This window comes from Phragmites australis, chromosome 18, assembly GCF_958298935.1.
Source record: "Phragmites australis chromosome 18, lpPhrAust1.1, whole genome shotgun sequence".
Lineage (NCBI taxonomy): Eukaryota > Viridiplantae > Streptophyta > Magnoliopsida > Poales > Poaceae > Phragmites > Phragmites australis.
This window is the reverse complement of record NC_084938.1, coordinates 16,059,357-16,120,304: the sequence shown is the minus strand read 5'-3', so window position 1 is coordinate 16,120,304 and position 60,948 is coordinate 16,059,357. Positions and strand designations below refer to the sequence as shown.

The window sequence follows — 60,948 nt, the reverse complement described above, 5'->3', positions numbered from 1 at the left end:
CTAGCAACTAATCAACAAACGAAGTTGGTCTTGCCCTCAGTTGTTCTTTGCAAGTAAGATGAAGCCTCTCGCTAAAGGTGGCCAAGTGGACTGGGCCAAATGGGCCAGCATGAGGTACGGCCATTTCGGCCCGGTCTAGGCACGGCACGGCGGCTAATGGGCCAGGCCGGCACGGCACGAAAACTTGGGTTGTGCCTGGGTCGGAGCCGCAGCACGACGTGCCGGCACGTCACGGCCCGTTTAACTGTTTCTATTCTTGTAATATCTTATATAATTTGTTTAGATCTAATACCATATAGGATATATGGTGCAATGGTAGTGTATTTGACTCTCAAGCAGAAGGGTCGTGTGTTCGATTCTGGGTGAAAGCAAGTTTTTGTGATTTTTTCCAATTTTCTGTAGGCTGACGGGCCAAAAAAAAAGGTCATCAGCCCTACCGTGCTGCGGGCCGGCACGGCACAGCCCGATCTTAAGTGTGGCGTGCCTGGGCTGGAGTCACGGCACGTGGGTCGGCACGGCACAATTCGTTTAGCTAACATACCTAAACGGGCCATACCTCAATGGGCCCGTGCCATGCCGAGCCGAGCCGCCCATTTGTCCACCTCTGACTCTCACAGGGACTCATGCGTAGAACACCAAGTTGAGTCATCAGATGTCATCATTGATTAAACCTTCAGTTGGGCATGCCTCTAGAGAGTGACATAACAACACTATCATCTGATCAACAAGTAGAGTTGATTCATCTTTCGTCATTCCTCAAATGTCGAATGAGCCATAAGTCAAGGATGTGTATCCAGTTGGTCCAAAGCTCTAGATGAATGTGACTCAATTGTCTGTTTCTAGGGTCTATCTAGTTGTTGATGACAAGAACAACATCCATGAGAGTGACATTAAGATGGATCGTTGCTCTTTTCGATCTCTTCTGCTTTCACCACACTCAAAGCTTAATAGTGATGTCTCCAAACAGAAGTTAGACCCTTCCCCTAAGTCAGAGTGCTCACAACTCAAGCCGCCATCTCAGAAAGCCCCTTCGTGCAAAAATGCTCACCTAGCTAAAGCAAGGGCAAGGCGGTCCGATTTGAAACACTTGAAGAGTTTAGGCATCATTGGGAAGGATATGCTAAAACTCTCAAGGAGTTGATTTCGTAGAACCTCCTTAATTCACTCATGCGTTCAGATGGTCATGCCTTGCAGGACCTCATTGCAGGTGCTTCGATGATGGCTTGTTAGGGGCCCTTTCATGTGGTCGTTTTGTGATGTGGTTATGACGATTGTAGTTTCTTTAGTCCCTTATATCTTACCTAAGTAATAGTTAAACTAGTTATTGTAGTATGATACTCTCCCCATATATACTTCAAGTGGTGGTGATATTAGCGGTGGTGTATATTTCTTGGGAATTTATGTATTGTTTGTCTGGTTTAACTTCTTCTTTATTAACATAGTAGGCAAATCTTCTGCTTGTTCATTAAAAAAACATCCCTTAACAAAGTGGTTCTTCTGTGTATTTAGAGAGGAGTGGCGACTGAGACTTATAGTGAGGGTGAGGTAATGATTATTAAATCAGTGTGTGGTGAAGTGATGGTCAGAGTTGGGGAGCGATGGAGAGATGGGGAAAAAAAGTAGCACGTGGACGCTTGACCGGCGACCGGCGGACGTGCGCACGACGAATCTTCAAGCCTCTTTGCGCGTCGTGAGACTAACAAAACCAAGTGCGTGGCCGCGTGACGTCACCACTTCCAGGGCTTGTGACGTCACGCTCGCGCGCGAGAGAGAGAGATACGTGCCCAAACTCCGAGAGATCCGCGCCGTACAGACGATCACCAACTGAGAAAACGTTGCTGAGAAGAAGAGAAATGGCCGAATCGTGCATCTCTGACTCTGTTAGACAGATTAATGATATAATAAATTAACATCTCTGACAGTATTATTGTTAAAGAACAAAGTTAGAGATGGACCTGCTATTGCAATAACGACAAATCGGAACAAAGTTAGAGATTGACATACAACGCGAACGGCAAGTCTCATAAAATAGACAAACATATGAGACAGGGAGTAAAGTAGGCCATTGTACGATATATTTCCAGCTCATATTGAAAAGCTTTTCAAATAAAATACAAATGGGCTTCTTTCACTAGTAAAGGTTTTCGTGCCAATTAACATCACATCACATAGTTTCATCGCCTTAAGCTCCATTATTCCTTTTGAAACATCTAAATGGCTCTTTTGCGGTTCATCCATGGTTTTGGTTTTGCAAAATTTCAATTTAAAACACGTGACGCTCTGTCAATTGTTTTATTTCCAGATAATTGATACATGCTTCTCCTCATGAGTCCTAGGGATTTTAATTTTATTTTATAATTTTTTCGTTCACCGGCGAAAAAGAGTAAATTCGTGAAATTTTGGTTATTTTCGTCCTCTGCTCTATAAGTCTCATATGTAAGTGAAAAAAAAATTCAAAATTAGATATTTCGTTTCCATCCAAAATTCGTGAAATTTTGACAAAAAATTAATCCTTGTAGTCCCATATATATACTCAGCCGCGCAACAATTTAATTCTGGATCACCTGGTTTCATCTACTCTTACATTATACTATTCATCCAACAAAAAGAGAAGTCACGGAGAACGCTTTCCCATCTTTCTCTTCGTTGCTCCGCTTCTTCTCTATCTTCTTTCACAATTAGGTGTCATTTATCTTATACCATACACAGCCTTTGACACTTTCATACAAATTCCCATAGCAACACGCGAAATATTGCCTGTATATTTTCCAAAGATTTTGCCTCGTATGGCCGGTCTGCTCGTGGTTGTGTCACTGCAAGTGGAAGTAGAAGGGACAACACCAACTTTAGTAATTTTTCCAGAGGAGGGACACCATTAACTACTCAACTTGGTAATCATCCGGTGGGTGCATGCGATGGGTGTGGATCCTCTGCCATAACGGCATGCTCGCTGCATGTGGGCCTAGCCCCGCATATCAGCGGTCGAGAGGAACGGCAGAGGATCCCACTTCGCATGCGATGCAGGTGGCTAAAACACATGTGTAAAGGTCGTGTTACTGATCCGCCAACTTACTAATCGGCTTGATTTAAACTGACAAACGTAGTTTGGTTTTGATAGATTTTTTTTAACAATTTGCAATCCTAGTGACTCAGATGGACCCGTATGTCAGCGAGAGCGGGTAATTGCAACTACATTAGAGAATCAAATGCCCCTGATTTGACACTGCGAGGACAACATGTTTTGTTACAGCAAACAAATGGTCGCTATTCCCCTATTGGCCTATTGGGATGGGTGGATTGCCACAAAACTTCGAAGATTCAGCCCAAATTTGAACTAAATTGCAGGGATTTGGATCCCCTCTATTTGAGCATTCAGTAAGTGTTCCATGACGAAGAGAAAAATCGACTTATGGCTAGGTGAAAAGGAAGTAAAAACCATTCGAGGCTTTGACCTAAAATTTCTTTATTTTCCGTTCTGCTTATAGGATTCAAGTCTGGTTTGTCCTGGTTTTAGATAGAGTACTCCGTTTGACCATTTATATAAAATGGAGATGAACAGCAGCTACGCGAAAACTAGCTGGAAGATAAGGTTGGAGATGCGTGTGAGCAATATTAAGCTAACAAAATAAAAAAATAAAAAAAGTCAAACGTTGCATTGCATTGCATGCATGGCGTCCTTAGGACCATATTACCTGTCAATTGTCAACGGAGTTCGCCCTTTCGGGCACATGAAAGAACACGGTACAATGCCCATGTATTTGACACCGCCTTGGTTGTTTTATCATGGTTTTCAAAGGAACCACGGCTTGATGTGGTATTGTATAATCGAGATCTTGAGTAGGATTTAGAGTACGCCCATGCCCATTTGACTCGAGTGAAATTAGCCAGAAATGAACTGGAAATTCAACCGTAATACATGCCCCATTTCCAGTCTCAAATTATGCCATCTCTGCCTACACAAGACCAAATATCTGCACAGATAACTACTTTGACAGTTCCTCATGTCCCTTCGGAGGAGATATTCATTCGGAAGGGGTGCCTTCGGAACGGATATGAATGTCTATTCATCTTGTATAAACACATGATTCAATGAAATAAAACATAACAAATTTAATCTCAAATTCATCTCTATCTCTACAATCTCTACTACTCTTAACACCTACTCCCCACATTTTGAAATAGATGTCTTTCGAAATCAAATACGTATACCAATTAAAAATGTGTACATTCAATCTGTAAAGACTTTAAAGCTTGTCTAATGAACACCTAAGCCGCATTCAAGCTGATAACTGTACCCTACTCGTAGCATACTAGGGAGATCAGAGCAGCTTAAACCATCCCATGGTGCAAACTTAGCATTGATCAGATGCAGCTACTGATTAATTGCCCAACACTGTCAAATCTTTAAGCTCAGTTAACTTCCATAACAAAAATGTAAAAAAGAAACGATCTTAATTCTTTAAGCAAACATATAATAATATCAAAGGAATTCAGGAGCTCGATCACTTCTTTGTTCAACAATCTCAAGCCAGATAACAATTTCTTCAGATCCCAAAGCTAACATAAGAAACGTACTAAACAAAAATACCAAACATGGTTCACGGTCCGACCATCTTAAATGCAGCATCACAAATCCATCGTTCACACAGTTACTACTAGCCTGTGAACAAAAATGGTTTTATCGCTAGGGAGGTGTTTTCTAGTCTGTCTTATGGTTCCCGTTGCTCGTCGGTGACCTGGACCGATCGGCGTGCCTTCTCTGAGAGTCCCTTTCATGTGGCGAGCTGCCCCTGCGATCCCTTGAGCGTGAGCGCTCCTTTCTGCGGTCCCTTGAGCGTGAGCGCTCCCTTCGGCGGTCCCTTGAGCGAGAGCGCTCCCTTCGGCGGTCCCTTGAGCGAGAGCACTCCCTCCGATCCCTTGAGCGGGGCCGCTCCCTTCGACGGTCCCTTGAGCGAGACCGTTCCCTCCGATCCCTTGAGCGGGACCGCTCCCTTTTGCGATCCCTTGAGCGAGAGTGCTCCCTCCTGCGAGGACGGTACGGTGATGGGCTCCTGGAGCGCCTTTCAGATCCTCCTGCATTGTAAAAATATATATTAAAGATGCAGCTATAATGTGAAAGTTAGCTGCAAACTGTTACATTTTCCTTTACTCTTATTTCAGAGCACAAATGTCTGGATTACACTAATAAGCAGATACAAGCCTGCAAACGTTCTATGCAACCAGATTGGAACGCGCCTACATACCTACACAGAGTTTTCATGTCTAGGCTTGTGATTTTGACTACCTTATAAAGGTGATTTGACTCAAGGAAAACATGACCTAGACCCTAGAGATTTATTCTAAGCTTTGATAGTGAGGAATTACGCCAGCTAAAACTAGTGAGACCATAAAAGCTCCAATTACAATCGCAGGTCACAGAAAATATCGTAGTCCAGTGAGATCAGTGATTAGCAAATGCACACGTAGAACTTCCGGATATCATTGATATAAAAAATAATGAACAAACAAACAGCTTATTTGTGCAATAAAACATTAATGGAAATTGGAAAGATGAATTCTCGTAAAAATAGTATTGCACATTGGACATTTGCAACCAATTAGATTTAAGTCCATTCAACTACAACAGTTGGTCTGATTATAGAAGCAAGTCAAAACAATACTTTCAACAGAAAGCATTGCACTCACATCATATGTAAGCAAGAGTATTTTAATTGTGTTCATACCTCTTTGACCACAATATTTTCCAGGAGTGGGGGTCCTCTCTCGAGTTCTTTTAGCCTGTAATGAATATTGTGGACAGATGAGTTAATTGGTTTCGAGAATAAAACTGACAATGAACTTCAATTACACCAAACAAATTGGAATCCTAATTATCCAATCTTAACTTGATATATTGATTGGTTAAAAGGAATAGATAAAGAAACTAAGAAAGCATGTCCCTTTGCTGGAAAACAAATAGTGATGGATCATTAAGCTTGTGAACTCTTGATCAAAATTCCTGGTGATACAAGTAGATGAATGACTTTACGTTGCATGCCAGCTCAACCAAAGATGACTTTTGTGTGTTTGCTCCGTAGTCGGTGTAGCCAGGTGAAATGAAGCACCAGATTATGCCCCTTGTAATGTGCATCCGATCAGGACAGTTGTTGTCGACGAAGTTTGCATAAGTTCAGGTGGCTGAGTGGTTGGTGTCGCTGTGACATGGCAGCAGCATGTACCATGAACGCTCAGTCGATGTAGACAAACCGCAGAGCTTGCTGGATCATGAGGGTGACGTTGACGATGGTGGTGGCCGGTAGTGGTGACGCAAAGCATGACGGGACTCCAAGGTCGCTATTTGGCGGCAGCCCTCACGTTGGTGTAGGGACGTGTAGACGACCTCACGTTGGTGTAGCGGGTATGCAGTGTCGGTGAGGGGCGTGTAGACGACAAGCGGTGAAGATGAGCTCTGACGGGTGGTGATAAGCACCATCACGTCAGCCGCACATCCCTAGAGAGCACAGCCTGCACCAACCGGGTTGACGTCGGGGCAGCCCAGCACCATGTTAAACTGGAAGGTCAGGAAGTCAGCACGAGAGGAGAGTTAAGACCCCAGTTGAAGGTGGAGAAGATGGTTCTCCCCATTTCCCACACTAGGATTGCATCAGAGCACATCACAAATGATTCTCTTTTAATTTACTCTGGCCCATTACACCTGAGTGGAATTTCCTGGCTGGACTGTCCCAGAATATACTCTTCCTTCACAGGGAAAGAGCACAGTTGTACTCTTCTACCTGTAACATACCTCATTTGAAGGACCCTTAACCAAAGTTTTTAACTAAACAGAGCATAGCATTCATTACAGTTTTAAGTTTTAAATTGATAGAATATACATTCCCTGGTGCACAAGATTAAGTTACTGAGACATCAATGATTTCAAGATAAGGGAGAAAAAAGAAAGAGAACACAAGGCCATGCAGAAACCATGTTTGACATAACAGATGGTTCGTATTATTTTAACTTTTAGCAATGCTTTCAGAATATTTATGAAATTACTGACGCAATACAACCAGCTACATTCATCAGAAATATGATAGAAAAATATATAATGTAACAATCATTTCAGTGAGTCTCTAACCTTTTCTACAGTAACCAGGCGACCTTCAAGTACAGTGCGATGCAGATACTTGATGCAGCGTCTTGCATCATCAACAGTATCCATGGTCACAAAGGCAAATCCACGGGATTCTTTTGTCCGAGGATCAAGAACAACATGGCAGTGCTTAACCTGAAATTTGACAATTAGAAATAATTAATAGATACCAAAATGGTTATCACAAGATGAACAGATAATCAGATTCAGATAAAACAGGAATCATATTAAGAAGAGCGCATTAACGAATACTATTGAGACCATACCTTTCCTTCTTTACTAAAGAACTTCTCAAGTTCATCTTCAGTTACACGAGTAGACAATCCAGTGACATAAAGGTTATTCCCTGGATTTCTATCATCTTGGCTCCTATGCACAATAAAAAATGAAACATCATTACTGCAAGACTTCCCATAGATTTGTATAGAACTACAGATTGCAATTAAGAACAAGCTACTACAACCAATGACATAATATTTAATAAACTATCATGAACATGCGATATACTTGCCTGGATAGACTCCTATCCCTTGACCTTGACCTTGATCTACCACGTCTCCTAGGAGGAGGTGACCTTGAAGTGCTGCACCTCTTTGGACTCCTTGGATGTGGAGACCTTGAGGCACTCCTCTTTGGAGGAGGTGACCTGGAAGGGCTGCGCCTTGTTGGAGGGGGTGACTTTGAAGTGCCATTTCTATTTGCCGGAGGTGTAATAGACCGTGCAGTATATCTAAAGAAAATTACAAACAAGAACACATAAGAAGTCCACCGTGTTTAGGAAAGCATTTAAGAGTGGATAATATACTAACCTCACTTCCTTGGATTGTGACATCTAATAAGAAAACACAACAGAGGAGGAAAATGTCAGATAAAAAAACCACTAAACCATGGATGGAAACATACGCATGTTGATGATATACGTGAACTACAGTTCGATAATCATCATGGGGGGAAAATAAAGGTTCATACTTAAGCCTATAAAAGCAACAATCAAAACTGTGAACAATGAGGGTGTGCAGCAGTGCATTATCAAGTTGTCCAACCGTGTGCAAATGAACCATAGTAGAATACATATAAAACTATCCTACAGAACTAATTGCATAATAATTATTTCCATTAAATCTAAGTAAGAATTTATTACATATTCAATTAATATAACAGATGCAACGCATTGCTGAAGTACTTACAATCTTCTTTAAAAAAACACAAAAGGGAACCCAAGAATGATGATAATGTAACTTACATAACAGATTTGCACATTATAATATGCCACCACATCTCATATTTCTAACAAAGTTATCAAATAGTGCTCTCAAAGTAAATAAGCTGAACTTCAAGAAGAACCTAGCTTTCAAAGCCTAAATCAACAATTAAACATAGAATTTGCACAAAGGGGTTTCTGGCAATTGTTGGGAATCTCCCCAGCAAGGTAGGTTGGATATGCAAATAAGAAAAATATAGCCTAAACCCATCTATGACATCTCAATACACTTCCAATAATACTTCACGAAGTAAGGTAGTGGGTACCTTGACAATGGAGCCACAGGTGGAAATGCCGATTGCCGAGCAAAGAGAGAGGGGGCACAGATAAATGGTGGTCTACCTGGAACGAGACGAGTGAATGAGCATCAACCAATGAACCAAACATTAATAAGAAAAAAAAACAGCAAGTGCAAAGTACATATATGGCTTCCATCCCTTTCTGTTCAGCAATTCAGGTTTCATGAGTTGTTTTACAGTGCCTCCTATGTGTTGTTCAATTATTTTGCAGCCCACTGCGCCCTATGGACTCTACACATAATATTTGCTGATTCATAAGTTATAGAACTGCAAGCAAACGACAAATTATTCACAATTTCCTACCCAATTCCTGATTCGCATATCAATAGTCTCTAGACTACTCTCAAACCAAAGGAACAAATAAACAACGGTGGAAATCAAGCAACGTCCCCAGTAGCAACCCGCCCAGATCTAGCTAGAGGATGGGGACCGGGCGACAGCCATGAACACCATCACCGACGGAAACAGAACTGACATAATGGAGCGATCCAACCCCCCCCCCCAAAAAGAATGAAATTCGAACCGAACAAAATCCTAGACTCGTTAATGGCCGGCGGGAGGCGCCTGCCTCTCCCGGCCGCGGAGCCCCAGATCTGGCGCTTCAAGCCGCCGCCGCCGGCGTGCGGGCACGCGTGCGCTCGCAAGGCCGACAGCGACGGTGCGGACTAACCCGGCGGTCGACTGGAGCGCCGTTGTGGGGCACAGGACCGACGAGCGCAACCAGATCTACTTCCTCGAAGCGGTGGATTCGCGAGAGAAATCTCAGATCGAAGGGGACGCAAAGACCTAGGAGGAGGAGGAGGAGGGTCCAGCACCTGCGTGGCGAAGCAGCAGCCGCCGTCGGAGTCGAAGCCGGACGAGAGCGGGGGCGACGCCGGCGCCGCCTGCGAGAAGGAGAGGCGCACGCGATAGCGATGGCTCGCCCGTGGAATGGGAAGAATCGCCTCCTGGGGGATGAGACGTCTTTGGCCCCGCGGCAGGACGGGCTGGAGTGGGCCGGAACCCCGGCCTCGTCCAAACGCCTTCGCAAGCCAGGCCGGGCTGGGATTTGTTTCCAAGCCCATGATCCTAGATGAGCTGGGCCGGGAAATTGGTAGGTCCTAATCCTAGACCATCCAATTACCCAAACAACCCTTTTATAAGGTAAAAAACCTTTTATACCGCCCTAGCTATAAGCTCATGTGTTACAATAAAAATATAAATATTAAATACGATAAATCAAGTACAAACTTAAGTATAAAAATATTGATGTATCACGGGAGTACTACTAAATGAATGTGTCGGGAGCGATATTGTAGCTTGATTTCAGATGAGATCGAAAAAATATAATGAGATTATCTACTAATTTTCTCCTAATTTTTATTTACTTTTTATTAGTAAAATAGACCCATATAAACATGATCAAATGCACCATTCGGGTACGGGCCCAGCTCGGCACGGCCCGAACGGCCCATCTACTGTAGCGAGCCGTGCCGTGCCGGCCCGCGTGCCTCCTCCTCGGCCCACAGCACGGCCCGTCAGTGACCGTGCCGTGCCGGGTCGGCCCGGGCACGATTTCGGCCCGACGACCCGATCGGCCCGGTGGGCCGAAATAGATAAAAAATAAAAATATATATAAAAAATATATAGAAAATAGATTAAAATAGATAAAAATAGCTATAAAATTAAATATATATATATATAATAAAAAATAACTGAGCATTTGCGTGCCGGGTCGGATCGTGTTGGGCCGTGTCGGCTTGGGCTGGGACGTGCCCGTGCCGGCCCGACTCGGCCGAGTCGTGCCGTGCTGGCCCGTCGTGCCGCGCGCTCGACCCAGGCATGGTCCGTGGCCTTGTGCCATGCCAGGCCGACTCATCGGTAATCGGGTCATGCCGTGCCTGAGCTGTGCCAACAGTGCCGTGCCTCGGGCCGGCCCAGTAGGCACGGTCCATTTGGACGTCTTTACCCATATCCGTAGATTGTAACGATGTGAGGACGCTGGAGGATGAGGATGGATATCAAAAGTGAGTAAATTATTTAATTTTTAGAGGTTTTTATGTTTTATGCAATAGAGATTTGTAACAAAGGAAAAGTATATGATTATTGAAGAAATTACTAGAGGAAGAAAATCTTTAGCGAGCCTTTTGGAACTAAAATTGAGGAGAAAAGTTCATATGAACCATAGAAATACTGCAAAGGAAAACAGACAAACATGAATTCTTACCTCATGTTACTTCTGTTACATCTTGAATTAATAATAATGTGGTTTTCCTGCATGCCATCCAAACGACATGCTAGAAATTATCCTGTGCTCCCTAATTCCTGTAACAAATCACACACAGTCGTGACACTCAATTTCCTATGATTTTTCTATTCATGTGTTCACCTTAACGTGTTACAAAATACTCTTTCTGACTATAAATGCATATTATTTTAGATAAAATATGGTCTCCATACACAGTTTTGATCACTATTTTTTATTAAAATATTTTTATAAACTCAATTGAATTTACGATATTATGAAATTATTTTTAAAGTAAATCTATACATATTATTTTAAGTTTCAAAACTAAATATTTGAAAGCTATTATCAATCAATGTTTTAAAATTTAATCATATTTTTTAAAACAATATGTATTTATGAACAAATAAAGTATTATATACTCATTACAAAAGCCTATAGCTGTACGTTCTTCTAGGAACTATGGGAAGTCCTATCACAGAAGCATTATTGAGAATTCTGTTGGGTTAACTGGCTAGGGGAAAGTTGTTTCACTTAAGGTCTGTTTAGTACAGCTTTTTCTGATTCAAATTTTTTACGGAGAGTGATTATCTGAAGGAAGTGATTCTGTGGTTAAAAGTGATTCTCTAAAATAAAATATATGGAGGAAGTGATTCTCTGCGGAAAGTGAATCAAGAGAAGCTGCTTTTTTCAGCTCTCCAACTTTTAGTTCATTTTAGAGAATCACCCCACAGATTCCACTCAGGAAGCTAAAAGCTGCTGGGAGCTTTGCCAAACAGGTCCCTAATCGATGTAGCAATCCAGCGGCTGAAAAAAAAATAGATTGTAAAATTTAAATTATACAATTTAACATTTAAATTATAATAATATAATGATCCATCTCCTATCAGTTTCTACCAATTATACAAATTAATTTTTTAATCATATTATTTCTTGTGGGTTGCGGATACGATTATCTTTACGCTAATTACGAGCTGCATTTCGCCATGCGTGAGCCCACTTCCAAATTTGTCCGTTCACCGGGATAGCTCTTGCAGACACGCGTACGACGTCCCGCGCAGCTCGGTTCCACGTGGCACTAGCCCACTGCAGGTGGCACGACACGTCACTGCGAGAGACCTACTTAAGCAAGGCACGGAGCATCGATCCCATCCATCAATCATGTCCGGCGCGCAAGGAGCACAGCCGAAGGGCGCTTTCACGGCGACCACCTACACGTCGGCGGGTGCAGCCGCTGGTGGCGAGGAGAGCCGGCAGCCGCCGAGGACCGAGCTCCGGTCGGTCGAGGACGAGCGCGGCCTGCCCGTCAGGAAGCTCGAGGACACGGTCCAGGCCGCCGCAGGCAAGGGCGGGCCGGTGTTCGGCGCCGGCACGGAGGAGGGGAAGCCCGACCTCGGCGTCACCGGCACCGGCGGAGGCTAGCTGTTAGTTCAACCTTGAAGTGCTATGTTAAATGGTGCGTGTGCAAGTGCAGTGTAAAACTGTGATGAACTAGTAATTATGTAACATCAAGGACTGGAATAAGATAAGACAATCGATATTATCAGACTGTTGCTATGTCATATGCATTGAGAGCAGATCTTATTCAGATGCCGAAATATAAGGAAATCGCAGGATTAATTCAGACAACAAACTTCCAATCGTGCAGGCATTCACCAACAGAAGAAAACAAGAATCGTACAAACTGTACACGTCATGGACGAAGGTTACCGAGAAGGTTTTCTCAGCAGAAGCTCTCGTTTGTTGCGGCCAGATGGTGTTTGATACTGGCAGGAGCGTGATTGCTTTTACAGCAGTCTAGAACCCAAGTGACCATTTCTTGTTCAGGAACACGAGAGGATGAGGCCTGCTGATGTGGTTGCCATGAAGAGAGGCAGGCACCTCTCTAGAGGAGCTTCAGCATCTTCAGCCGCTCCTCGTGCTCCGGATCAAGCTTCGGCGCCGTGTAGTTGCCGTGAAGATCTTCCACTACGTATTCCTGCCCCAGAGCAATGCAAGGTTCAGAAATTCAACTGCCTTGCAAAATTAGCCGCGGAACTATTAAGATTGACAGGACTGAGATGCTTGAATGTTTAGGATTTCAATGGATCGATGGAATATGCTCATTTTCTTTTCTCTTGATTCTATGTGAACACTGATTTGAGGGAAGTTGCTTGCCTTTGTGAGCTCCCTTTTGGTCAGGATGTGATAATGCCTCTGCCAGATCCTTTGGACGGCCATAGTTGCGGCGAGGAAACCATACGCGATGCCGAGGATGGCGAACACGACGATGAAAACCAACACCAGGGCAAAGCATGCCTCCAACGAAGCAGGCAGGCAGTCCAGGATGCCCCAACCATAGCAGCAGTTCCGGCATCCTGCTAGGCATGGATCCTGGTTGCCGTTGAAGGACGAGCAGTGCACTATCAACCCGAAAAATCCAAGCAGCACAAAGAAAACCACAACACCTACAGTACAAAGAAGCCAGTCATAGTTACACACTCTCATCAGTGGAGAAATGTGTACATCTGTATAATAATCAAAAAGTTCATGCTGAGAATGTATCAGGAGAATGCATCAGAAAACAAACAATTTGCATACCTATGCAATAATAGAATGGTATTGGATGCTTTGACAAGAAGCGATCCCAACCATCGCTGAAACTGTTCCGGAAACTTCCATCCCTGTCTAGGAAGTACGCAATTGCACCAATAATAGCAATAGTCTGCAACAATGAAAAACAAAGCAATAATTGTTACACTGGTTTGATAATGGATTTCAAAGCAGATTGACCTAACAACAACAACAACAACAACAACAAAGCCTTTTAGTCCCAAGCAGATTGACCTAACACTGCACTAGTATTTCTTAGAGTACTCTCTTCTACAAATATTTGCCATTGCATTACTTATCCAAGAGTTAGTGCAACAGCAAAGAAGTGAAACCTTTTCTTTAACCAAATTAGTAAATGATCCTACATTTGTACCATTTACTGTACAAATTGCGAACAATGCAATAAAAGTCAGGTTCAGGGCGACATCTTATCATTGCTTAACTGCACAAGTAGAAAAAATGAAACTGATTGTGCCTCAGGAGGCATACAGTCATGCTTTCAAACGTTTAACTTCAAAAGTTGCACGGAAAAATCACAAAGGAGAACATCCCTAGAAATGAAGATGTTGGGCTTCATTTGTGAAAGAAGCAAATACAAAAAGAAAGTGCATTCAAATGTTAGAAACTTACAAATTGTACTGCAAGAAACACGAGGAGAACATCTCTTGCAACAAAGATCCGGAACTTCATTTTACGCCATGAGTTGTCCTCCCAAGTCTCCACTCGAAGATGAAATTGAGCTTTGCAAGTTGTGCAGTGTGAAAATGCAAATCCTTCCTTCAAAGTAAGCATAAAACATCAGAATCAGGACTAGTACATAACTTTTTTCTCCATTCACTCCATCTGAATAGAAGACAACTTAATGAAGATAAAGATGAAGGAATCATATGCAGAGACCATAACATCTAGCTTGGAAATCTTTAATGCAAAGAGAATCAATGAAGGTTAGTAAAGAGCACAAGTTCAACCTAGATTTTAATAGAAGGTTTGATGCAGCTCAACTCTAAGTGGCACAGAAATTGCAGCCAAGACTCTACATTCTACAATTACCCTCCATATCAAGCTGAAACGAAATAGTTCGGAGAGATGCAGCTTGACTTCTAACTGGCAGTGTACAGCCAATACATGTTAGAAATCTGATTCTGATAGCATACTTGCAATGCCAGAATCTGTCATTTTGAAAGAAAAAAGATGGTTAATGAAGCAACAGGCAGGGTTCTTGTGCATTGGAGGAACACAATCATCTACTATCACCATAGGAAAACAAAATCTAACATATAGGCTGCACTGTTGTCTCCTGCTCTTTCTACAATGCGCAGGACCTGATTAATTATAATTGTATTAATCTGCATATAACACTTCAACCAATCCACCACTGCCTTATGCATGCTTTCTATGTGATATGTTCCCTCTATCTCACACTGGTGTCCTCATGTGGCAACTACCAACCTAAAGGTTTGTAGCGTTGACAAGGGAAAGCAGCAGCATATATCATGCGGTTGAGAGAAACTTATATGCAAAATATAAGGAAGACACTGGGTGTACCTTAACAGAACGCCAGTGGTCAAGGCATGAACGGTGAACAAACTGTTGAGTTCCTTTGCACATGCAAGGTGATATCAGTTCATCACCTGCACCAGAAACAAAACAAAAAAAAATCACAAGAGCGCAGAAGCTTACAGTAAGATCAGTGGTTGGTTGGGTAGGAAAAGGAAAGCTGAAGCATCCAACCAATATTCCAATACATCCTATCCCTAATCATTTTTATAAGCTCAGTTATTTAGCCCAATGTACATCCTGATGCACAGAAAGTTAATTTCATTATCTTCACAGAACAAGGCCGAAATCCAAAATGGCTGTTGTTCATCATGAGCAAAATGGCACTTGTCCTCTTAATTTGCTGACAGAACTAGAACTTACAAGTGGCTATAGTTCAAAGATCTCACAATAGCATTGCTGATATTCTCCAAAGTCACACTGAGATGCTGGTATCATGACAGGATATTCTATTTCTATCACAAGGGCATAGGCAAAGCTGCAACCGTCTGTCAGCTAGTCAACTGTGCATCTTACTTTGTTGTCGTAGCTAACAAGAACTTATGGTATAGTTCAGATCATTCCAAAGCCCATTTGCTAGGGCGCATCCTATGACCAAATCATAGCCTATTCAACTAGACACACAATAAAATACAGCATACACAATTCTTTTTAAACTCATAACAAAACTGAACTAGTTGCATATAAGATCATCACCTATCTCAGAGTCAGCCTCGAGGCAAATGCGGCAGCACGCAGCAGAAGAGCCATCGATCTCCTCATCCTCGATCTCCAGCGGGCTCACAGTTGCTGGCTGTGGCGCGGACAGCTGCACCGATGACTCTGATTCCTTGTTCTCCCCCGTCCCAAGAAGAGGGTCCGAGTCATTCGGGGTCACCTCTTCCTGCACCTGGTTCCTATCCATTCTGTGGCCGTTCTTCTCTTTCTCTAGCCTAGCCTTCACTGCAACCAATTCAACCACCGCAGCAATCAAGAAACACGAAATTGTGAAGTTAATTATGGTTTGAGCAGCAGCATGGTGAAGCATTGCCATATGGAGTCAAAGAATTTGAAGTAAAGACCCAGGCTCTGAACTTTGAAGTCAAAGGCCCCAACCAAGTTGAACAAATTGACTAAAAGAAAACATCGAACTTAAGCTACACTTTCGCAGTTGTTGTACCAGACTTGGTCGGGGGGGAGGGGGAGGGGGCTACTCGCGGACCGAAATTGTCCATGAGTAATGGTCAAGTTCTAACCAAAATTACAATGAAAACCAAAAGAAAAGACCGAATTTCACACCATATTCACATACAGAAATTGGATCGTGGCGTGAAGTACTCCCATCTGGAAAGGCAAATAGATCAAAACATGATGTTTAACGCTTCAAACCTAGTGCCACGATTGCAGAAAAATCCATAAGAAAACAGCGTGTCAACTCACGGGTAGCGGATTGAACCAAACATGAAACTACGGGAAAAAAGTCCAGACTTACGAACCCAAGGAAAGGACCAGCGAATCGGCCCCAAACTCAACCGCAATTGCCCACGACAGAAAAAAAAAGGAAGCAAAGCTGGATCACCGAATCGCACAAATTAGCACGGAAATCCCCCTTGAGAGTTGAGAGCACAGCGCAATTGCCTTAATCGAAAACGGGATGCGCTACCGGAACCGATTCTAAAGAAGTCCTAATTTCTCCACTAAAAAAATGCAAAAATATATATGGAAGAAAGATTAGAGAAAGGAGAAAAGGAAACTCACCACGAGAAACCGCCTTCCGGCCGCAGCAAGCAATCGACGAGGAAAGGGATCGCCTGCAAACGAATCGGCGGGAGGAAAGAGAACGGAACCCTAGCCCTCCGCTGAGCACGCCCCGGCCGCCCGTGTGCCGTGTGGGGTTCCGAAGATTTCCGTGGGGAGCAGTGAGGAAGCGAGCGAGCGAGCGAGCGAACCGAATAATACCAGACGTGGAGGTGGTGATCGAGAAAGTGGTAGAATTTTCCGAGAAGACGAGGAAACAACGTACGTATTTGCGACGCTATATGTTCAACTCCGAGGCCCAACGCACAGGACTTCACCAAAATGCGTGTGCAACAAAAAGAGAGGACCTCTCAAAAGAGAGAGAGAGAGAGAGAGGAAGAAATTTTATTTCTACACAAAATGTTGATGAAACCAGATATTGAAGATTAAAATTCAAAACACAAGTGACAGGCCTCGTAATATGAAAGCATTGCGTTGTGGGTAAGTCGAGACCACGCTAAGCTACTAGTTCACCGACAGCAAAGAAAATGACTAGGGTGGCGGCCTGATTGGTTGGCTCGAGGTTTTTCTAAAAATTGATTTTTAAAAAAATTGTTTTAAATTTGTTTTTTATGAGGATGAAATATATAATATGTGTATAATATCTCTCAAATACCATGCTTTAGAAGCTACATAAGCTTTTCAAGGTCAGCTTCTGATTTCCAGTGATAATACTACCTTTTGTTTCTTATAAGTCATTTTAAAAACGGATGGTTTAGTTTAGCTTTTTCTTATAAGTAGCAAAAGCCAGTATAAGTTGAACCAAATAGCATCTTAGAGAAGGGAAGATACAGTCTTAGAGAAGGGAAGATGTAGAGTTTGTTTTTCTTGTGGTAAAATGTTCAAATAAGGATATGTAAATATTGTTTGCTTTTCTTGCTCTAATAGTTAGCTTTGCATTGTAAATGATTTCACTACTGTTGAGGGTGTAACTGGTTTCTTGTTCAGTGGATAATGATGTATGAAATGAATAATCAGTGGCGGATCTGATGGGTGGCATGTGTCGGAATCCTTCTTCAAGTCACCTTGCGTTGCTCATATCAGTTCCTAAATCAATAGCTGGTACATATAAATTTTCAACAGAAGTAGACATCACAGACATACATCAATTAAGTAAGATAATAGGGTATAACACGGAGTTCATTATAATAAAGGCTCATAGGCATAAATTAACAAATCCTCACAGCATAACGGAAACAACGCAAAAACGATCCATGCCCTACAGGCAGCTTGAGTGCAGACGAAACCAGCTTCTCTATTCTTCATCTTCTCTTTCAACGAAGTCGGCCTTTGAATCATCTGGATCCACAATTAGCAAGTGTGAGTACATAAGATATTCAGCAAATCCTACCTAAGGATGGAATATTAGATGCATATGGGTAGATCAAGGATAAGGTCGTAGAGTCTTTTAAATTTTGCAGAAAGCTAGTTTTTGATGCAAGATTCATTTTGCAAAGACTACCTTAAAAAGTATTTCTGAAGGGAACACGTAAGTTGAGCTTATGGGGGTTGACGGCTCTGGGAAAGATACTTCCATCCAGCCAGTTCCCACAAGTTTTTTACCGACGGCCACGTAGCCCAGGAGGTTTAGGGCACAAAGCCAAAACCCTTATTTTCGAAAACACGGGCACACTGCCCACTCACACACCAAGGAGGTACTCACGTCGAAAAGCTAATCATTGTGATCAAACCATAGCATGTCCTTGACCTAGGACACGGCTATCCGGATAGGTTTAACACTCTGCAGAGGTTGTACACTTTACCCACAAGATATGCACAAGCTTCTACCTTAGCAACTGGTGGAGCTGTCATAACGAGACGCAACGACCTCACAACGTAGTCATAATATCCACCCGTAGAGCACTAAGATACCAAAGACCTTAGAAGATCCACGGTAAGAATCACTTAGCAATCCCAAGGTTTTGACATAGCCTTAACAATATCACCAGCCGGACCTTGGGCTACGTACCACCCAAGTCTTCTCCTGGTCCCCATTGCCGCTACCGGCCTCCGGGTGAGTACCGAACTAAGCCGGAGGGGTTAGGTCAAGTCCTGCCCATTCAGGCCATATGATTGTACGAGTAAATACTAGATAAGATGTCACAGCGAACCGGTCCTTATACGACTGAGGCAAGAGTCTCCCAGCAAGAATGCCACAAAGGCAAACCTTGCCCCAAGGTAGTTTCCACCTTTGTGGAGTACCTTACTCACCCTCGTCAACACTACTCTAGAGTTTTCCCCAAAAACACAAGTTTTACACGCACACACACCAAACACACATCACTTCACATTTTCAAAAAACATGTTAACATATGTAAATAATCTAGTTCTTTCTTTTGAGTGAAGCAATCTTAAGCATACTAGTAAACAAGCATTCATCCAAACAATCATTATGGTTGATGTTGGGAACCTTCTAGGATTTCAACGGAATAAAGGTAACAACATCAAGGCATGACATAAACAAGCTAGGTCATAACTATTTTAGCATTTCTTTAAAATTATAATTATTAACTTAATTATGCATATCCCTATTGTTTGAAACAATGGCTCTACGGGTTGTATTTGAAAATATAGGATCAATAGGATCAAAGGTTGTAGGACTTGCCTTCGTTGAAGTCCTCGTCCGCTCGTTCTTCAAACTCCGGATCCTCAGGATCTTCCTCGAATGCTCCTTCCTATAATAATTGCAACAACGACAAAAACGCATACAATCAATCAAACGATTAAAACAATGACTAAACAATTTACAAAAATTAATAAATTAATATGATTGGGTAGATCTCGAATTTAGATGAATATTGATGGAAGAACCGTTGAAAATGGAGTTAGGAAGGAGGAGAAACGAGCTTCGGAAGTTTTGCCAGGAGAGAAAATCAGAAAAAAGAAAAGGGAGGAATATTCCCATAATATTATGTCTGAATCGGCTCGGGGCTCGGCTCGGGGCACGGCTCGGCTCAGCGGCTCAGGGCTCAGCTCGATGGCTCAGCTTAGCGGCTTGGCTTTTTGTGGGGCCCTTAAGTTAGCCGAGAGAGAGAGAAGAGAGGAACCGGCTGAACGGGCGATGGAGAGAGCGAAAGGGGCGAGAGAGGGAAAGGGAAGGGGTGACACGGCGGCGGCGAGCCAGCGGAGGCCGGATCCGGCTGGCAGGGCGGCGGGGGCTTCGGCCGTCGAAGGAAAGGCGGCGGTCGGCGGCTGGAAGCGGCAGCCGACGGCTACGGGAGAGGCCCAGGTACATCCCACAGGGGGGAGAGAAGAGAGGGAGAGAGAGAAGAACGCCGGGGGGGAGAAGCTCACCAGCGGCGGCGATGCTCGGAGGGAGGCGGCAGAGGTGCTCAGAGGGAGAGGTGGAGGTGAGGATGGGGTGGGGAGACCGCGCACTATGCATTCCTTTAAGTAGGGTTGGCGACGGGCGGGTGTGGGGGGCAAGGCGGCGCGGGGTGCGAGGCAGCACAGGGCGCGAGGACTGCCGATGCAGGGCGCGAGGACTGTCGATGCGACGACGCGACAGCACGATGCGGCGCGGCGCTGGCAGGGCAACGGGGTCACAGGGAGGGGAAGGGAGAGGAGAAAGAGAGAGGAGAAGGGGGGGGGATCAGGGATCTGACAGCATGAGTTGGTCGTGGACCACCCTAAGAATTTGCAGCCTAAGGCCATCCGCCCATTTGTGATAAAAAAATGCATCTCATTCTCTCAGTCTAGCAGCTGACACATCGACTCACTCGACTCCTATCTGTTCGGCCATCCCTCAGCGCCTCAATTAGTCAGCCTGCAACGCCGCCGACCAGGGGGCTAGGCTGCAATGCCATCCAGCCATCTCTTAGCGTAATCCTCAGCCTGTAGCGCCAGCAGCCTAGGCTCAGATGTACTGCGCGCCGTCGGCTAGGGGCTGGGCAGTAGCGCCATCCGGCTGTCCCTCAATGCTCAGCGCCTCAACCTGCAGCACCGCGGGCCTAGGCTCAGCTGCAATGCCATCCAGCCAGGTAACCACTCGCCAAACACCAGCACCCAGCGACCAGGGCCTACGAGTCTCCCGTACTGACTGGCATGGTTAGGATTGCTCGCGAACAAATCTGTTTAGTTTAGATGTCACTAGGAGATTTAGCCTCGGATGCGATTGTGTGTCTGTATTGGCGAGCATACGTGTCCTAGAAATTGTTTATGCTCGATGATTTATCGTCTATTAGTAGGAATCGATGAGTGGATATGGAAGTCTACTTGTTTGTAGCTGTAATGGCTACTCGTGCGCTGTTTTGTTTGAATTTTAGCTATGTTGCTGCTCGCATATGCTTTAGCTTTGTTGGAAGTAAGACTGTAAGATTTGATTTTTGTAGTTTAGAGGTTTAGGTGTTAATTGGAATTTGGGAGAGATGGGCAGAGGGAGATAGGTTGTAGGTTGTAGCAGGTTGTAGCAAAACATTCATCAATTTGTGCCTGAATCTGATACATTGAGTATTTTTATTATAGAATTGTTGAAACATGAAAGGAGATATTAAAGGGCTAAAAACTTTGATCATGAAAGAGTTACCTTTTACTTATTATGTCCATTGTTTTGCATATCAACTCCAATTAGTTCTTATTGCTGTTGCTAAGGGAAATGATGATTGTGTGTGGTTTTTTGATCAAGTATCTCTCTTGCTGAGTATTAATAGAGTTTATTGTAAGCGTCATGGCATGATTCGAAATGTTAGACTTCAGAATATTTTGAAGCACTTGAATGTGGTGAACTAGAAATTGAGAGTAGATTAAATCAAGAGATGGGGTTAGCTAGGCCCGCTGAGACTCGATGGGGCTCTCATTGCAAAACTGTTGTCAACATTATTGCTATGTATCCCATAATCCGCAAGGTACTCATAACTCTTGGAGAAGATACTTTACAAAGGGGTGATTGGCCGAAAATACATACTATGGTTGGAGTGTTTGAGTCATTTAACTTTATTTTCAGTGCACACTTGATGCTTGTCATTCTTGGGTACACAAATGATTTGTCCCAGTGTTTACAAAGAAGAGACTAGGATGCAATGTCACTCGTTAGTTTGGTAAAGAGTAGAATGCAACAACTGAGGTCTGATGGGTGGGATGCATTCCTCCAAAGGGTCACTTTATTTTGCAACAAACATTGCATCAAAGTTCCTGCAATAGAGGGTAATTATGTGCCTTATGTAAGATCAACATGGTTTGCTCGAAACCAAACAAATGATGACCACTTTAGAAGAGAAGTGTATATTGGGGTCATTGATCAAATTAATCAAGAGCTTGACACATTGGTTTGATGAGGTTAATATGAAGTTGCTTTCTTGTATGTTGATCTTGAATCTTGTCGACTCATTTGCTTCTTTTGATGCAGACAAGGTACGGAGACTTGCTGAGTTTCATCCTAATGATATTTCAAGCATTGACTTGATAAGATTTGAAATGCAACTTGATAACTATATTGATGACATGAGGAGAGATGATAGCTTCAAATGCCTAGACAACCTGTTGAGCTCTCAATTAAGCTTGTTTAAACAAAGAAACATAAAGTTCATGATTTGGTATACTTGCTTCTCATATTGGTATTGCTTCTACTGGTGGCGACGACAAGTATTGAAAAGATATTTTCTGCAATGAATTTAGTCAAGATTAAGTTGAGAAATAGGATATGTGATAGTCTTTTGGATGATTATCTAGTCACGTTCATTGAGCGAGATATTTTCTTCAAAGTGGATGAAGATGATATAATCAAGACTTTCATGACCATTAGAAGGTGTAAGATCAATAAGAATTAGTATTACAATCTTCTTTGAACTATTGTATGTGTGTAAGCTTTTTTAAGGCATATTTCAAACTTAGTTGTTGATTTTACATGTTTGTAAGACCTTAGATATACTGTGTTTTTGGTAAAATTCTATACTTGTATATTACCACGTTACATTTACGGTATTAAAAAAAATTATGTTAAATTAAACCACCCTTATCCAAAATTCTGAATCAGCCTCCGCGGATAATGTCAATAGCATTTCATGTGACCTATTGAATTATGAGGTCACTTTGATTTCATGCCCATCATTTTCCCCTCTCAGTGTTAAAATCTTGTTGTATGCATATTTGTCATTTGGATTTGATGGCTATACGTCTGTACCGCTTTTTTTCTTCTTATATTTGAAACCATGGATTTGCGCATTTTTCTTGTATCGGAAATGTGGAAAGGGGAAGGTGGAGGTATAAAGAGAAAATTAGTGCTTTGTCGAGAGTAAATGGTAGGGTTTTAGGGAATTGACGTCTTCTTAGTAAAAAAAAATCTTGTTGTATGCATAATTTATCATCTGGGTTTAATGGATACTCATTTTTCCCATCATATACCTCTCATTTTCATGTATTAGAAACCATGGAGTTGCGCATTTTTCTTGTGTTAGAGACATCGAACCGGGGGAAGGAGGAGGAATATAAAGAGGAAATGAGACTTGGTGGCCTCTTCTTAAGAGTAAATGGTGGTTTTATGAGGGAATTGATGTATGTTTGGTAACATATTTTTTTCATGTAAAATAGGAACCTTGAATATTTATTTTGAATAAAATTAGCTCCAACATCACCATCCTCACAACTTTTTGCATGACTCGGTACCCTTCTATCTTCAATGTTACAATCCTTTGCACTCCTCCCTCTCGTCACTACAACCTCCTGCGTCCATCTCCGGCTACTACCACCTAGAGCCATCTAATCTAATGTAGATGAATTTTATCTTAAACTACAGATCACTTGGATCAGCAACTTAGTCCAAAATGTTGCGCGGTTCATTGGGGTCAAGTCATTTAGGCCTTGGTTCTTAATACAATGTTTCTTTTAATAGAATTTATTAGCTTTCAGAAAAGGAAAATAACAGTCGACGCCAGTTTTACGGTGCTGAGAAAACAAGAGAGCCTGCTTTGTAGAATCAGAGGTCTCGAAGGGTCTTAAATTAAACACCCCCCCCCCCCCCCCACACTCTCGTCTCCACCGAAACCGAGATGGCGGCCACCGTCACCGTCAAGACTCCCGCCGCCGCCGACACGGCCACGCCCACCCCGCCTCCAGCCATTCCCGGTGAGCGCCCTTCCTTTCTCGCTTTCCCTCCCGTTGCCTGCTTTTTCTTTGCGATGGATTGGGGGCGTGTTTGCCTCGCGAGGTAGGACGGCGTTTGGTCGAGCACCCTAGCCCAGGTTGCCCTCGCCCCCAAAGCGTAGGGTCTCCGGCGGCGGCGCAGCTTCCAAGATGGAGCGATCGGCGAGCACACCGCGTGGCATAGCGAGTCCTCTCGCACGTGGGCGCTGGATTCGGGGCTCCCCGGCGAGGTCGGTCGTGGTTGGGACGAGGAACTAGAGATACTGGTTCGAGGCGTAGTAGGGGTGCGATCGGAAGAAATACGAGGTAGAGTCGATGGCGCGTTGGGGCGGGACAAAATCTGCGAGGACGGGAGTGGAACAGCGCTCTAGTCATAGGAGTCCACTCCCCCCTTCCCTGAAAAGCGTTGTGGAATAGATAGGAATGCTTGCGGTGTTCGTATAGACGATTTGTCTCATGACAGCTTCTTCATTCAATGTATCTTTCGAGTATGTGTGAGCTCATCTTAGGTTTATGATCAGCGGAAAGGGCACAATCTAGGTGGATTTCGCGGTGATATCTGGTGATTGTTTTTGCTACTGGATAACGTACGAGTTCCCAGTGTTTCTCTTCCTTTATTGGTTTCGCCGCAGTTTGCGTGTCATTTAGTGAGGAGACAATTCCCTGTATGCTATCGAAAGTTATCAAAATCCTTGATTTGCCACCAAAAAAGTTCTCATCCCTCATGTGCCACACTTGAAATTGTCTTTACCCTGTATGCCACTACTGTCATAACAATGTTAATTCTAATGGCACACAGGGGATGAAAACACTAAATTTCCCTTCCCTTATGTGCCATTGCCGTCAGCTCTGTTATGACAGCAGTGGTACAGAGGGGAAGGAAAATTTCAAGTAGTGGCACATGAGGGACAAGAACAATTTTGGTGGCAAATTGAGGATTTAAAAAAAAATTCGATGGCATACAAGGAATTATCTCTTTAGTGAGTCCAATGATGGTCTCTTTGCTGCTACCTGTCCTTGTGGGAACCGTTCTATGGGGTTTGGCGCGCACTTCTTCATGACCAGGGAATTTGTGTGAATTTTGCTTACATTATGTCAGAGTTGTTTCCTTTCAGGTTGTAAGAAGTAAATGCATGTATCCTCTTGTTCTAGTAAACGAATGTTTTATTTTCAGAATTCCTAGTACATCTTTATCCAGGTAAGTATTGTATGATAGCTTGCATGGTGACATAATTTATGTGACCTTACACTGGTTAGGGGTAAGAGTAAGACTGGCGAATGGTTATTGGCACCTGGATTTCCTTCACTCATATCACAGCCTGCATGTGTGATTTTGTCTCATCGTCATTGTTCAACGGTACCGGTCCCAACTCAAATTGTATTTTTAACTCCTATGGGCTCAAGCTTGAGTCAGTTATCAAGTCATGCTTTGTTTAATTTCACTTGTCCTAAGTTTCAGGTTTAAATGGTGATTTTTCAAATATTTCTAGTGGTCCTTTTTTTACCAATGGCATGCATCGGATTTGATGAGACATGTTAGCCATAGGTTGTTGTGAATGTCGGTGCACATCAATGTAACTACCGTACCGAGGATGACCCAAGGAAAACAACATGGCTTGAAGGGGATCAGGGTATTAGAAGGTGGAGGTAGTCATAGACTAAGATGAGAGCACTAGAGGGGTTGGAGGAAAAGATCGATATCATTGAATAAAACTTGCGTACACAGCCTAGAGGATTAAAAAAGCCTCCTATCATACGGTCTCCATCTCTTACTCTAAGAACTTTCTAAATTTGTCTCTAACTTATAATTTATCAATTCTATTTCTACTAACTTTATGGACTTAATTACTAACTCTACTTAACTTTTCTAATCCTCTTCCTAATCAAGACCCTCCTTAACTGTTGCTGCTGGCTACTGTCTGTGTCCAACACATCAACATCTTCCTCTACTATTGTACAGTTGTTCTGATATGTTGAACAAAGCAATTTAATAACCAACTAAGCATCCACCTGTTGCACCTCCTGCTCCTAATGCACTGCTGCTGGGGCCCAAACCTACAACATAGGTAGCAGCAGAGTATGGTTTCTTCGTTGTGGGTTTGGAAAATTACAGAGCAGACTAGGTGGATAGATGCGAGAAAGGTTTTATCATTTTCTTTTGAATACTGTTTTGTTTTCGTTTCACTGTCCATTTTTCATTTACATTTCAATTTCTCTTTTAGTGGGGTAAAAAATGGGTTCAAACACCTTACTGGTATTGACTCGCACATATTTCCTAACCTTATATGATGTTATTGTTAGAGTATATGGTAAGGATTTGGAAGGATCTGATTGTTATAGTAGGGTTAGATTAGAGTATCGTGACTAACCAGGATTTGTTAGGATTACGATCCCATGTTTCCATCTTATCTCTAGGAGTCTTCTTGCCCTCCAAGTCTTGTAACTCTATAACTCTATATAATTCGTCCTCGAGGCTCAAGCAATACATTGACCACATTAAGACAATTCCTTACTCTTTCATGGTATCAGTTTAGGCTTCGGTCCTAGCTCCAAAACCATTGCTTCTGCCGTGCCGCCCTCTGGGAGATCGATATCCATGATCTCCGCCAGGGGTTGCACAACCCGTAGCTAGGGTTCGCGTTGCCAATCGTGTCGATCGGCCGCCCTAGAGAGTTTTTTACCAATCCGTTGATCGGGTTTTTCTCTCTTGTCGGTCGTTGATTGGTGTTTTCTCTTTGGTTTTTCGATTAGAGATCGATTTGTGTTGCCCACCACCATCCGTCATCCTTGTGTGCCTCTACTTTGACATCGGCATCGACTCCACCGGCAGACTCCTCGTCTCCAACTGTGCGGCAAGGTTGCCTTCACATGCTGTTGTCCGGCTGCCCCGTCCGCATGCCTCGACCTCGGTTCGTCGCTGCCACCACGAGTATGCGCGCGATGTTCCCGAGAACCAGGGCTGCTGTTGCGTCGCCCCTTTCGGGCTGCAGTGCTGCCGCCTGTGGTCATTGCCTCCAAACTGCTGCCACATCCTCCTTGGTGTGTCCTTGTCTTCAGTGGTTCCCGCCGCTACTGCGTCTCGCGCATGGCCGCTACGCCCTCGGACCGCAACGTCCATGCACATTGTCTTCACCGCCGTTCCCGCGCGTGAGCGGAGGTCGCGAGTTCGATTCCTACGGAATTTAGAGTTTAAAAACAGTGTGAAAGATAGAATGTGACACGTGGCGAGTGGTGATGGCCCCTGCATTGGGATGACTCGGGTGAAAAAAATATTATTTTGACTTTTTTTGTGTTCGAAAAATACAAAAAACGTTCATCAGTCATAAGTGACGGGTCACAATTATGACCTGTCACTTATGACCTTTATTAGTAATGTATCAAGTTATGACCCATCACCAATGACTTTATTTGTGACCCATCACCAATGACTTCATTTGTGACCCATCACCAATGACCCTCAGGCTGAGCTGGGCGCCTCTCTTGGCGTAGCTTTCGTCGACAGTCGTACATGCGTCTGGTCTTCGTCACGCCGATCAGGTCCTTTTCTGCCTACTCCGAGCACCGCCGCCGCGCTTCTCTTGGATACCGGCGTCTCCACTCCAGGCCGCTGTTTCCACCTCATGTTCAGTCTCCGTCCACCACATCCTCATCACTAGAATCGTCGTCTCTTCTTTGACTACATTGTATACTCCAGCAACCACGAGCTGTACCGGCACTCTCCTCTATGCCACTCTGTGCACTGCTACCATCATGGAGGCTTTCTTTGATGGTCCCTCTGATACTGGCGCATGGTTTATGATGATCCCTTTCCTAGCACGTATGGTACTGGCAACACCGCCGCATGCCTTCATCCCTGGCGTGTTCATAGGCCTGGCAAACCTGGGGCAACGCTTTGTCCTCAACGGCCTCGACTACATCGACTTCGGCGTTGACTTCTCTCTCAACTATTGCCTCGATCGTGTTACCGTCTTCTTCAATAGCGCATCCTTGCACCCTCGGCTCCATGGTGCCTCCTTGTGTCTGTGGCTTCAAGTGCGGCTTCCTCGTCAACGGCAACCTTGACTTCAGTTACCTTACACGCGGCATCCCTGTCCACGACTGCACGCCCTCGCTCTTGATTACCTCGATATCGGCACAAAGGGCTATCGTTTACATAAGCACCTTGTCGGCTTCCACTTCAATCACAACATCTGCATCACATTAGCGCTCTAGTTACGACTACGGGGGAATGTCACTTCGTCTTCCTCTCTAGTCTCAATCTGTGACGCTTCCGCTACGGTTGCGGGGGGATGTTAGAGTATATGGTAAGGATCTGAAAGGATTCGACTGTTATGGTAGGGTTAGATTAGAGTATCATGAATAATCGGGATTTGATAGGATTTGTTAGGATTATGATCCCATGTTTCCAACTTATCTCTAGGAGGCTTCTTGCCCTCTGTCGGTGTAAAGAATAGTGGGGTCCCTTGCGGACGGACCCACGCCGGTATGATATCAGCAGATACCGTAAGCCATGTTTTGTCCGGAACCGCGGTCCTCCCGCACGACTAGTCGGCAACTGCGCGGCCAGCCATCGACCAGGCAACCCGACACTCCGACCGGGCTCCGCGACCAGTCCCCAGGTCACAGGAGCAAACCCCGTAACCAGTCTCCTCTGGTCGCGGGGCAGGTATGTGTCATAGCAGTGTAATCACAATAAATGCTTTTTCACTTGAGTAGTTCCCTTCCCCAGGTCCCTTTTCCGGTCGTCCACGGCATGGTCGGCGCAGAGCGGCCGTGACCCGTCCCGTAGCATTAATCACTACGGGATGGCCTGACAGGTGCGGCAGGAGTTCTTTTGCAGGTGCGCAGGCGGCGCGTGGGGACGGGACATGACAGTTTGGGTGACCGGGATGACGCATGCGGTGGAGCGATGGGACGGGCTCTGTGGCGACGTAGAGCAAATGGGATACGTCTGTTTTTAGTAATGATAGGTCTAGGTGAGAAGCTCGGGCTAGGCCTGAGTCTATGTCTCGACTCATGTGTAAGTACTCTCTCCCTCTGATATATAAAGGGAGGAGTACCAGGCTTGTAGAGGGAGGTTTTTTCAGGGCTCAACAAGGAGAAGGCTGGGCAAGAAGATCATGGGTAAAACTGGCTTAGACCATAGAAAGAAGAATATACAGGATGTAGGGCTATTACCTTGAGGGAGCTTGAACCTGGATAAACCCTGATATTCTTGAGTCACACACATAGTCGGATCCAACGTACCCTTCCCAAACAAAGATCACGCACCATCGTCCAATACACACCGGAATCATTGTCAGGGATTTACCCTCGACATTTGGCGCGCTAGGTAGGGGGGCGCGTTTCCGAGTTCGGGATTCAAGTTGCTTTAAGGTGTTCTTCGTTGGGTACGACCCAGACGAAGCCAACATGTCCCAAACTTAGGACATCGGATCAGGATCCGAGGGCTCCGGGAGGCTGCTGAGGCATCCATGCTCCTGGCGCCAAGGAGAGCTCACGGACCGCAAGCTCTGGGCGAACGGGTTTCTTCGGTGGCAGCCCCACTCGGAGGATCACTCATCGCGCAAGGACTGCCACCCCCAGCCTCGTGACGTGAATCAAAACCATTGGGCAGGTATGATTCGATCCGACAAAAGAATATCGGGGAACTAATCGTGTGTGTCGTTTCTCCGAGCAGGTTCAACCCCAGGACGAACAGAAGGGTCTACACCTCGAATTTCGGGCACGAGTAACGACCACTCCCCACAAGAAGGGGGAATCCTTGTTCTACCATGTAGGATTTCAAAGGGTCACGGACACGGTACTGGTCGCTCAGCGAGGCATGTTTCCTCCCGACCAGGAAGGAGCAAGCATAGGACCATGCATCTTCAGGTACATGATTCAATTCCATTTTTTCCAGTTGTTAAATGCGAAGCGGAGTATGAGAGCCTCTTAACGGAACACGAGCATTGCTCATGCAGGGAGAAACACCTACCAGCGATGAGGGTCTCGCTGCTAGGTGAAACCCCGTCGCCAAGGGGTCTTCACCTCTCCGAAGTGAGAAAGCTAGAGCAACGCTCCATCGGCTGGGAAGTTACATACGTTCCTCGCAAGGATTTCTTCCCTGACCAATGGACTGGCCCGTCTATCCTCTTCTTGCAAACCTATCCCGTCGGAGTCTTTGAGAAAGACTCACACAGCCATTCGCTGTGGTCTCGGGTCAGAGCGGAAGGGATGCTCCGCTTAGAAACGGAACACCAGAGGCAACACCTTTGGAGGCAATGCCTCCCTCGGTGCCGTCGACCTAGGGTGGACGCTATGTGGATGCTCTGCTCAATTCGGGTACGACCTGGATGGATCAGATCTCGGACTACCTTCATAATCTAGCAACCCCTGACGACGATGTGTCAGCAGAAAAGGTCACGCGGGCTAACCGCGAGAATCCTCCTTGGTAGAGGGACGCCTCTACCACCAAGGGAGCAACGACCCTTTACTGAAGTACATCGCTCAGGATGGGAGGAGCATAGCGCTCCCTAACGCCCTCGGAGGTAGACGAGGAGGCTGGACCTCCTACCGCCCTCCAGGGTGCTCGCGAGCAGGTGAAAGGGTACGAGTTGCATCAGCACCACGACCGGAATACCTACCTACCAGCCTGACCACTACAAACCATACCACTCTCTCGGCTTGTCGCTGTCTGGGGGCTGGACGCGTGGGATCGTTCTCTAAAGTCCCAAGCAGCCATAAATTCCTAACCTCAGGCACGGCCGTGACCACCGCACGCGGAACTGGTCGTAGGTCACTAACGACCTCCAGTTTCCCGGCCTCGCGTAGTCGGGTTGACCGGGGTGGTCGGCCGCCGATCATATAGCTCGCGGAACGTCAGCTCAACGTATGAGGCTACTCGGAGACAAGCCTGTTTGACTATTTTGCAGGATCTTCCAGACGAGCGTGGACATGATTTGTAAGTTTTTCCAAATTAAAGTAATCAAATCCTTTATGTTGCAGGACTCCATGGACGAACGCTGTTTCCCGCCACATTCCGAGATTTGTTAGCCCGCTCACTCGTGTTGACGGGATGAGATCCGAAACTAACCCGCTCGTACGATGACAGGGTAACGGCGCCTGAGGGTTAACGACCACATTGCCGCAAGTCCTAAATCGGGTCGAGCGCTGGTTGCCACCGAAAGACTCGTCGTGCTAAGGGTCTCCCTCAGTGTCAGGAATGTTGCTCACAAGCAGCTTAATGCGATCCTCCCTGAGCGATGCAAGCACTCCGAAGACTATTTGTCATCCAAACACGGAGAAAAACCACATAAGAGCCAAATGCCTGTCATTACAAAGCCCAGGGGCTGGTTCTAGATAAGCCTACGACATTCCTCCTAGGACCCAAAAATACCCTTGAGGGGGTTGAACCGGACGGTCCACAAACAGGAACGAACGGCATACAAAAATAAATCAGACCGGGCGCCGAGTTCCTCCGTGGTCATCTGAGTACCTTCAAAACCGGCGCCGACTGCCGACAAGAGGTCCAGGTCGGGGAAGTGGTCGCTTATGCAGGCGAGGGCTAGGCAGGTGCCAGAGACTCTGACCTCGAAAAGATGGTCTCCGACGGTCTCGCGAATCCTCTGCTCAAGGCCACCTGCCTCCTCAGATGCCGCCAGAAACCACTTGACATGACCGGACACGGTGTTCCCAGGGGTCAGACGGACCTGGACGCTGGCGAACCGAAGCAACGAGTCTAAGGGGGTGAAGGCTCGACTGAGTTGGTTGTAGAATGCCACTCGCCGCTCGTCGCTCTCCTTGGTTAGCCGCTCGAGTTCCTTTCGCACCGCATAGAAATCTTCCTGGAGGCGGCAAAGGCGGTCGTAGAAGTCCTCCCTCTGCTGGGCGCTTTCCCTGGGCACCCGCTCCAGATCCCTCTTCGCCCCGAGCAACTCCTTCTAGCAGGCTAGTCAAAAAACAGAGCACAAGCCACATTGGTGTCAGCCGGACGAACCCTACTGGTGTAACCTAGGACCATCACGCGGTGCGAGTGGTCAGTGCAACGCACATTGAAGGTCGCTCGAAGTACTCGCCTGCTCGGCCATAGACCCTCGCACACGTCTGGCCGGCACCTCCAAGGATTGTCGGTCGGAAGGGTGGTCGATGGATATGGTCGGGGATTCGATGAGGGCTAGGGGGCCAATCGGCGTGGGCGGCGGATCGGTTCAGGCGGGAGGCTCGGACACCCCGGGAACTCTACGACCACAACGACATAATCTTATCAGGAAACAAAGGCGTGGGGGCTCTATTTAAAAAATGTTGCATAGCAAAGGTTATAATTGAGTTTTTTTACTCCTCGGCGGCCTCCACCCGGAAGATGGATGTCACGTAGTCCACCGACCCCTAGCATTCTCGTTGAAGTCTCTCCTCAGCTTTTGGACCGGCAACTGCGGCCCCCTCTCGGACCAAGTCCAGGTTGAAGTTAGGGTCACGGCTGCGGTAGCACCGGAAGATGTACTCCGCGGTAGCCCTCACCGCATTCGAAAGGTCCTCCGCCCCCTTCAACGCCAGGGTGGCAGGGAGCTCAGAGAAATGCTCCGCAAGGACCCGGAGGGCGTAGGCCCAGGCTTGGGCGGTACGGCCATCCTTCGGCTCGATCACCCCCAGCCCGAGGCTACTCAGCGGATCCGCCAGCGCTCCGAAGGCTTCCCGGAGAATGGTGAGGGTAGTGCGCTCTTCATCCTTGAGCTGGGAGCGCTCAGCGGCCAGCACAACCTTCTCTTGGGAGAGCTCGCCGCACCTCCTCCGCATCTCGGCCAGCTGCTTCTCCAGCTCGGCGCATCTGCTGGTCACCGTCTTCTTCTCTTCGACCAGCTTGCGGACGACGACCGGGAAATGGCCGACCCACGAGAGCAAGTCAGGAGTCGAAACAGACTCCTCGACCAAGCCCATGGGGCCTGGAGCCGCCGTCGACACGCCGAGGGGCAAAGCCAACGCTAGCAGGGGCGTCGGGGCATCTGGCCTGGGCACCGTCGGGGGGGGGGGGGGGTGGTCGCCGAAGGCCTACGACAAACCAGCAAAGTTGCTGAATCAAGAAGAAAAGAGCTGATCAAAGTATCTGCAACTGCCCAGAAAGACCTACCTCTGTGACGGAGAACGAAGCACCAGCTTGGACCTCACAAACCCGCCAGATCGGCCGGTCGAAGAGGACAACCCCGTGAGTGGGCCGCCGGTGCTTGGGGTCTCGCAGGGACGTTTCGACGCCTCCGCATCCAACGATCCTTCTGCCGTCCTCTTCCCGTGCTGTGCGGACGCTACGTCCCCGGCGCCAGGGTCGGACCGTGCTTGGCCAGGATGGATTTGGTCGTGGGGCGCCAGGTCGGTCTCGGACTGGTTGCCGGGCGTCGGGTCGGCTCTGAATCGGTCGCGGGGCGTCGGGTCGGTCCCGGTCGGGCCGCAGGACGCCGGGTCAGTCCTGGGCCGGTCGCGAAGCATCTGGTCGACCTCCTGCTGACCGGCACCACTCACGGCACTGCCACCCTCGACCACCACCGGACCCTGCGGAGGTTGGCCGCCCCCGGCCCAGTTGGGTGCGAAGCGCAACCAGGACGAGGGACGTCCGGGGCGGGGATAGATGCTTCCCGGTCGATCTCTCGAAGGGCCTCGTCGACCTTGTCGATTATTGGCCTCAGGGCATCGACCTCGAGAAGATGCTGAAGATAATGCGAGAAATAAAACTCTGAACAAGGAAAAAACTTGGAGTAGGGAATTCGAGGAAAATATCAAACATACCAGCCTAACCCGCGCCCTATCGCCCGGAGGGAGCTCGCATAGGGGGATGCACGGAGGGCCTCCTTTCCTGGCGGTCGCTGCCATCAACGATCTGACCCGCAAATCGATGACCTCGTCGGAAAGATCTGAAAACAATAATGGTAAAACACCGCTCGATCGGGTCTCCCGAGGCAAGGAGACGATTGAGGCATTACCTGTGGCACTCTCCCGGGTATCATCATCGCACCCAGTGTACAGGTAGGCTGGGTGCGCCCTTCGTCGTAAGGGGCAGAGCCGGCGCTTGATGAAGTCGCACACGACATCCGACCCCGACAAATCAGCTTTTGCTAGCCCCCTAACCCGGTCGGCGAGGGATAGTAGCTCGGCGGTTGGCGTGGGAAAGCTCGCCCAACTCTATGCAAGACGCGTCGGCGCTTCGGGCACGCGAAGGTTGTCGAGGGAGTCTTCGGTCGTAAGGTAGGACCACTCCTCCCTCCAACCCGATCACGACGATTTTAGGTTCTTGTCCAAGTAGGAGCTGGCGACACCGTCTCGGAGACGAAAACCGCAGCTCCCGGTGGCTGGTCCTGGCTGGAGCCGGGCCACATAGAAAAATTTGAAGAGATCGAGACATGGCTCGACCCCTATGAAGTTCTCGCACATATGAGCAAAGATGCTCAGCATGATGATAGAGTTGGGGTTTAGATGAAGATGACAGATATCGTAGGAGATGACGGTGCAGAAGAACTCGGAGAAAGAGGGGATGAGACCGGCCAAGAAAAATGAAACAAAGATTACGATCTCCCCCTGGCGGGGAGCAGGAACATCTCCCCCAGGGCGGTACCTGGAAGACAAACGGCACGGAAGCAGACGATTCTCGTACATTTGCTTCAGCTTTGCAGCAGTGCATTTGGACTTGGGGAAATCGGCCTCCTTTCCGTTGCGCGGCGCCATGAGGGTGCAGTGGCGGTTGTTTGAAAGGCTCCTGTGGGGACTGGAGGCGAAGGTCTCTAGCGCAAGGGATCGGGTGGCGAAGAGATTTCTGGGGTTTTCTGTCCTCCCATTCATAGGATCAGCTCGGTTCCGTCGCTTCGGCTCCCAAGGATCCGTCTGGGGAACCAAAATTCCCTCATAATCCTGCGCCCATTATGTTTTCTCTTTCCCACTATCCATTTTCTAGGGACGGTTAACCTCCCATCGGGATGCGGTTTTTTGGGTAACCACGAGATTGGATTGTATCGATGACCACCCCCGGGTGAACTCATGTTCACCTAGGACCCAAGTGTTTCGACCAAATCCAGCTACGGTCATCTGACAAACTGCTCAGTCTACCACATCCGCGAGGGAGCTTGGGGCTACTGTCGGTGTAAAGAATAGTGGGGTCCCTTGCGGGCGGACCCACACTGGTATGATATCAACAGATACCGTAAGCCACGTTTTGTCCGGAACCGTGGTCCTCCCGCACGACCATTCGGCAACCGCGCGGCCAGCCAGCGACAACGCAACCCGACATTCCGACCGGGCTCCGCAACCAGTCCCCAGGTCATAGGAGCAAACCCCGCAACCAGTCTCCTCTGGTCGCGGGGCAGGTATGTGTCATAGCAGTGTAATCACAATAAATGCTTTTTCACTCGAGTAGTTCACTTGCCCAGGTCCCCTTTCCGGTTGTTCACGGCGTGGTCGGCGCAGAGCGGTCATGACCCATCCCGTAGCATTAATCACTACAGGATGGCCTGATAGGCGTGGCAGGAGTTCTTTTGTAGGTGCGTAGGCGGCGTGTGGGGACGGGGCAGGACAGTTCGGGCGACCGGGATGACGCAGGCGGTGGAGTGATGGGACGGGCTCTGTAGCAACGTAGAGCAAATGAGATACATCCGATTTTAGTAATGATAGGTCTAGGTGAGAAGCTCGGGCTAGGCTTGAGTCTGTGTCTCAGCTCATGTGTAAGTACTCTCTCCCTCTGATATATAAAGGGAGGAGTACCAGGTTTGTAGAGGGAGGTTTTTTCAGGGCCTAACAAGGAGAAGGCTGGGTAAGAAGATCATGGGTAGCTGGCTTAGACCATAGAAAGAAGAATATACAGGATATAGGGCTATTACCTTGAGGGAAGCCTGAACCTAGATAAACCCCGGTGTTCTTGAGTCACACACACAGCCGGATCCAACGTACCCTTTCCGAACAAAGATCACGCACCCATCGTCCGATACACTCCGGAATCATTGTCAGGGATTTACCCTCGACACCCTCCAAATCTTGTAACTCTATGTAATCGGCTCACATGGCTCAAGCAATACATCGACCACATTAAGCCAATTGCTTACTCTTTTAGTTCTTTTGGATTTTCTGTGTGGTCGATTGACCACAATGCATGAATCTGTTCTTGTCCGTAGGATGGTCAAATAAATAATAAGAATTAATATATGTTTTTAGTTTATAAACGTTGACTTTTAATATCTCAAACTGCCTGTGAACTTACTAACTTCTGTTGGCGAACTTTTTGTGGAATTGAGGGTCATGTGAGAGAAGAATGAAAACATCTAACGAATTTTCTATTTTACTCATTGGCGATTTTCTGTTACACAGATGAATATATGCATAAAAACCGCTTGCAAGCGTTTGCTCAACGGACGCGTAAGAAGTTGCCGATCTACAATGTTGAGGTTGAAGGCGAGTATCATCAACCTAAGTTCAGATGCACAGTGGATGTGGGCGGTGAGCTGTTTTCATCAACTGGTAATTTTAATCGCCGCAAGAAAGCAGAGCAGGATGCTGCCAGAGTGGCTTATGAGATATTGGTAACAAGCAGAAAGGGTGATGTTAAAGAGGTGTTTGCGCTTATTGATCAGGTATAGTTTTTATTTGTTCCTTGTTTTGGTTGTTTATCATTTTTTCACCTCATGAGAAATGATGTTTGGGCATTTGCTGTGAATTGTGTTACATCATAATCTTGAACTAGTATTTCGCCTTTCAAAAACAGAAATATTATAAAATAGCATGTTGCCTTAAAAGCAACACAAACACACTTTGGTGGTAATTACCACCTTTCCCCAGTTTCCTCTATATGTTGCATTTTTCTGTCATATGTCTAATGCCCTTGCTGGATGATTTGTGCATATCAGAAGTGACAACTTTAATGACTGCGGAGTTTGCTGATCTCTGCAAATATATCTAACTCATCTGGAGAAGCATATGAACCCGTTTCGTTGCTTCCTTGTCGGGTCAACACTTATGTGCATACTTCTTCTGCTTATCCGTACTGGACTGTATTATTGTAAGATATAACCTGGGACTTTTCACTTAAACCTTGTTGCACTTCGTTTTGTTCCCCTTTTGATTTACAGATCTTGTAACTCTTCTTTTTTGGTGATTAACTGATATGCTCAAGGATATACAATCTCTTGGAAGCAGCCTGTGGCCAGATTGCTATGAGTGTGTGTTTGCACTCAGCCCACCATTGTTCAAGACTCAACCCACATGTGCTTGTCAGTGGGAAAACACGCGCCGGTGTCTGTGAGGGCCTGGATGCCTCTAATAAATTTCTAGCTTATGTATTGGACATGCAGGCGTGTTTGTGTGTGGGTTTGTGGTGCGGGTGCGGTGTGTTGAGTGTGTCTACCTTGTACCTCTCTCTCTCAAAAAAAAAAAAAAAAACACACACACAGTCTCTTTAAAAACAATCTCTTTTGTATTATTTACTTTCCAGATGCTAGTGCTCTGATAACATTACCATTTTAGTATTGCATGTCTATGTAACAACTCAGTTTATATTTGTAATAGGTATGCATCTAACATATACATTTTTTTTCTTCCATTCAGGATGTGGTGTTCTGCAAATCAATCCTTCATGAATTTGCTGTAAAGACAAAATCCACTTGGCCATCTTACTCTGTAGTTAGACTAGAAAGGCCCATGACCCTGTTTGTTGCATCCGTGGTGTTTGATGGGAATACATATACTGGTGAAGCTGCAGCCACCAAGAAGGATGCAAAGCAGAAAGCAGCTCGTGCTGTGATCAAGTCAATTTTAGGTAACTTATGTTCCCTTGTTCCTTATTAGAAATAAAGCTCCAATGAACCTTTTCTATTGAGAATTAATGGTTGACTTGTAGGCATATAACCAATAATTCACTATGATGTTGCAGCTACAGATAATGCTTGTATGATGGATATTATTAGATCGAAGAAAAAGCTTATCACTGCCATCACATCTTCTGGAAATAACATAGATACAGGAGCTGTAAACCAGGAAACCCACAGTACTCCAACAAAAACCCCAACTACTTTTGCTCCTATAAAGTTTACGGGCCCTGTTGAATACACAACATATGGTACATCTCCTTTTGCATACACAGGATATGGTATTTCTCATGTTACAGCAATGCTACCTTCTCAAACTCAAGTGTTAAATGTTGCTGAACCTCTGCAGGGGGACCAGATCATGTAGCACCTGAGTCACAAGATAAATCTTCCTCGTTAATAGCTGTTCAAGGATACAACATTGTACCAGCAGTTGAGCCATCTGCCAACCCATCTGCAAAAGCTGTAACTAGCTCAAATAAGCGCAAGGGCAGAGTTGAAGAAGGACCAAAGGTCGATGAAGCAAGAGTTGCCCAGGAGCGTTAACATCCCACCCATCAACTTAAGGTATTTTATAGTTAACACTATCTAGGTCATGCCATTACAGAAAAGCATCCAATTAGAGGAATATTTTCTATCGGACCAAATTAAGGACAGAAATTACTAGAACCTGTTAGTATTGCTGGAAATGTTTTTTCTCCCACCATGTACTTTCCACTCCAAATATGCTAAGTGTTTAGTCGCCAATCACTTGTGCTAAATTTGGTAGGAGTTCAGCATTGCTGAAGAACAGTATGAGCATATGGTGTTTAATTTGGCCTGCCATGTTTGGTCTGGATTATATTCTTGATTTGGCTGGATTTTTGAAGTTATCTTGCAATGTGTCCCAGTGAAAGACAATTAATCCTATTTTTCTGTTTCTATAAGTTATAACTACCATATATGGCATCTCCATGGTCCAAGTGTTTTACAACATTATATGCTTCCGGTGAAGTTTGCCTGTGATTGACCAACTAGGTTTAGTGTCCTGAATCATGATGCCTGACACTTGAACTTCTGTGAAATGCATATCTTGGAGTTGTCGGTTGAACTGTTATTTCCAGGTTCATGCCATTTTTGTGCTTTGTGTCGATAGAAAGCAGGAGGAAAAGAAAAAAAGGAACTCCTTTCCTCCAATGTCCATTGTACCACCATTTTGAATGACTAGCTTCATCTGGCTTTTCATTTACTTAAAAAATAAACATTACATGAATCAAATGTGTATAGTTTATTCAATCAACACTAGCCAGTTCGAAAAAAAATCCCCAATAGTTACAAATTAGTGTGCCATCATAATAGTTTGAGAAAATAATCAATGAATCCAATCAGTGGTGACCATGCAAGTCTTCAAATAGTGGTTGAGGCATATGTCTCACACAGGTGAATAAGGAAAAATCTTTTAAATTTTTCCCGATGTCTTGTATTGACAATTGACATACAAACCTTGCCAACTATTGTGGATTTGCAAGGTTACTTTGCACTCTAGGCAATAATCATTTTCTTGTGAGTTGGATATTTCGAAGAGTCAGGTCCACTAGCTTGAAACATCTCCTTCATTTGAAAGTCTCACTGCATTGTTCAAGACTAGATGACATTTTTGTTTGTTTTTGCTAATAATACTGTATTGGTTGCTTGATGCATATTTGGAATGTTGTCATCTTCATCACAACTAGCTGAGATATATTTTCTTATATGATGGTAAAGCCGTGCTGATTCTGGTAAGAAATATTAGTAATTAGTCCTCGTGGATCTGGTACAATCCAGTAATTCTTTGTTCTGTCAAGAATGTTGCTATCCTATCTTTTAGAACATGGCGCTGTTCAAGAATGTTAAGGATTAATTAACCAATTCTTATTTTCCCTGGCAGGTTTGCAAAGGTCGGCCTCATCTGTGGTACTTAGGGGTGATGGAAGTGACTGGTTTGCTGACATGGTGCTGTGTAACATGTGCGTATCTTCAGTAGGATGTTCAACGGACGTTGGATTGGCATTTCGTTCCTATCGTTCTAGTAGGATGTACTGAATTCCTCTCTCCATGTTAGGATTTCTGAAAGTTAAACCGGTTAATATGGTGCCCAACTCATGCCTGTGTAAAGATATGTCAATATGGTGCCCAACTCATGTCGGTGTAAAGATACGTCCTGAGTCGGATCATCGATTGTTTGGCCTGAGTCGCTACATGATATTCTTGGAAGAAGCAAGTTTCTTGTGCTTGCGTTTCTACTCAATACTCACGAACTAATTCGCAGATGTTTGGTGAGCATTGTCAAGGCAATCTAATCCAGCGTGTTAGCGAATAATTGGTATGGCCAACCTTCTATCACTCGAATCGCCTGAGTATTGTTGCAGAATGTGTTTGTTGAACAAGCATTGCATCGCCCCTGCGATTCTACCTGGTGGTAAGTTTGGATTAGAGTTGTAACAACGTGTTTTCAAACGCATACGGTACGTATTTGGAATGCATCGCGAGTCCCGACGAAAAGCAGATAGTATGGACGAATTCATGTAAATCATACCACATTCCGAAGCAAAAACTGCCATCCGAGAAGCACCAAGTATGGACGAAACAGAAACATTTCGAACATGACTGCATCGACAAACATGATGATCTAACTAGAATTATGAAGGTAAATATATTCCATGTATAGACGAGTCTTGGCTCTACAGAAAAGTCTCAGGCTGTAATTTCTGTCAGTTTGATCCACCAACATACTACTGGAATGGAGAAGTGAATCACTCGTCACAGGAATAAAATTATCCCGAACACTGACTATTCAGATCAGAAAAAGGAAAGCATAATTCTTAGTACAACGACATGTACATGCAAGTTGCTTAGTGACGCCTAAAATGCAGCTCAAGAACTACACAGTAATCGCTTGCTCTCACTCAGAAGAACTTCGGTATGTATCAATCTTACCAACTCCAGGACTAACAATTGCAAGAGTAACAAGAGCACCCAACAGTACTAGCAGCAGTCCTAACGAGTTCATAAATAGTGCTTCCGTGGAGAAGCGCCCGATCATTTTGGCACTTTGCATGAAGATTGATTTCTCCAGAAGTCCAGTCACACTTGTGGCGATTGCAAGAACATAGATGAACGCACCAAAGAAGACATGCCAGGGAAGCAGAGATGCTCTGCCGCTTCTTGATCCACCAGGGTACCAAAAGGTCCAAAATCCAGTAGCCCACTGCAGAGATCCATTGATAAGGACTAAGGAGAAGTGAACCTACTTATTTTGATACTATTTTTTTATGTTTATTGAAATCTGAAAATAGAAGTGAAGAACTGCACACAAGAATTCATATCTCTTAGTCCACCTGCAAGCTGAAGAAGATGATGCAAGAAAGGCCCAACCATGAGTGAAGTGTATATAGGTGGTCAATTTTTCTTTCACTGTGGAATTTCCAGACAGCCCAGAGGCCAATTAGACTAAAAAACATGGCAAGGAACTGCAACGCAAGGTGCACTAGCTTTTTCAGTTTCTTGGTTCCTGGCACTGTTTTATAGGCCAAAAGAGCTGCAAGCACAAAAGTAACCAATCCATTAAAAATGTTTCCATAAATGTAAAAAATAGCAATAGCACAGAAAACTCATTTTACATGTACAACTTAAATTTCAAGTAATTTAAATGAATTCTAATCAACAAGTCCCTTGAAATCCGTACTGAACTGGTCTTTGCTAGATGATAGGTGTCAGCTGCCACGATTTTGGTAAGGCTCCAGCTAAACTTTAACATGGCCAATCCTAATATTTAAATTTGATAGAAATTACATTGGAACCTGATTTGGTTGGAACTCACCTGGAGTCCTGATTGGTTGTAGTCGCTGGGGTAAAAAGTGGGTGTTATATGTTTTTCTTTTGAAGCTTTCCCTATGTTATTCAATAATACCATCTAGTTACATCTTGATTTGGGCAAATCAAACACACTTGGAATCACATGTGAACATATCTTACTTCTCACACGAGCCAAATTGGTCCAATTGGGAATCTCAATTTTGACATGTACCAATGTATGGCCAAAACTTAAATTGTTTATGCAAAATGTGCAAATGCTGGCCTCTTTGTTCAATTTTGGTCAATTAGTTGGATATATTTCTGAAACTAAACAGCTAATGTTGTACTGAGTGACTATATCATGATACAGTATACTGAAATATTAATATGCCATGATAGCAAGGTCCTTCCAGAAATTCAACTTTATTCACAGCTCTGGAGTGGGTATGTCCCGACCTTCACCATTCAAGGCTACCAAACCAATCAGCATCAGCACAGGGTGAACCTGAAAGAGAAGAAATTTTATTAGAGTGGATGCATTCATGTGCACAAGCACACAATAATATATACTGAACTTAATTAGACCAACCACCTAGATTAAGTATGCCGCTTGCAGAACCTAAATGGTTAATGTTATTTGCTTCCATAAAATAAGGTACATTGAAATGATCGTTGGCATTTGATAAGATCCAAACTCTGCCTTTTCATTATCTATTGATCTTGCAGGCATGTATTGGTTAACACATTAATATTGGCTCCTGACTTCAATACCATCATTCTTTTCCTATGTGCCCACCTAAACGTCATGGTGAGACATGCATATATGAGGACACATCTCTGGTTATGCTACATTTGTCATTCTAGATGTAAAACTCCACAGATAAAGAAACCATCTCATTATGTGAAAGTATCAGTCATGATTATTAACTATATTGGTATGACCTAATGGCATTGTTGATAAATGTAGCAAATCGAAATCTTTTTTATAAACAGCCATGGTGAAATTAGTAGCTAATTCTGCTACCGAACCCCATCACATTGCATATTCGCGGGGAAAAAAAATCCAAGAATCACCCGACCAAGAACTCAGCCACAACCAAACCTGTCGATCCTATCGTTTCAAGAGCCAATCGAACGTTCCCGCACCAGCTACGCCTAGATTAACACGTAATCCACGGTTGCAAACGAGAAAACGACAGAACACTCGAAAGGAAGTGAGGGGGATTTCATTTGTTTCCGTTACGTTGAAGATGGGGAGTTTGCTCTCCTCCTCGGTGGAGAGCGCCATGCCGCCGCGGAAGTGGATGGCCCAGAAGAGGATGGACGCCGCCGCAGCCACGCCCAGCAGCCGCACGATCCCATACACTGGGAACCTCACCGCTGGCGCCGCCGCCATCGCCTCCGGCGTCGAGATCGCGAGATCTAACGAGACGACAGAGGGGAGGGGAGGGGAGGGGAGAAGGGGTGCGTTTCAAGGAAGCGAAGACGACATTTGTGAAGTCAATACGGAGCCGATTACGGTCTCACAAAAATACGTTTTCCACGAGCCGACGCGGTTTCCAGTGCAACGCGTGCTCTCTTCCCCTGTTTTACGCTTTGAGACACGGGCTACGGGCGGGCAGGACCAGAAGGCTACGGGCGGGCTCTTCGGTAACAGGACCGGAGGAGCAATAGCCAATAGCCCAATAGGTACGTTTGGATTGACCCGGGGGGTTGCCCAAATATTGGCGTTGTCCCCTCTCTTAGCGCTGTGTTTGGACGAGCGCCAAAGCTTGGCAAACCAACGCGGCATGTTGTCCAGCACATCTTTTTCCCGCCAACTGCAGGGGCGAAAATGGGTGCTCCAGAATCCTCTGCCAATATTTTGGCGAGCTGATGATTGGTGGGGCGGGGCAAAATCCAAACGTGCTGAATATGATCATTGTCTAAGAGAGCGAGGAGGTTTGCCCAATGATATTATGAACTTATTCTCAGAATAAGTCGGTTCGTTAGAAAACACCCGCACGACATACGCATACATATGGCTGTCCTCTGTCAAACAATGAATAAATAATAAGTCAAATAAAAGGAGCATAGCCGGAAAACGAGGAACTTAAGAGAGCATTGGTTCGTCACACTTGATATACTTCTCATGTAGTCGTGAATTTATCATGTAAAATAGCAAAAATGAAACCTTATTTTGTCACCTCTCTTAAGTAAGAGAGATATTTGAGACAGAGGTTTTCTGGACTGAAATGCTTCGCCAAAGTAGCTTATGTATGCGGTGGCCAAAGTAGCTTGGCATTGGCCATAGAGTTCGCCGTCGATGGAAGGCAAGATGGTGGTCATGAGGAGCAACGGCGACGGAAGGCCGTGGGGGTGATGAGGGATATGGCAGTGATGGAGAGATGCCAAAGGAGGGAGATGGAAAGCCAAATACTACTTTACACTGATGGAGCAATGCCAAAGGAGAGAGAGATCTAGTTCACAAAGGCGACGACGATGGCAACACCCTTGCTCATCCCACAATCTATTGCCATCAGCATATTTCCACCTAGTCATCTATCAATGCAAGGATGAGGGGAAGGATGAGGATGCGTTGTCTGACAATGGCGTCGGCATCTCGGCTGGCAACGGAGCAGGAGGAACACGGTTGCTCGGAGGAGGAACATAGGAAGGCAAGAGAAGATCACATGTTGGCGGTGACAGATGCGATGGTATTGGCATCGAAAATGCCTAAACGCCGACATGCTTCGGAGTTCCGTCGTGAGTCTGAGTTCTCCGACGGCAAGTTCTAGGCAACGGATGATGTAGACTCGACTTCTAAGGCAGATGATGTTGCTTTCACATCCACGCCGGAGCTGGTGCAACATGCGAGGGATGTTGGCTTCTAGGTGGTGGATAATCTGGTCACGGAGGCTGACCTATCCTCACCGCCAACCTCCAAGGTAAGTTCATTGTCGGTGGATGCAGGTTCAAAGAAGAGAGGAGCTTTGGCACATCGAATCGTGGACGAGATTGTTGCTCATAGATCAAAAAACAAGCCATGGTGAGGGCCTTTGCCTTCGCCCAGGGTGTCACCTCCTTAGACGCTGGGTGACTTCCTCGACGGTGCAAAGCTGGCTCCCCGGCATCAGTCACCGAGCCGATTTTCCATGTCCAAGGGGTCACCATCGTCGTTGCCAGAGAATCTATAAGCGTCGGGTGTTCGTTCCGGCATTTATGGTGTCCGTGCGAAATCAAGGGAAGAGATTTTCAATTCTAATTCGAATTCGAATTTGAAGTTGTTGCATCTGGGGCAGGTAGTCCGGCCCAAGCTCGGGCCCAAGATCCTGTTTAGGCCCATTGCAGGGTTGGTTGCCCTATTCAACAGAAAGGGGACGCCCTGTCGAAGCCAAAGTGCGCCGCCTGCTGCTTTCTCTCCGCTGTGAAATTGATCTTACGCTGAGGTCGTTCGGAGCAGCATGGAAGGCGGTGGTGCGGGTCAAGGGGTTCTGCGTGGTGGTTTCGGTTCCTTTCGCGGCTCGGCATGTGGAGGTTCGAGTCAGGGGGCTTACATTGGTCGTGGTGGTTTTCACCAGGGCTTCCACCTCGGCTACTACGGTGGCTACGGTGGGAACTACGCATACGGAGGCTGCGGTAGCAGCCGTTTTCCGCGCCATCACCGAGGTCGCTTCATCGGTCGGATGGGTCACCATGGTGGCGGCCCGTATGGCTACAACAGTAGCATGCCAGCGCTGCCTCAAGGGGCATCGACTAATGCTCATGCTGGTATTGCTGGAGGACATGAATTGGCGGTGGTAGCAGCTTCAACGACGGGTGATGCAAACCTGGTGGCAAAAGTGAATGCAGCGAAGGTGGATGGTGCAGCACCGATCTCGGCAAATGTGGGGTTGGGGTCTCAGCTGAAGCTTGGAGGCAAAGACTAGCAGGACAAAGCTATGGCATCAACTGATGTCAATGTCTCTGCAGGAGGTATGGGAAAAGAACAAGGCTCAAAGAATCCCGCAACTTTCAGAAAAATCCACTCAAGGATCATTCCAACCATCTCGAGAAAAAGACATATTAACCTCGGCTCTGGGGAACAAAGAGCACCCGGATCGCAGGCGTGGCATAGGTGTTTCCGTTCCATGGAAGTTGGGATTCCCTGATGACGCTGATTCATATAGGAGCCAAAGGAGAAACAAAACTGAGTGCGAAGCAACCGAGCATGAATGGATGAGAATGGAGATTGTCGTTGAGGTCAAAGCAAGGATGAAAGAACATATGGATATGCTTGCAGAAAGGATGGAATAACGGGTCGAGGAGCAAGTACGGGCTATGAGGCAGCAGGATGTAGCCACGACACTTGAGTATCCACCGGCTCGGCACCGGAGCAGCTGCGCATCTGCACCAGATAACACTCCAAATAACATGTTCAATCAACATGACTTCCCTATCAATGGATTTGAAGGTGACCCCCCCGGTCGATGACATTCCAAAAGAGGTCCCTAGCGAGAGATATCCTGTTGACGACATAGAGGTGGCCACCAAGTGCAAGCTCCTACTGTCCACCACTGTTGGTCTGATAACATCATTGAGGTTGGCACATGCTTGACGTTCTCATGTGGCAGGGAACAAATGATTCAAGGACTCCCGCTACAGCCTGGTTACGCTAGGGTGTCAGTGGACATGGTGTACAAGAATTGCACATCCCTCCCACTTCCTATTCCTCCAGAGGACGATGTCAGGATACATGGGGAGGCTGAAGAAGTTCACAACACTGATTGCCCCTCCACCGCCTCTATCTCTAATACGCGACGGTAGCGACTTCTCTTTTCGTCGTGCTCCGCCAAAGGTCAAATCTCCTTCTGCACCACATGAGCAACAAAAATTGTCCAGCAAATTTAGCCAATAGTTCACCAAAACGGCACCTCCCGGAAAGTGCAGAGCCAGCAAACAAAAGGACAAGAGCAAGGACATAGAAGAAGAACCTCTATCAAACACCTACGTGGCAGGCCAGCTGTTACTGAGCAAGAAAGCGTTAGAGTAATTGGGCTGGACAAATATGATTCTGCGTAGCCTATAAATGAAGAGGATCCATGAGAAGAAACATCTTTCTCCTCATGGTTTTAGCGCCAAGTACCAGAGGCAACATTTCCTGCAACCAGTTGGAACCTTCCTCATGACCTTCGAGGATTTATTCTTCCTCTACCGCCGTGACAAGCTGGACGTCAGTCTAATGAGATGTTGGGCATTGTAAGTGTTATTAACCACGGTCTATGCTTAATGAACCCCTTAACTCATTGATACACTCATTCATCTACATTACTCTTATGTGTAGACTTATGATTCAAGAAGCCAAGAGAGAGAATTCAAGAATTGGATTCCTCGACCCATAAGTCATATGTGGGTCAATGATCGCTTGATCTCCAGGGGAGGTCGAGAAATACATCGCGGAGGTCATGATCGCTCTCTGTGGATCGAAGGACCTTATTTTTTTTTACCGTACAACTACCGAGACCATTGGATGCTAGTTTATATCTATACACACAATCAACACTGCATATACCTCGACTCGATGTACTACAACCTAGAGAGGTATTCAGATCTGACAGACTTGTTGACAAGGGTGTTCGCGAAGTATGTTTCGATGGACAAGATTGTATGGAGAGATAAACCCTCGGCGACCCACCAACATCAGTTCCTGGTAATAATTCCTCCGTCGCACATCAATTTACCGTTATAATATGCATTCTATAAAACTAAATTTACCGTGTACAAATTTCTGCAGTGTCACAGGAATCCGCAGGGCACCAACCTCTGTGGGTTCTATGTTAGCTAATATATGCTATAAATTATTGGCTCTAATCCACCAGTATATCCGCCGGTTAGTGTAATTAAAGTATATTAAAAACACATTTTTCATCGTTGTGCCTAACTATTTTAATTTTTTTCTACAAACATATAAATTTCCTACAAATAATCTCGTGAATGACAGTATCATGTATATTAAAAAATGACTCATCCATTTCATACATGCGGAGATCATAAAGGAGAGTGGCAAATTTCATGATCCCGATAACTTTAAAAGCCAAGATTTGTAATCTCAACAGAAGCTAGGCAGTTCTATATATTAAAGATGTATTATAACTTTGTGGCTAATGATATAGAAAATAAAGCAAATGAACTCATTACTTTCTATTAATCTAGTGTGCTGAAGCTAATTTGTTGGTTTATATATTGTCAGGCATGAGGTTGACTCAAGAATGAAGAATGAAGAATGCTTTGCAAATATTGTGAGGCTTTGTAATATTGATATTTTACTTCTGTTTATGTGTACGACTTTGAATGATATGTGTGATATTGTGATATCGAATGAATGCCTACTGTGTGTGTGGGGTTTGAATGCAAATGATAAATCTATTGTTGTTTGAATGATATGTATATGATATTTTACTGTTGTGTGTATGATCTGTCAGTTTACATTTCGTAATTTGTAAATTTGGTACTATATATATGAATGTACAAATGGTTCTAGGAATACAACCGTTTGTACAAATGCTTTTTAAAACAGCTTCTGTTCTATAGTACAGACACCTCATTACTAGAGCCGTCTGTACTAGGGGAATATCATAGACAGCTCGAAACTTCGAGCCGTTTGTGATATTACATGGCAAAGACGGCTCGTTATTGGAGCCGTATGTATGGTTACTATAGCATAGATGGCTCAAAGTTTTGATTCATCTGTGATATCCCCCTAGTACAGATGGCTCCAATAATGAGTCGTTTGGACAAATCTTTTGTACAGATGGTTCAGATTTGTACAGACTCTTTTCCACAGACGATTCGAAAAAACGTCTCGCATGAGGTTTCTGAACCGTCTGTACAAATATTTTCTTTAGTAGTGTATGCTCTCTTTTTTTGAAGTACCTAGGGGAGTTCTTCAAAAACTTGAGTATTATAGGTCTAGGTTCTTTTGGCAAAATAATGGACATAAAAAGAAGTACTGTCTAACTAAATAGAATATTATATGCAATCTGAAAGACCAAGGCGGGCTGAGGCTACAAAATTTATATATTCAAAACCAATGTTTACTTGGTAAATGGATTTTCAATTTGATTAATGAGGAAGGAGTGTGGCAATATATCCTCAAGAGAAATTATCTCAAAAACCAAACGATAGCTCAAGTGGAATAAAAGCCTAGAGACTCACAGTTTTGGTCGGGTCTAATGAAAGTCAAAGACCAAGTTCTTTCTTTGGGAACGTTCCATCTTAACGATGGACACAAAATTAGATTTTAGGAAGATAAGTGGCTGAGTAACTTCACCTTCAAAGATATGTAGCCTTCTCTATATAACATTGTTCGTAGAAAAAATGCATCCGTGGCAACGATGTTTGAAAGGATTCCTCTAAACATTTTTTTTTTCTGTAGAGCGTTGATTGGAAATAATTTAACTCTTTGACATTAATTGGTAGGCCGTATTGTTCATGTATAACTAAATGAACATAATGATGTATTTAGATGGAAATAACATCAGAATGGCAAGTTTTTTTTCATCCCATGTATCGAGCTATGATCAACAATGGAAATATAGAGAGGAATAGTATTCTATAGAGTATGAAATTTTCTTGAAAATTAAAATATTTATGTCGTGCTTAAAAAAGGGAGTAATTTTTACGAAGGACAACCTAGCCAGGCGGAATTGTAATGGTAGTAAGACGTGCTGCTTTTGTAGTAACAATGAGACTATCCAACAATTATTTTTTGATTGTTATTATGCTAAATTTCTTTGGAGAGCAGTCTAAATTACTTTTAATATGAACCCACCAACTAGTATCTCTTATATGTTTGGTCAATAGCATGTTGGTTCATGTAAAAAGACTAAGTCACATATGTTGGTAGGAGCATCAGCTCTATATTGAGTTTTATGGCTTAATAGAAATGATAATATTTTTGACAGATTTCCTTTTAAAATTTATATGCAGGTAATATACAGAGGGATACATTGGCTCCGCTTTTGGGCGTAGCTGCAAAGGTGTGACGAAGATATAGATATAATATGATCTACACACCGTACTCTTGAGACGATAATGATGCAGATTTTCGTCAATAATGGATGAAAATTTAGCAATAGGATTGATCTTTAATAAATTCTCGTCATCTAAACTATGTTAGACTTTGAAATAATGATTGATGGCCAGAAGCTTTCGAGCTGAAGGCCGGAATATTTTAAGCTTCTGGCCGGAATATTTTTCGATTACCTGAAAAAACACTGATGGATAGCTAGTTAGTGACGTCTTAATACATTTTGACCGGGCCGGTGAGAACATGGGTTGAGAGTTGCCGTGAGACGAGGCACAAATGTCGTCGAGTCTAAACCCTCGCTTTTCGGCCGGCCAAAATCCTCTCTCTCATGCCCTACGTCGTACGAAGTAGCGCTAAATCCACGTTGGAGGGCCAAAAGCCCACGCCGCTGCTTGTGGGGAAAGGAATAGGGAAGCGGGTGCGGGTACGTGCGGCGCCAGCCTGGCGGGCATGCAGGAGGCAGGACTCTCCACTCCAGCCGTTGATGCTCCATGCAGGCGAATCACGTTCGTCCATATAGGCCGCGGCATGCATGCTGCTATGTGACCCGGTCATGCTGGCTTTGCAGCTGCCGGTTCGTTCTTTGTTTTCTCTCTCCCTTTTCCCCTCACGAAATTCAACTACAATTTCTGCAGATTTCTTTTTCAAACCTGCCGTAATCTTTGGATCTCGGCAGTCTAATTACGTTTCAATGTTATCGAAATCACTATAAAAAACTATTTTCAGAGGATGTTAATCCATTTATAGATATGCTTAGCTCATCCGTATATGATCAAAGGCTTATGAAAATGGATATTCACATGCACAACACAGACGGTTCACTTAAGAAATTATCTGTGAAAGCGGATCACTGTGAAAATCGATTTTTACAGGTGGTTCCTTAAGCGGATCGCTTGTGATAATCGGTCTTTTTTTCTCAGAAAAAATGATTTTTTCCCGACCAGGCACCCCCACGGCCGTGACGTCGTAAACCACAAGTCACGCGATTTTTTACACGAAATACGTGCACATACGGTTCTTGACACTCGAACTTAAAATCTCTCAGCTCACGCGTACCCTACTTATCATCCCACCATAGAACTACTAGTGATACTAATACCATATACTTTCTTTTGATATTTTTTATCTGAAACTTCAAACTATTATTTAAGGACCTAAATGACTTTAAATGAAAAAGTTTTTAATTAAAAAGTTGTAGATTTTGTCGAGAGTTACAATTTTTATATAAAGTTTGTTCCCATTCAACTTCGTAAAAATGTATGATTTTTTAAGATAAATTATCATCTATTACTAGAGACTGTTCATATAAAAAATCGTGTCTGAAAATGATATCCCATTATCAGAGGCAATTCTTTATTTCATATAAAGTTTGTTCACATCAGAATTTGTATGAAAAAATTATGAATTTTTAAGATAAACTGTTATCTATTACTTAGAGACGATTCACATAAAGAACTGTATCTGAAAATAATATCTTATTATTAGAAGCGGTTCACATAAGGAACCGTTTCTGAAAATGACAATTTCCACAAGCGGTTCATTCGAGAGGTGACTATTTTCACAGGCAGTTTTTTATATGTACCGTTTATAGAAATAATCTTTATACATGTGACTTCTTATGTCACCCGTCTCTGAAAATCTCTTAGACGGTTTGTCATATGAACCGTTTATAAAAAATATTTTAGGTGTCTTAAAAAATAATTTTTATAGTAGTAAATAGTCGGAAGTAACGGCACTGGCTTGGCCAAGTCACGAGAAAGGGTATTTGCCGCATGAGGCCCACCCTGCGACTTGGATTCAGAACCAAACGACTTTTAAAATCAATTCCAAAGCTTTGAAATCAAATGAGTTGAAAATTTTTAACACATAAATTTGATTTTGAACTCGATATATAATTTTGAACTCATGTACATTAGAAAACTTACCTCCTCGAAATTGCAAGAACCTTTAGCTTTGTTATGCCTCGTTTGGCACTACGTGAAAAAAGATTATTAGTGACAAGTGATAACCGGTATCAGTGACGAGTCATGTACCCGTCACTCTTATCACGTCACTAATGACAGATTATTAGCGGCGGGTGATGACTCGTCACTAATGAGGTCATTAGTTACGGGTCATAACGGTGACTTGTCATTAATGTTCAGTGACAGATCGTAATCGTGACCCGTCACTATTGACTGGACATTAGTGACGGGTCAAGATGATTACAACTCATCACTAATGATCGATGAATATTTTTGGTATTTTTTGAACAAAAAAGTTTAAAAAATATTTTTTCACCTGAGCCACGCTTTCTTCACATTATTTTCAAGTTTGCGTTCCATGAGAATCGAACCCATGATCTCCTACTCGCGCAAGTAACCACCTTACCACTTCTGCTATCATATAGTTGTGATAGAAATCAGATATTTTATCCTTTTAACCTTCTTTGCCGAAGGTCATTAGTGACGTGTCATAACTATGACCTGTTAATAATGACTAATTTTACTAAATTTCATCGAGGGTTATAAATTTGATAGGTGACCCGGAGTGCATTCGGTAAAATGAGTATAACTTTTGCACACGGACTCCGATTTTGATTTTTTTTACTCTACAGACATCTTAAAAAAAGTTACATCGGGTTCGGAGAATTTTTCTAGGCCAAAAACGGCTTGGACGATTGAGTTCTCGCCCCCCGGAAGTTTCTACACCATTTTCGGAACGTGCGCTTGTGTCCATAACCGCCACACCTTACATCAAACTTGAGTAGAAATGTGCAATGATTCATATTCTAATGCTGCTGAGGTGAGAAAAAATAAAATAAAAATAAAATAAAAATTAAAAATATTTGCAAATATTGTCATTAGTGACTGGAGTTGGTCATTAGTGACAGGTTACAAGTTAACCCATCACTAATGACTGGCATAAGACGACCCGTTACTAATGAGTGGATCATTAGTGATGGGTCAAGTTGTGATCCGTCACTAATGACTGGCCTAGGACGATCCGTCACTGATAACCTTATCATTAGTGACGAGTCACAAATTGACCCGTCACTAATGACTGGCCTAGGACGACCCGTCACTGATGACCTAATCATTAGTGATGGGTCATAACTTGACCCGTCACTATTATTATCAGTGACGGATCTATGTCTGGTTCCGGTCAGAAGGGACATTAGTGACACGTTCTTATTGGACCCATCACTAATAGGACATTAGTGACGCGTATTGAGCAGCCGTCATTAATATAGTGTCTCCTTTGCTAGTTTCTTATGTAGTGTAGATAGGCTTATTTTTAGTGTTTTTTTTTCTGAAAAAAGACAGAAGCCATCCAAATGGTTGGCTTCTGGCCCTAGCTTATGCTGGCTTTTGGCTGTTTAGGGAAGTGGCTGCGGTTGAAATGAACTAAAAGCTAAGAAGCAGGTTCTGGCTGGCTTTTCTGGCTTTTGAGTGTGCTGAGAAACTAAAAGTTTATTGTAAAAACCAATAATCAAAATTCAACAGCCACATCAGCTTCCTCAGGTAGCCAGAAGCTCTGAAGCCACAGCCTATCCAAACGTAGCCTTAGTCTTATATATGAATTACAGTGTCTTTGGCAATTTTTATTCAACCCCTTGGCATAGAAGGAATTAAGGCCAAAGTGTGTTGGCTTGGTGTCAAGCCTCACAACACTGAGGTATCATCCATGTTAATTGTCTCGTCCATATGTATCATCCTACGTGACATATATCGGCGTTTTGTCATAGGACGCCGAGTTATGTACCCGCGGCATTTGGGGCCAACATGACTAGATTTGGGACCATTTTTAGTAAACAGTTTCGTCGGGGGTCTATTTGCAAAAATTGTTTACTGAAAGGGCTAAATGAAACAATCATGGTGAGTGCAAGAAATTTTGGCACCGACCGAGGAATTGCTTCCCGCCACGTTGCGTCCTACATGTACCGCTTTTGCATGCATCGCGAGCGCATCACCGCGCTGCCGCCAGCAGTAGGTACACACCTAGAGCTACATGGCAGTACGGCCATGGCAATTTCGAGGAAGGTGGCAAGCGATAATAACAACAACAACAACGCCCAACTGTTAGGTCTAATGCTTATCTAATTACATACCGGATTTCGGTGAAGCCATTAGGGGTAACTGATGCCTTGGGGTAGATAGTGGAAGTAGGTGTGCAAGTTGATGAAGATATAGCAGTGAAGTCCGTCGGTGTAGATGAGTCGATGCAGTGGAGATGTTGAGGTAGCCAACATCTATGAAGGTGATGTCAACGACGTAGAAGAAGCAGCGGCGGCCTTCACCTAGTAGCAACACTCTTAGGATCGATTAAGGTTTTAGATGCGAGGGTGGCTAAGACTTTCGTGAGTTGATCAACCTTATCGCCAGATTCCCCCCATCTATTTTTATAGTGTTGCACGGGATAGGACCGCAACCAAATAGTGTTGGTTGCGCCCCCCATCATAGCGCATGGCTAGGGCGTACCCTCCTTAGGACTCGGTCTCTAATCATCCATGATGGAGCCAAGATCAAACACCAACATTCTTCCCTTCGATCATTGGGCTAACATCATGAGCCCATTCTCAATGAAATAACACACCAAAGCAATGTGTTCGAGTGGCTAATAAAGTGCCACTAAAACCCCAGTGCCTATAGTGCACTATTCCATTAAATAATGGATGTACATCATGCTTAATGAGAGTTGGTTTGCTTTATGACCCTTTTATCCAGAATCATAGGCTTTCTAATAACCCCATATCGGTAACATGATTACGAAAAATATGATGTGGTAAGCCTTTAGTGAGCGGATCCTCAAGCATTGACTTAATGCTTATATGCTTGACACCGATAATTTGATCATGGATCCTATCTTTCACAACATGACAATTAATATCGATGTGTTTGACAGCACCACTCGATTTGTTGTTACTCGTATAGAATACTATAGGTTGATTATCGCACTATAACGTAAGTGATTTTGAAATGTTGTCTACCACTCTTAATCCCGATATAAATTTCTTTAGCCATACAACTTACCCGGTAGTCTCATAACATGATAAAAACTTAGATTGCATCATTGACGATGCCGTAAGTATATGTTTGGAGATTTTCCACGAGATAGCTCCTCTGGTGAGGGTGAAGATATAACATATTATAGATTTCTTAGTATCCACACACCTCGCAAAGTTTGCATCCAAACAACTAACACCTTTGAGGTTATCATATTTCCTAAATATGAGCATATAGTACTTAGTGCCTTGTAAATAGCGAATGACTTTCTTACGACTTTTCAGTGGCCCGGTCCTGGATTTTACTAATATCCGCCAAGCATCCCGGTTACAAAAACTAAATTAGGGCACGTACATACTTGAGCATACATAATGTGACAGCTAAAACACAAGGAACTGACTTCATCTGATCAACTTCATATTGGTTCCTCGGCCATTGGAATGTCCCAAACTGATCACCCTAAACATTAGGAGCACACGAGGTAGAGCAATTATGCATATTGTATTTCTTCATCACTCTATCATATATGCCTTTGAACCTATCTCAGTGAATATCAATGCGAAGAACAAAAAAAAAAAAAAACTTCACCGAGATCCTTCTTATCACTAAGATGATTAATTTTTCCCCTTTAAACTTTATATAAATGCAATTGTCAACTTCATTTTCTTTAAAACAAAAATTCCTTATGACTTTATCAAACTTGAGATACCACTGCTAGATGCTTGCTTTGGACCATAAATTGATCTCTAAAGTCGACATCCCATATGTTCCTTGCCAAAACAATTTCTTCCAAGTCACCATTATGGATTGCTGTCTTCACGTCCATCTGATACAACTCTAAATCATAATGTGCCACAAGCACAACAATAATTCTAAAGGAATCCTTAGTTGATATAGGAGAGAAAGTTTCATTATTGTCAATTCCTTGTTGCTACGAGTCTTGCTTTGAACCTTTTGATGTTTCCCTTAGAGTATGCTTTATTTTGTATACCCATTTACAACCTACTGTTTTAGCTCAGTCAGGAATTTCTACTATATCTCATTCATCATTATCACTCATAGACATTAATGCATCCTTCATGGCATTAAGTCACTTAGACGAATGCTCCTTATATGAGTTGGGATCTTCTGAGACTGCTGAGGCTCATCGCTAGGTGCTTCATTAGGAATTTTAGAGATCTTAACAGGGGTGCACTAACATTACTTGGGACACATGAATGTAAGTCTCTTGGATATGCGGTGATGGAGCATAAACCCGCTTCTCCTCGAGATCAACGGTGCAACTGAACGATGAAGCGATTGTCAGCAATGATTTGACGCGACAGGTTCCTAGCCATGGTATTGGATGGGCCCACGATGCTAGACACATTGCTTTCCGGTGAGCTCCAGAAGGTACAGGTGTGGGAGGGATCACATGCCCGGTGGCATGAGTCCTGATAATCGCACCAGTGTCAGCGTCCGGCATTGCTCGAGCTCCACTGAAATTGGTCCGATGAGCTCGTCGCTCAGTATTAGGAGTTGCTCTAGCTTCCGGGCTCTGCACAGTGCCTCTGGAATCCGACCGAAGAGCCAGATGCCCGATAAGTCCAAGAACTCAAGCGGGTAGTTCTTCCTGAATCACTACGTAAGAAACTAGCAAAGGAGACACCACATTAGTGATGGCTGCTCAACACGCATCACTAATGTCCTATTAGTGACGGGTCCAATAAGGACGCGTCACTAATGTCCCTTCTGATTGAAACTAGATATAGACCCGTTACTAATGAGTGGTCATTAGTGACGGGTCGTAACATGAGCCGTCACTGACGATAATAGTGACGGGTCAAATTGTGACCCGTTACTAATGACTAGGTCATCAATGACGGGTCGTCCTAGGCTAGTCGTTAGTGACGGGTCAATTTGTGACCCTTCACTAATGATAAGGTCATCAGTGACAGGTCGTTCTAGGCCAGTCATTAGTGACGGGTCAACTTGTAACCCGTCATTAATGACCAACTCCAGTCACTAATGACAGTATTCGCAAATATTTTTTATTTTATTTTTCTCACCTCAGCAACACTAGAATAGGAAGCATTGTGCATTTCTGCTCAAGTTTGATGTAAGGTGTGGTGGCTATAGACACAAGCGCGTGTTCCAAAAATGGTGTAGAAACTTTTGGGGCGAGAACTCAATCTTCCAAGCCGTTTTTTGCCTAAAAAAATTCTCCGAATCCAACAGAGTCGGGGAGAAACAGATATAACTTTTTTTAGATGTCCGTATAGTCAAAAATGTCGAAATCGGAGTCTGTATGCAAAAATTATACCCGTTTTACCGAATGCACTCCGGGTCACCTGTCAAATTATAACTCTCGACGAAATTTGGCAAAATTAGTCGTTAGTGACGGGTTATGATTATGACATGTCACTAATGACCTTCGGCAAAGAAGGTTAAAAGGATAAAATATCCGGTTTCTATCACAACTACTCCCTCCGTTTCGCAATGTTTGTCCACGCCCACCATTACGTACAAACCAAGAAATACTGAAATCGAGTAAAAAAATGCAGCGAGATGACCATGCTACCCCTAATCAATGCATGGATGAGAGCAAGTAACTCACAAGTATTGGAGTAAATGGCATGCATGCACTCAAGGGCATAACAGAAAAATAGACCATAAAGCATCATTAGTTACCGCAATGGACAAACAATTTGAGACATATACTTTCGAGGCCACGAACAAATATTGCGAAACGGATGGAGTACATGATAGCAGAGGTGGTAAGGTGGCTACACGCGCGAGTAGGAGGTGATGGGTTTGATTTTTATGGAACGTAAACTTGAAAATAATGTAAAAAAAGCATGGCTTGTGTGAGGCATATAGGATGAGCCTGCGTTGGGATGGCTTAGGTGAAAAAAAAATTATTTTTTTAACTATTTTTGTGTCCAAAAAATAAAAAAATGTTCATCGGTCATTAGTAACGGGTCAAGATTACAACCCGTCACTAATATTCAGTTAATAGTGATAGGTCACGGTTACGACCTGTTACTAATAACTCAACATTAATGACAGGTCACAGTTATGATCCGTCACTAATGATCTTATTAGTGATGAGGTAATGATCTATCATTAATGGCGCGATAAGAGTGATAGAACTTGTCACTAATACCAGTTATCATCTGTTACTAATGACTTTTCTTGATATAGTGAATTCCGCTGTCAACTCCCCAACAAGGCAGTTGGTGAACAGCCTCAGGTCGGCCCTCGCGGGCGCCTGACCTAGCATCACCGGCATGCGGTCGGATAGCTCGTTCAGGTACACGTGCAGTGTCGCCAGTCCAGCACTCCAGCAGCCTTAGCGCAAAGAATAGGTGCGCCAGTATCACGCCAGTGAGCCGATTCATCGAGACGTCCTAGAAATCGCAGCTTCTTGAGAGGCCCGAGCCCCTCCGGCACCGTCTTAGAGTGCTGGTTCGAGTAGAGCTCGATCTGAACGACGTTCTCTAACCTCCCGACGCTAGCCGGAATCATGCCAGTGAGGTTGTTCGTGGAGAGATCAAGGTTGACGTGGATCTTCAGGCTCCCAATCGAAGCCAGGACCTCTCCTACGAGGCCACACTCGGTGAGCTGTAGCACGTGGAGACGCGTGAGGCCGGATATGACGACGTCAGGAGGAAATGGTGATGGCACGGAGGGGTTGTAGGTGAGGAGTAGCTCCTTGAGCACAGTGACGTTGGTCAGCAAGAACCCCGGGAATGTGCGGGAAAGCTTGTTGCCCACGAGGCTGAGCATGGCCAGCAATTGGAACCCTGGGCCGTAGCTCTCATGTTGGTTGGCATAAGGGGGAGGTTTGCGTGTGGTTCTAGTATGGCACCAGGAGCAATTCCCCAGTCATGACTCATGTGTTACTTTGATTCTTTGTGTCATTGCAATCTCACTACTACAGAACATGCTATAAGTAACGTTCTATCAATATCGGTTATGTAAAAATTGAGACTGAAGATACATCAGTGCCGGTTCTTAATCTCTCGCGTGAAAAATGAGTGAGCCGCTAAAAACCGGCACTGAAAAGGATTATCAGTACCGAATCGAGCCCCCAACTGACACTAATGTGTTCGGACCCAAAATTCACCTCGAATACAATTTTGGCTCGTGGGCTCAGTCCTCATGTCCAACCTTATCTGTCCAGCTTAGACGCTCAGTCCTCACGTCCGCATCCTTATCTCTTCCTCACCACAAGCCTAATCGATCCCCTCCTCTCTCCCTCTCTCTCACTAGATCTGCAAGCTCTCGTCGTGCTCCTCCTCCACTTGCTGCATCACTTTTGCGAGCTCCCAGGGGTGCCCTTCCTGAACAACTACCCGGAGTACCCCACCAAGCGCCGTCATGTCCATGCATTATGACGTCGCGGCAGGGCTTTGGCGGGTGTGCACCAAGGACAATGTCTCGGGGGAGGCCACCGAGTACATAGGCCGGTGGCTCGTCTGTGTTGGCGCTGATCCATCGAGTACAGGTTACATTTTGCTAGCTTGTGTACAATGCAGTGTTCGAGTGTTTGTTTGTGTTCTTCTTTTGCTCGTCCGTGTGTGCCTGGGTTGTGTCTGTGAGAGCTAAACACAAGAGTGAGTTAGAGAGACAGGTGCTAATTGAGTGAATTAGCGTCAACAGTCTGCGTTCTTGGTTTTGTTTTGATTTTTGTGTATGTGTGCATGCAAAATACTGCATATGAACTAGAGTTGCATAATGAATGGATTTGATTTTGCTATGTATGCGTGTTCTTCTATGTTTGTGCTTGCTCTTTGGGGGAAATGGGCTAAGTGAGGGATGGGGAAGAGGGCTCAACCAGAAGAGCGGGCGCGACGGTAAGAGGAGTGCGGCGGCGGAGTGGCGTGTGGAGCGGGTGCGGCCAGACGGCAGCAGGAGTGGCAGCCTAAGAAATATAGTGCGCGGGCTCGTTTATTTTTTTTTGGCTCGAAAACTTTTTTTCAGTACCAGTTGGAGGCATGAGCCGGTACTGAATTTTTTTTTTACTATTAGTATCAAATAAAGAGTGCCGATTAAAAAATCGGTATTGAAATAATTTTTCAATCGGCACTCTTATACTTTTTTACAGTAGTGTCACCGCTCTCAGCCGGCAGCCTGACCTCTGCCACGCCCCGCATTGCGTGCACATGCTTGAGTCCAGCTTGGGGATGCTAGACGTGAGTCACGCGATCATGTAATAGCGCATGCTCCAGAGAGTAGCTCGGTGCTGCTGTTCGCGACCCACCTCAGCAGCCGAAGGCGGCATCGTTCGCCAAGACGCTCCGTAGTCCGAAGCCAACAACGGCGGTGGGTTCTCCGTCCCGTGGTTCTGCGCAAAGTCCATCTTCCCGGAGCTGGGCTACAGAGCTGAGCCGCCAGTGCAGCTGAACGTCTACTTCAAGCCGCCAAGAACATGCACGGCATGGATTGGAAATTCCAGCACATCTTCTGGGGCATCCCGTGTCGGCACCTGCTCACTAGTCACCACCGGGTGTAGCAACTTCGTGAACTAGAAAGAAGCTCCTGGCTGGCGAATCCATCGTGTTCCTGCGCGACGAGGGCAGTAGGTTCACGTTGGCCCCCGGCGTGCCAAGCGCGGGTTCTACTTTTGGCGTGGGTGAGGACGGCTCCTCGCCTCCTCCTAGTTGTCTGGGTGGGACCATTACAGGGGCCTGGTGCACGCATTTGAACAGCAATGTCTCGGCGGAAGACGTGGTCGTGATGTCGAGGCTGGCCTCTGCAGGTAGCCGTCTGAGGTGGTGCAGTACGTGCGTCCGAACTCACCAGAGTTCTGCCTGCGTGTGTGCCGTTGCTGCCGCGGTTAGGGCGGTCATGCAGGTGCAGTGTGGTTCCCCGGCTTGCGGTTAAATATGGCGTTCGAGACCGAGGACTTGTTGTGGATCAGCTAGTTCATGCGCACCATCACCGGCGTTTGGGCGATGCGCAATTCGCTCCCTCCTTTTCGGATCTCCACATCAAGATGGCATTCGAGACGGTGCTAGGCAGCAGCCGCGATGGCACGAAGGGGTTATACACGAGGAGGAGCTACTCTAGCGTGGTGACGTTGGCCAGCAAGAACCCCGGGAACATGTCGGAGAGCTTGTTGCCCACGAGAGGCTGGGCGTGTGGAGAGTGAAGGGAAGGTTGAGGTGCTTGAGCAATGGCAGCATGGTGAGGCAGGACGGCAGGGGCTCCGAGGTTCGTTGTGTTGGTGCCGTTTTGGCGGCGTGAGGACTATGTAGCCGTCAGGAGTGTGCTCACGGAGGTCAGTGTCCACCCTCCGCAGGGCGCGAGCGGTTAACGCTCAATTTTCATCTCCGTGGCACCGTGCTGCTCAGGCTTGGATAAATTCAAAATTGCCTCTAGCCTTCAGG

General features: G+C 45.0%; 5 protein-coding genes and 1 pseudogene across 7 annotated transcripts; 3 read left to right on the top strand and 3 right to left on the bottom strand.

Moving 5' to 3' along the window:
* Nucleotides 1-4,435: 4,435 nt before the first annotated feature.
* Nucleotides 4,436-9,663, bottom strand: LOC133898759 (serine/arginine-rich splicing factor SR45a-like). 2 transcript variants are annotated; one of them, XR_009906261.1, is made up of 9 exons: nucleotides 9,508-9,663; nucleotides 8,660-8,735; nucleotides 7,942-7,964; nucleotides 7,644-7,862; nucleotides 7,399-7,501; nucleotides 7,118-7,267; nucleotides 6,029-6,550; nucleotides 5,724-5,778; nucleotides 4,988-5,073 (listed from the first exon to the last, which is right to left on the bottom strand). XR_009906261.1 is itself a non-coding variant. In XM_062339462.1 (8 exons), exons 3-8 carry the CDS (start codon nucleotides 7,962-7,964, stop codon nucleotides 4,700-4,702), a joined length of 924 nt encoding a protein of 307 aa, XP_062195446.1. In that variant the 5' UTR covers nucleotides 8,660-8,735; nucleotides 9,508-9,663; the 3' UTR covers nucleotides 4,436-4,699. The 2 variants fall into 2 exon arrangements, 1 of the variants encoding a protein (XP_062195446.1); XM_062339462.1 differs by lacking the exon at nucleotides 6,029-6,550 and having other exon boundaries at nucleotides 4,436-5,073.
* A 2,348-nt stretch (nucleotides 9,664-12,011) lies between these two features.
* LOC133899160 (uncharacterized) lies at nucleotides 12,012-12,465 on the top strand. The gene has a single exon (XM_062340119.1). It carries the CDS (start codon nucleotides 12,078-12,080, stop codon nucleotides 12,336-12,338), a length of 261 nt encoding a protein of 86 aa, XP_062196103.1. The 5' UTR covers nucleotides 12,012-12,077; the 3' UTR covers nucleotides 12,339-12,465.
* LOC133899159 (probable E3 ubiquitin ligase SUD1) lies at nucleotides 12,443-17,069 on the bottom strand. Its single transcript, XM_062340118.1, has 7 exons — nucleotides 16,803-17,069; nucleotides 15,762-16,007; nucleotides 15,054-15,139; nucleotides 14,139-14,285; nucleotides 13,497-13,620; nucleotides 13,074-13,363; nucleotides 12,443-12,894 (listed from the first exon to the last, which is right to left on the bottom strand). Exons 2-7 carry the CDS (start codon nucleotides 15,967-15,969, stop codon nucleotides 12,802-12,804), a joined length of 948 nt encoding a protein of 315 aa, XP_062196102.1. The 5' UTR covers nucleotides 15,970-16,007; nucleotides 16,803-17,069; the 3' UTR covers nucleotides 12,443-12,801.
* Nucleotides 17,070-23,793: 6,724 nt separating this feature from the next.
* LOC133898468 (double-stranded RNA-binding protein 4-like) lies at nucleotides 23,794-39,995 on the top strand. Of its 2 annotated transcripts, XM_062339178.1 has the most exons (7): nucleotides 23,794-23,900; nucleotides 25,176-25,275; nucleotides 36,237-36,499; nucleotides 37,470-37,680; nucleotides 37,795-37,980; nucleotides 38,079-38,296; nucleotides 39,636-39,995. In XM_062339178.1, the coding sequence occupies exons 2-6, from the start codon at nucleotides 25,197-25,199 to the stop codon at nucleotides 38,273-38,275; spliced, it is 936 nt and encodes a 311-aa protein (XP_062195162.1). In that variant the 5' UTR covers nucleotides 23,794-23,900; nucleotides 25,176-25,196; the 3' UTR covers nucleotides 38,276-38,296; nucleotides 39,636-39,995. The 2 variants fall into 2 exon arrangements, with proteins under 2 accessions (XP_062195162.1, XP_062195163.1); XM_062339179.1 differs by lacking the exon at nucleotides 25,176-25,275 and having other exon boundaries at nucleotides 23,796-23,900.
* A 382-nt stretch (nucleotides 39,996-40,377) lies between these two features.
* Nucleotides 40,378-43,023, bottom strand: LOC133898469 (transmembrane ascorbate ferrireductase 2). The gene is made up of 4 exons (XM_062339180.1): nucleotides 42,786-43,023; nucleotides 41,999-42,047; nucleotides 41,086-41,285; nucleotides 40,378-40,955 (listed from the first exon to the last, which is right to left on the bottom strand). The coding sequence occupies exons 1-4, from the start codon at nucleotides 42,936-42,938 to the stop codon at nucleotides 40,650-40,652; spliced, it is 708 nt and encodes a 235-aa protein (XP_062195164.1). The 5' UTR covers nucleotides 42,939-43,023; the 3' UTR covers nucleotides 40,378-40,649.
* Nucleotides 43,024-55,864: 12,841 nt separating this feature from the next.
* Nucleotides 55,865-58,031, top strand: LOC133898567 (uncharacterized; annotated as a pseudogene).
* The last annotated feature ends 2,917 nt before the right edge of the window (nucleotides 58,032-60,948 follow it).

Excerpts from the sequence above, each read along its gene's own strand:
- LOC133898759 (XM_062339462.1), bottom strand. The coding sequence starts at position 7,964 with ATGTCACAATCCAAGGAAGTGAG. Across the intron at positions 7,863-7,941 it reads TCACAATCCAAGGAAGTGAG|ATATACTGCACGGTCTATTA; the intron begins GTTAGTATATTA and ends AATTTTCTTTAG. Across the intron at positions 5,779-7,117 it reads GCCTGGTTACTGTAGAAAAG|GCTAAAAGAACTCGAGAGAG; the intron begins GTTAGAGACTCA and ends TATTCATTACAG.
- LOC133899160 (XM_062340119.1), top strand. The coding sequence starts at position 12,078 with ATGTCCGGCGCGCAAGGAGCACAGCCGAAGGGCGCTTTCACGGCGACC.
- LOC133899159 (XM_062340118.1), bottom strand. The coding sequence starts at position 15,969 with ATGGATAGGAACCAGGTGCAGGAAGAGGTGACCCCGAATGACTCGGAC. Across the intron at positions 14,286-15,053 it reads ACCACTGGCGTTCTGTTAAG|GAAGGATTTGCATTTTCACA; the intron begins GTACACCCAGTG and ends CTTACTTTGAAG. Across the intron at positions 12,895-13,073 it reads CCAAAAGGGAGCTCACAAAG|GAATACGTAGTGGAAGATCT; the intron begins GCAAGCAACTTC and ends GCTCTGGGGCAG.
- LOC133898468 (XM_062339178.1), top strand. The coding sequence starts at position 25,197 with ATGGTTATTGGCACCTGGATTTCCTTCACTCATATCACAGCCTGCATG. Across the intron at positions 25,276-36,236 it reads CTCATCGTCATTGTTCAACG|ATGAATATATGCATAAAAAC; the intron begins GTACCGGTCCCA and ends TCTGTTACACAG. Across the intron at positions 37,681-37,794 it reads TGTGATCAAGTCAATTTTAG|CTACAGATAATGCTTGTATG; the intron begins GTAACTTATGTT and ends ATGATGTTGCAG.
- LOC133898469 (XM_062339180.1), bottom strand. The coding sequence starts at position 42,938 with ATGGCGGCGGCGCCAGCGGTGAGGTTCCCAGTGTATGGGATCGTGCGG. Across the intron at positions 41,286-41,998 it reads GGTAGCCTTGAATGGTGAAG|CTCTTTTGGCCTATAAAACA; the intron begins GTCGGGACATAC and ends TTGTGCTTGCAG. Across the intron at positions 40,956-41,085 it reads TCATCTTCTTCAGCTTGCAG|TGGGCTACTGGATTTTGGAC; the intron begins GTGGACTAAGAG and ends GGATCTCTGCAG.